The sequence below is a fragment of the Thermobia domestica genome, unplaced genomic scaffold (genome assembly GCF_964235325.1).
Source record: "Thermobia domestica unplaced genomic scaffold, izTheDome1.hap1.1 HAP1_SCAFFOLD_194, whole genome shotgun sequence".
Taxonomy (NCBI): domain Eukaryota; kingdom Metazoa; phylum Arthropoda; class Insecta; order Zygentoma; family Lepismatidae; genus Thermobia; species Thermobia domestica.
In genome coordinates, this window is record NW_027655922.1 from 298,241 (window position 1) to 370,329 (window position 72,089).

Genomic DNA, 72,089 nt, shown 5'->3' on the forward strand with positions numbered 1-72,089 from the left:
AGAACTTTTACACCGAACCAGCCTCACACCTAAACGTCCTTACACCGAGCAATCCGTACACCGAAACGCCCTGCACCAAAACGTCCTACACCGAAACAGTCGTATCCTAGGAGTAGTTAATTACGAGTATGACAATTATTTGCTACAGAAAGACTTCGGTGCAAGAAATATATGTGTAAAAATAATTTACTTCAAAACAACACAAGGAAAGCAAAATTTATGACGTACATAACTAAAACACAATATTATGTTACTAATATGAAGTCAATGGTGTGGAAATAGAGTAAAACAGACATTATGAAAGATCTGGGAATCACATTTGGTAGAAAGTTAAAATTTTGTCAACATAAAAATATATCATGGAAAGAGTAAGAAAGGACATTAGGCTCTATTTATTTATTTATTTATTATTTCAGAACGATAGAATATGATTTATACAAATAACTTGTAAGAACTAAGGCTCTGTAATATGAAACAGTATATCTAAAACTTTGACTAACAGATTGACAGTATTCTTACGCACGAGATGGTAGCGCCACAAGAGAGTTTTAGGACTTCTGCACTTTAGGACTTCTGCAGTTTAGGACTTCGCACTTTAGGACTTCTGCCTCGGTATGATTTTTAGGACTTCTGCCGTTTAGGACTTCTGCCGTTTAGGACTTCTGCCTTTTAGGACTTCTGCCATTTAGGACTTCTGCCGCGATATGATTTTAGGACTTGTGCCTTTTAGGACTTCTGCCATTTAGGACTTGTGCCGCGAAATAATTTTTAGGACTTGTGCATTTTAGGTCTAATGCCGTTTAGGACTTCTGCCGCGTCCCCCCCTCGCTGACTCGTATATCCACCTTCGCTGACGCGTCTTCTCCGTACGCACCTTCTCGGTAACTCGTGGGCCACCCTGCCTTGACTTGAATAGATGACATTCGTGCTTATCTGTGGCCACTTAGTACACGTTGTTTTGTTTCATGTATAGGTCTATGTTTAGCAGAAGGGATTCAGCTATTTTTTCTTAAAAAATGTTACAATTTTGGTAGTTTCTGTGAACATTAGTTAGGTTAGTTTGTTATGTTAGTGTAGAGGTCCAGCATAATCTTCCAATAAATGATAAGATTTCGCTTATTTCTACTAACATTAGGTTAGTTTCAGTTCGAGTTAGGTTAGGTTAGATTTAGTTACGTTATATTACGTCTAAGTACTTGTAACATCAATTTCTCTCTCTTGTACATTTTGTGTTTTTTTACGTGCTTCTGGTCCCCTTCTCTTAAACATACGCCTATGCATACATCCGAACGCCGTATTTATACACAAATCGTAAACAAAATTGCAATTTTCCAACAGTTGGTTATGATGGTTTCTTTGAATTTTAACTATACCATCTAAGATATTTTAATGTCTCTCAGCGCAAAACGTTTAGGAAACAATAAGAAGAAAAATAGTGACATAATTCTAATTTTTAACAATTATTTCGAGTGGTGCGCCTAAGTAAACCTGCATAGTACAAAATGAGATTTTTATGTGACATAGGAAATCGCATGCATCTCTACAATAGGTCAGCAAATTAAATAAAATATTTTAATGTAAGTTTGTTGCTGGAAATAATTTCCTAAGACATTCTGCAATTTTATTTTACTGACGCATGCCCAATATACCGCGCACTGATTTATATTGGTTGACTGCCCAGAAATACAAAGCTTCAAAGAAGAAATAAACAGAATCAGACTAAATTGATAACGACAGTAACAAATGTTAGAGAGGCCATTACTGTAGGCTGATTAGTAAGGAAGAAAACATTAATTAAACTGTGTACTGTATGTGTTTGTGGATTGATTAGATATGAAGTGAGGTGGTAGTTTTATATTAACGATTGGAAAAAGCAACCGATTTTTTTACCACCAATTCCTTTATAGCTGTGAATTTAATGATAAACAATGAAGGAGAAGTGCATGACTGGACCGCGATTCGAACCTAGGATATTTGGTATACTGTCCTAATGCGTTAACCACTACGCTACTTATTCCACTCGCTCTGATCTAGTGAAAGGGCATTAACTTCAGCAGTGAAAGTGTATGGTTGTTTAGGGGGCGAACTCGGTAGCATCGGAGTGGTTAACGCATCGAGTTGATACGTCGAAGATCCTTGATTCGTTTGATTAAATTATTTGAATTTTAGTTTAGAGTCCCTTTAGCTACGACTCTATATGGGACGTCGACTACAACTTAACGTGGAATCAGATCCACATAAGCTAACGCCGGGAATCTAACCCGGGTCTCCCACACCAAATAATGCCTGATTCGAATCTCGGTGCAGTGATGCAATTTTTCACCCCTGTAATTCTGTACTAATTTTAATACCATAGTGTATGAGGTAGGAAATCGAAAAGGCAGGAAAACTCGTCAATATACTTCTATTTACCTGTAAAATATAAAAATTGTAATAGGTATGTTTCTTAGTGTTAAATGTAGTTTTAGTGAGTTTAAGATTTTTTATTTACGGTAATCCTCAAAAAAAAAGCTGAATTTGTAACCATATAGTCCAACTCATCGAATATTAGTGAATTAAATTTTAACTTTTTAAGTGAACCTCGTATAAAAGCACTCTTAAGAATTTTTCTCTCAGCAAACAGACGAATACGCATATATGTGTGTGCGTCGCGTCTGCGACGGAAGTCATGGTGGACTCCCTAGTCTCTCCAAATAAGGTGCTAAAATTTGACACAGAGAGCAAACTTCGTCTCTAAACATTCCCTTTGATAGGTTGTCATAGTTATTTTTAGCTTTGACATCACCAGGCTGCATTGTAAGCCTGCCCGCTGCGTAGAAATGCGAGGAGACAAAGAGAAAAACTAAGTTAGTCTGGCTGGTGCAACTAACGAGACGACAACGTGTAACCACAGTGTCAAAAAATGTTTTATTTTAACTAGTGCAACGTATTATACTAAATAAGAGAAAGTAAAGTCGAATACGAATAGGCAAACTAGTAACAAACAAATTTAAGTTAGAATAATAAAAATATTTCAAACGTTTATGCGTCATTACAGATCGTAATGTCGTCTTGACGACAAGAAGCTAGCAGCGCAAGGAAAAAATTCAAGACCACCCGAAAGAAGATAGAACGACAGCAAGGAACTTCGTCCCTCCAGCTTCAAGTTGACCCCCCTGGAACCCCAAGAAATTATCTTTTTTCATCCAAGTGGAAGAAAAGTGACTGCGAAATTACGGAAACTAACGATGTAGTGAAGTTTAACCGGTAATCCGCGACTTCAGCGCTCAGTGTGAAAATAATTGGACCAAGTGTTAAGTTCCATTATTATAATCAATTATTCAAATTAAAGTGCCAAACTGTAATTCATTTTGTATTAGTTAAATTTCAGTGTTATTAATTAAAATCAAGAAAATTCAATTACACGTGTCCTTTTATCTAAATTTATCAAAATTATCACCATGATTTAAATTTGTCTGTTAGAGTTTAAGATAATCTAATTTATTTCTCTTTTCAGCATAATTCGTTTAATGCCTATGAAATGTAACAATATGAGTATTATTAAATTGTATCCGCATTGAGAATACGATTAGAACCAGTCTTTATGTCAATTACCCATAATGTTCTAACTCGAACTCTGAATCGTACTGTCCAGTGGTTATATGGTCGGCTTTGGTAGAAAGTCCGAACCGATATTGAAGTTTAAGGAGACATCCAAAACAGGGGATCGAATCCCGGACTATAATAAACGCCTATGCCCTCATAGGGAACTGCAGGACACGAACAACATACTGTAATATATAGCGCCCGATATCACAGAAAGATTTGGTAGAATTGCGTAAGGGCGACGCTAATTGTATTTTTCATTAAGATAAATTGTAGTGCTTTTCTAGTGTTATTAATTTTGTTGTTTTGGCATTAGTAAATTAATCATCATGCCCGTAAATAGAGAAATAATACCTGTTTTGCACGAAATGCGGAAAATTTAAAAAGAAACAGAATATCTAATAGTAGAAAGTCAGTTCAGATATAGTAAAGAACCATTTACATTGTTAGAAATCCAGAATGCTTTAAAAACAAATAAGAAGGTATGTAAAACTTGAAAAAGAGCTACGCAAGAAATTGCAAAATCTATTTTAGAAAGGAACATAAAATACAGGACTGAAATTTAAGATAAAATTGTTGCTAAAATACGTGAATTACGTGAATCTTATCTCTGTCATAATGTCAAAGATGGGTGTGTTTTTGAATCACAATTTGTTTCTTTGACAGACATTAAATGTAAGTTGAAAGTAAATTATGAAAATTTAGAGGCTGGACGCATTGAGAAAACAAGATTAGCTGAAAGGATATACAAAAAGGATTTAAAGTATCAGAATGTTACTGACAATAAGGGTACCCGTGATGACCGGAAGGCAAATTGCAAATTCGTACCACCAAAACGGGTTAGATTTGCTGATTCTCCTGAGATTGCATTTGCGCATGCTTCTTGAAAAGCTAGTAATTTAGAAAGTACTCAAAATCATGAAGGTTGTAAAAGTAAAACAGTACCTTTAGAAGTAAAATTTGCAAAAAACCTAATTTAGAATGGGTCAGACCTGAGTTTGGAAGCATCATGTGGGACATTGCTACCGTAACCCAAAAAATATACACACAACCCGTGAAAGATGAATGTGTTGAAAGTTGTATTATTTTACCATCTGTTAGTCTTCAGCAACCAGTTGTTAAGGTAAATCAAGCCGGAATTAAATTTCTTGACAATAAATTTGAACACGTTGAAGAAATTTCCGACTGTGAATTAAATGTAGGAAAAGAAATAATTCCTATTGTTAGTCACGTTAAAGTTGAGTTAAACAAGGCCAAGGAATTTGTTGTGTCTCTTTCAAATAGTATTGTTGTAGAAATAAGCAAAGCAGAGAAAGAAAAAGTAACGAGCGCAGCCCAAGTGTTAAAAAAAATGTTTCTCGACCGCTACCCTCATCCATCGAGTTGGCCATGCTTACCGCAGATAAGGCTAAAAATATGAGTAAGGCGCCAGCTGATTGTTTGTTTTGTAAAGGAATAAAAAATATTCTTAGGTGCAGTATGTGCAACAATACGAAAAGGTTTACGAAAGTAGTAATAAATTGCGTTGAAAAAGAAGGCAAGAGTAGCCCATTTACGCATCCTTGTAGAGTATTATGTTTGGTAAAGCAGAATTGCTTCGTCGGCACCTTGCTAACCAGTAAATTAGAATGTGTTCCATTTCACGGAACTTGTTTATTTTTTGTGTTTGTTACGGTTGTTGCGGTATGTCACGAGCAGAGTAGCTTTTTAAGCTGTGTGTTGAAAGTAAAAGAAATACAGGAAAAACAAATGGGATGTGTTATTTTCTGCGTAGTCATTTGCACTCAATTTATCAATTTAGAAGATAGTGAAAACAGCTTTATGCCAGGTAGGCCTTATGATAGTAACGATAACTCAGTAACGTGGGAAATGAAATTAAAAACCTGTCAAGAAAATTCCAGTAGATTACAAAATGTTCATCAAATTTTAAAGAGAGATAATTTGCAAGTTCGTTGTAACAAAAAGCACCGGCAACATAATAAAGAAAATACGTAAAGTCAAACGGAAATTAAAAGTTGTCAAGTGTATGTTGTACTGCTTTCGTAAATTCTCCAAGTTTGTTCGTAAATTTTCTTTGAGAAATAAGTCATACTCAATGCAATGCACGAACAAGTAATCGTAAAAGTAAAGCCGTCTTGTTGTACCATGATAATCAATATTCTGCATGTATTTTTGAAAAAGTGATCAAAATTCCAAATTGAATTACAGTAGTAATTTAGCGGCTCATACTTTAGTAGAGGGGTCAGGTGCTGATCACGTATCACCTGTAGTTAACAAAAATTACAAAACTTTTCAGGAAGAAAGTGGTAATTGGTTGAACAAACCTCTTACGTTTAAGCGATTTGAAAATGAATGTAATAGCAAAATTAAATGTCGATTACTATTATCAGTGATGCGCCATCAACTGATCGTGATGCTGTAACAAAGGTCAAGCACACAGGTAAACGAAGAAACCTAGTGAAGCAATCTAATGTTCAATCTGAATACAGTGAAATTAATGTGCCTAGAAGAATATCACGAAAGAAAAAATCGCAAATCAAGCAATAAAAAGTTAGTCAATTCTCTGTGTAATACATTTGTCACAAATATTGAGAAACCAATTTTGTGTACTAAGCTACTGTTTCTAAAGCAAAGAGAATTGGTGGAAACCAGGTATTAGCTTATAAATTCACATTAGTATCTTATTGGCAAACGAAACCTTATGAAATTGTCTTCGTGTTGAAAAAACCTCGAGTAGGTGTAGGGTAAACAAGAACCTCGTTAAGCCGGACTGCTAGTATTTATGAAATTGGCGACTGCAATGATTTTGGTAATTTAAAACTTTTTTTTTCTTTTAATCATTCTATTGTCTGAAAATACTGACTTGAATTAATAGCATACATAAATTTCAACAGTGTAATTAAAATTGCTTTGTCTTTGACTTCAATAAAGTCAAAAGACAAACATTCAAATGTTATCAGAAAGATTAATAAGAATAGCAAATTGAGTTTTAAAGGAAGAAAACGTTACGCAACAACGTAATTAATCTGTTACGATTTGTAGTACTTGCGTAGTGCGAATCGGCGTTAGTAGGCGTCCGTGACCCACTATGTGACTTCCGAACGGCCGAAGCCTTTTTATCAAAGGAAAAATATGCTAAGTGGCTTGCCAAGGTATGAGATGAGGTTCCTTCCGACTTTGGGTAACATTACATTTGTTTAAAGCCCGGCGCAGGCTATTTTCGCATTATACCCTTCTATATTCCTTTAATATCAACCTTTCATTCTATCTTTAACCCTCATCTCGGGTTGGGAAATAGACAACTATATTAATGTAGGTGTTGTCTTCTAAATTTAGGAGGACAGGCACTTTAAAAGTGTAATGGCCTAACAAACCATTCACTGCTCGGTTCATTCTCAGTAAATTCCTAACCAGAATGTAATACATGTAGGGTGTCATAATTAATTTATTGTTATTGTAGATTTAAGGAAAATTTTGGAATTGCAACCAAATGTTTTGAAAATATTTGGGTGTATTTTGCTTGAATTTAATTTGTGTGTGATATCATAGTTTCATAGTAGTAATAATGGTTAAACTAACACTACTACTAATAAGAAAATAATTAAAATGACCATATATTTGTGTTTCTTTTCCAATGTGTTCGAAGTTGTTTTTAATAAAAGTAAATATTGAATATGAATGCTTTCATATAATAGTAAAAGTAATTTATGTGAAACAGGAGTACAAGACACTATATTAGTAGTTATTTTATGTTACAATAACTATTCAGCGTACGTATAAACATAACATCTCTGTGTATAATGGTAAACTCAAATAATCAAATATACTATTTTAAAAGAAAATAATAATAACTTTATATTTTGATGCGTTTAAAATTGTGGCACTTAAATATTCTAACACAACAAGTATTAATATAATAAAAGACATTAATGAACTTTATTAAGATTATGATCCAACCGTAATCCGAAATTCGTCTTATATGGCCCACGTGTTTTTTACCGTCCTTCCGAATGGACTTTAAAAATTTTTCGCCGTATCATCGTAAGAAAATTTCATGAAGGTTAACCCTTTGAAGACCAGTGGAAGAATTTTGGAGCCAATAGTGGAGTGACCAGTGTTGCAGGGTTCTGTTTGTTCTCTATCCCCTGAAAACAAACGTCTTGTCGAGCGCCTACGTAACCATATAGTACAACTCAACTAATATTAGTAAAGAAAATTTTAATTTTTAAGTGAACCTCGTATAAAAGCACTCCTAAGAATTTTTCTCTCAGCAAACAGACGAATACACATATACGAAGTCTTGGTGGACCCTCTCGTCTCTCCAAATAAGGTGCTAAAATTCGACACAGAGAGCAAACTTCGTCTCCAAACATTCCCTTCGATACGTTGTCATAGTTATTTTTAGCTTTGACATCACCAGGCTGCATTGTGAGCCTATCCGCTGCGCACAAAAGCCAGGAAACAGAGAGAAAAACTAAGTTAGTCTGGCTGGTGCAATTAACGTGACAACAACGTGTAACCACAGTGTCAAAACTAATGTTTTATTTTAACTAGTGCAACGTATTATACTAAATAAGAAAATATAAAGTCGAATACGAATAGGCAAACTAGTAACAAATCCATTTCCGTTAGAATAATCAAAATGTTGCCGAGAGAAGAAAAATCAGACAATCAAACTTTTATGTGTCATTACTGATCGTAATATCGTCTTGACGGCAAGGAGCTAGCTGCGCAAGGAAAAATTTAAAGACCACCCGAAAGAAGATAGAATGACAGCAGGGAACATCATCCCTCCAACTTCAAGTTCATCCTCCTGGAATCCCCAGAAATTATCTTTTTCCGCATCCAAGTGGATCAAAAGTGATAGTGCGAAATAACGGAAACTAACGATGTAGTGAAGTTTAACCGGTAATCCGCGACTTCCGCGCTCAGTGTGAAAATAATTGGACCAAGTGTTAAGTTCCATTATTATAATCAATTATTCAAATTAAAGTGCCAAGCTGTAATTTATTTTGTATTAGTTAAATTTCAGCGTTATTAATTAAAATCAAGAAAATTCAATTACACGTATCCTTTCATCTAAATTTATCAAAATTATCACCATGATTTAAATTTGTCTGTTAGAGTTTAAGATAATCTAATTTATTTCTCTTTTCAGCATAATTCGTTTAATGCCTATGAAATGTAACAATATGAGTATTATTAAATTGTATCCGCATTGAGAATACGATTAGAACCAGTCTTTATGTCAATTACCCATAATGTTCTAACTCGAACTCTGAATCGTACTGTCCAGTGGTTATATGGTCGGCTTTGGTAGAAAGTCCGAACCGATATTGAAGTCTATCGGAGACGTCCAAAACACAGAAGATCGAATCCCGGACTATAATAAATGCCTAAGAACTCATAGCGAACTGAAGAACACGAACCGCATATTGTAATAAATTATCTAAAGAAGTTATAAGATTGAAAATAAAATACGTTTCTTTTAAAAGTATATAAGTTCAAGCTTTAACAGTTAAGAGCTGTTTGCCAAGGGCGCCGATTTCTTTGTAAATTTGTAGAGGCCAATTCAGATACACAAGGTATATATAGAAGATCTTAAGACAAATTGTATTCAAATTATTCAAAATATTGTATATCCATAAATACAACAAGGTTGCCCACATCAGTTTTGAGGGGCCCGGCCTCTCGCCCCCCCCCCCCCCAGGATCGGCGCCCTTGCTGTTCGTTAGACATATGACAAGCCTTCAGGGTCCTTGATATTGGAAACTTCACAAGAACTCCGTAATATTGTATGGTATTTTCTTCAGGAATACAGAGAATTCTACTAATTTTATAAGTTCAGTTGAATTATATCTTGATTGTTTTACGTCCCACGATTATAAATTCAAGGCTAAATCAGGTAAATATTCCACCACAAATTCACATAGCCTTGGAACGAACTACGAGCTCCTAATGCAGGAAGTGGGTTTTCTATTATTGAGCCAGCCTGATTATTTATTTTTTTCTTTCTTAAGCCCAAGAGGTAGAAATGCATTGGAATAAGGTCTTTAGATATCATCATGAAACTGAAGACTCAGCCATCATGGAAAATTAATCTCTAATGCGGTGGGACTTATAAAATTAGTAGAAGTCTCTTTGGAACAATTTGAAGAAATCGTCAGTTCCATTTATCATGCTTGGGAACACGTCTTCCTTAGAATAGGTAATTGAAAACACGTCGAGATGTATATAATGTTTTACCATAATTTAATTACGGGTTCTTCTGCATGCACCTAAAACCTGCTATAAATATAAATCATAACTTCTAAAGATAAAAGGACGACACGAAAAGTAAAATGAAATCTTTCAGTTGAACGTCCCACGATTATTCCTTTCACAGTAAGTTAGACAGATGATTAAGACAAGTGAATGCTTATGGAGGAATCGGTGGAATGAGAACGTGGAAGTAAACAAAAGTACCCAGAGAAAATTTACTGACACGTCGCAATCCACCGCGAACTTACTTGTTCGGAGATCGAACCACAGACCTCACGCGCCGGAAGTAAGCGCTTGCCCACTTTTTATTTTAATCGCCCCAGTAGGGTATTGTTCGCCAGCTGCACCTCACGTTCTTTCGACGTATTCCGAACACTAGAGGATACGAACATAGAAATATCGAGGACAGTTAAAATGCTGACCTTGCTCTTGAGAAGGATCTGTACCGCAATTGGCTTCATCTCATCTCACAATAGTTAACATAACTTCTCAGACCGCTCGGCTACACCCACCGGTTTAAAATGAAATGATTTTTTCTTTTTTTTTTAGTTTAAGGTCCCACAAATATGCCCTTTAGCCTAAGTAAGACGTTGATTAAAGAGCAAATGAATGATGATAGAAAAATTGGTGGAATAAGAAAATCGGAAGAAACAGGGGTACCCAAGAAAACCCACGGACACGATTATCTCTGCCAGAAACCTACTTGGCAGTACATCGAACCAGGGAACTTACACAAGATGCTATTACTGTGCTACCATGCTTCCCGTATGACAAAAAGTGAGATAGGATAATGTCAGTCGATTCTTTCGAGTTTGAATTCTCTGCTTATCTAACACACCTATCACCTGAAAATTTTAATTTAAGAAGGTATGCAAGTTTTTGGTTCACTGAGAAGAACATAGAAAAAGAACAAACACTTTCACGCCTGTCACATCGTTATGCTTCCAAACGTAATATAAATGATGTTAAAATACTACACAGATCGAACTAAGAAATAAGTTTTTTATTATTATTATTACGTGAACAGAAAATCCTAGACTGAGTCTTGATAATAGCAACTTGAACAAAAGATGGGGCATTGAATTAACTATCATTCGAAATAACTATCAAGTCAACGGATTAAATGATCAACACAGGTTTATTTTCACATAGCTTCATTTCCGGACACACTTCTATTTTCAAAGCAATAACTTATCGAAACTAAACTTGCAATAATTAACTAAAAATTTAACCTACAAATTAAAGAGCTGTGGTTAGTGTATTTATTACTTTAACTTCCACTTACCAGCAAAGTACTTAGTTTTAATTTTTTCCTTTACTTTACAGAATCATAGGCAGCCGTACGGAAGGAATTCCAATTACGCTTTGTGTAAAATAACCACTGACCGTATGCTAAAAAAAAAATATGTCGTAACGTTTTCACAAGAAGAAGATACTAATATAAAGATTTTTTTTGTGAGAGGAACAGTGACAAAAATAGAGTGCAGCGTTTATTGTTGAAAACGTCGAGTTACTTGTGCTGGAAGAAACACTTTATTTTGATACTTCGGTGTAATATGAAAATGCTGTTAATGATTTAAGAAAGAATCTCTGAGGAAAGTGGTAGTTCGCATTGGAAGCTACCTCCATTTTTTATGATACATGTGTACCTATATTGTTTATTTCAAGTGATATACTGGTTTCCCTTAAGTACTGTGCCCATATTGAATTTATGAATTCTCATTTAAAGAAACGAGAAAAATGGTCAGGAGAATATGTGGAAACACATAAGCGATAGTGATCTCCGTCTTCATAGCAATGCATAATGGGATTGGAAGTCAACTATTCAGTATTCAGTTGAATGCATACTCTTTGGCTCATCAAGACTTCTCGAACAAAGAACAAACTTCTTACAGATAGGAAGAAGAACGAATTAAAAATGAATTTTTACTCAACCCTCTGCAAAGTCTTACAAGCTTGCTCTATATGGAATTCAAATACTATTTTTTTTCTTTTGGTTGGTTGATTTTGAATGTATTGTCCCGTTCAATGCTAAAGCTGTATGAGACGTGAACCTACAACTTAATATTGGAATCCGAACCATAAGAGCATCCAGCGAGTGGTAATTCCTTGTGAACATAGCAAAAAAGGATGTGCGTTAAACTGGGAGATGTATACTCGATTTCCACTGCCATTATTTCCTGTATTGTACATTGGAGTTAATTATCGCAGGCTTTCCAATGCTCCTGTATTTCCTATTTTTCGTATATATTTGCGTCTCTTCCTATAAACTCCTATATTTCCTACATTTAAAAAAAACTTGTATATTTTTGTGGCATTGCTACTTCCACTTGTGAAAATTACATAAGGAAATAAGGTGTGGATGGTTGGAGGGCCTTTTGTCTCCACAGTAGGGTGGTTGAATGGAGACTCGTCTATGTTTCGTTCCTTCCTGCTCATTGTCTAGAGATAACTCCATCCAACCATATACAGTTAGCGCAAAAAGTATTCGTACACCTACAAAATGGAACAAAAAATAAACTAGTTTCGTCATATTCATTAAAAAGTTCTTTGCAGAGGTGATTTTAAAGACTTATAAATAATTTATTTAGGTGTATCAATACTTCTTGCACTAACTGTAGGCAAATCATTGTAGAACATGTTACACATGGTCAAATCTTACCTTAAAAGCACCAGCTGCAAAATGTTTATATTTTAGATTTTTTTTTACATTTCAGATAATTGTTCCAGGAAGGGTGCAACGTTATTTCTGCGTCCTCTCCGTAGCGTTTTCAGTATTCCATTGTCATTTCTACATTTTCTATACTAAGAAACTCGTATAAAATTTTCCAACGAGATAATTACCCATTTAGTTATATTTAGAGTAGAATGTATGTTCATATAACAATTGGTGTAATTTCCATGTGCATTTTTTACTTGTACGTATTGAATAATTGAAATGATCCTTTTTCACATCTTTACGAAACCTCCTATATATTTTTTCGTCGTCATTTCCTATACTTTTTCATTAGCATTGGAAAGCCTGTTATGGTTACAAATAAGTTCTTAATTGCGTAACAGTTTCGATTCAACATCAAGTGACCAAACATGAACGGGTTGTGCGAGGAAATATGAATATTATGTGTTCCAGGTGTTGTGTTTGTTACTTTTGTTTAGTAAGCTAGTTCTTTGCTTTCTTTAATGTACGAAAATTCGTGCTACATATGCAAATTTTAATTTTGAGTTAATAAAGATGACGTTGATAACGTAATTTTATAAATGTATCAATCACAGACCAAATATGGGCACATTCTGTATATGTACTCCATCCTGAACGGATGGGAAGAAATTTATTCGTGGGTGTGTAAATAATGTTTCACATTTTACGGAAATGTTATCTCTGAAAATTTAATTACGTAAAGTGTTAGGTCATGTTGTAATTCCATAAAGTATTGGACAATTTGGTCGTAAGTGTACGGAATATCTTTTATCCGCTTCGATGGAGCATATAGTAATATCGACACAGATTATGTATTTAGATATTAAATAATTTTGTAAATTTACGTACATACGCCTATACTTATTTTCATGTATGTATGTAAAATTAAAAACGGAGATGGTGCCAATCTGTTTGCCAAGCCTGTAGTAGATCCATTTATACTCTTGAATTTCTAAACAATATCCATGTTTGACAGTAAAATATTTTCTATTCCACGATGTATTTTTACACGATACAATGAGGAAATGCATCTTCAATTGTAAAATACTTTACATAGGAAAATATATTTTGTTTTACAATTTTAAGAGATGAACATTTATTTACATAGAGGCTTGGCAAAAAGATTTCGACTTTTTGTGAGTAAGAATATCTATGAACTTTTCAGTGTGCATTGTATACAATCTCGATAGTTTTTGACAAAATGCTTGCAGTTTATATTGACTGTTACTCATGAGTTCGAATGTAAAGGAGATTCTGGTTTGAAAAGCTTATTATCCCATAATGTAATCATCATGAAAAGAAAACCATGGGAAAGGGATACAGGACTTTCGTAAGTAGCATTTGAATCCACCAGAAGATTGTGGAATTCCTTGATTGAACTAACCTAAAATTCAAAGAAACATGCTGGAATTTCTTGGTATAACCAGGATAATATCAAATCAAGCATAACATGCTCGAAAACCATGGTGGAACCAGCATAAAATCCAGACAACATGCTAGAATTTCTTGAAGAAACCAGCATATAAATCAACAAACCATGCTAGAATTTCTTGCTACAACCAGTATAAAATCTTTCAATTATGCTAGAATATTTTGCTAGAACTAGTTTCTAAATCCACCATACAATGCTAAGATTTTTTCTGGAACTAGCATTAGATCACAATTAAAGCTGGGTGATCCAGAAACACATGGTGGAAGTTGCCCCAAATACCAGAAAAAATGCTGGAATTATTCGCTAGTCCAGCAACAAATTTGTTGCTCGATTGGATGGAAATCTTTTGCTTGAAAACCTGCAGTTCACGGTGGACCAGAATTAATTTTCCAGCAGAAATTTCAACGTGGGTTCTACAGCCGGTAGGAGTCCAAGAGCATGAATGCATCCTAACATACTGGTTTAGGCCCCCAGGGAACGTTCCCGCAGCGAAAATTTTCCCACGGGGGTCCTAACATAGCAACACGTCCATGCCTACATACGCTTTGTAACAATCGCCCAAGGTCAAGGTCAAATTTCCCAAAGTAAATTATTCACTACTTATATATACAGAAACTACTGAACCAATTTCAAAAATTCTTTCGATGTAATATTGCTTATCTAATGCCAGTGGTAATATACTATATTTTATCATGGAAAATGGGCTCTCGGGCGCATGGGGGTTATTTGTTGTTTCGTTATGTGTGTGAAGAGATTTTCAGAATCTATACTTAACCGATTTCAGATAACTCTTTCACTATCAGAGCACTTATTTAAACCAAGTGATAATATATTTTATCCCTTAACATGAGGCCTCGGGCTCTGAGGGCGTTACTTTTTATTTCATTATGTATAAGAATTTATCAAAACCAACTGAACCGATTTCGGAAATTAGTTTGCTGGTGGAAGCTTGTCTAATGCCAATATGCTAAACTTTATTCTGGAATATGGGTCATTTGGTGCTGAGGTAGTCAATTTTTGTTTCTTTATATATCGGTTTCTTTATTTAAATGATTTTAAAGTTTTTCGAAGTTGTAAGGTTTATATAATGCCAGTGCTCTTATGGTATGTTTTATCCCGGAATATGGGCCTTTGCGTGCTACGGGTATTATTCAGCGAAATTCTTTTGGCGTTGGAAGGCGTTTCTTATGCCAATGCTGATGTAACGTACTTTGTTCCTGAAGCCCAAACTTTTTTCATAGATAACAAACCGTGTTAGGTGATATTGTAACATTTAAAATTGAAATTTTTAAACTACACAGAATAATTACATTCAGATATTAGAAGAGATCTATAGAAATCCATTGATATTCATTACACAAGTAAATATACAATACAGTCTTCTAAACAAGTATATCTTTATAGTTAGTGTATATATTTAGTAAGTATATATATTGTTAGTCGTATCATATAGTTAATCACTATATACACTATATAGTTTCTAATATCAGGTATCCACCCAAGATCAACTTATATATTTTACGCGATCAATTAAAGGAAGGCTGGATGCTACATGCAATTTCCCCCGTTGACATTTTCAAGAACAAGGAAATATCGGAAAACTATCATTCTAATTTATTTTAATTTATAAACGGTTACTGAAGTGTTTCTCAATGTCAGGTATCTACATAAAATCACCTTGTTTTACGGAATCGAGTAAAGTAAGGCTAAATGTTACCTGTAATTTCCCCCATTCGCGTCATTTTATGGTCAAACGGGGAAAAAGAAGGAAATTATCCCCAGTAGCACAGGTTGGTACACCAATGTAGGAAATCAGGGAAAATGTGATTCGGACCCTCATTAATATCCGATATGGGTCTCATGCAGATCTATTGACGTTTCTATCTATGACGGTCAATGTAGGATGCCCAACATGGGCCGACGTCTGTTACCTCCTCGCTCGAAATTGCTCCATATGTATTAATGTGGGACTCACTTCTTGCCCACCTGGGTCCCACAACTTGGTGTGAGCACCGTCTCGTGATAAACAATTAACCGGCAGTTTGATCAGGAGAAAACAATAGTTTCAAATTCTCACGTGTGTATCTCGTTTTCTTTAACTCAGTAAACAACTGTCGAACTATTTTACTACACAAAATTTTGTCCTGTTCCATTGACCAGGAATCAAACCTCCTCTTATGTGTGCTTCTAATCGTAGGCAAACGCTTTATCCACTCTGGCCCCAGAACTTGTTAGAAACAAAGACACATAAATATCATAATAAAGTTAGTGCAGCAGCGTAGTAGATCGAGTAGCTAATCTAAGAATGTGGGAAGAAGAAGAATTACGTTTGTTGCTAGAACACTTACGAAATAAAATACATTAGTATAAACGAACTACAAGACCATTTCTTAACAATTGTTCTACTTTTAATTTTGTTTTATATCTATTACGTAAAGATGCGCTGTTGCCAAACTTCTTCCCTTTTGTCGCTTGGTTTTTACTAGACCTTAGTCCATTTGAAAAATATACTAGCCGTAAATATCTCAGCAGGCAATTCTGAACAAATGTAAAATGCATTCCGTACCATGCCAGCTCCTCCGACACTGGCCAATATAGGCCGATATGTATCCCCACCTGGTGTCCGGCGACCCATATGGGTCCCATGTGGTTCTCATCTTCTTTTAACCTATTTCTTGACTTTATACACAACAAAATCGACATGAAACATTGTATCTGCTTACATCACTAGTTTGGCTTTTTAAAAACTTGCACTATATTTTCCTTGATATGTCGAAATTCTATCTTGGACCCGTAACTTACCAATTGGGGTTCAAATTGGCTCAGCTCATTCCTATGTTTCCCACACGAGGCGTTGTGGGACACAAGCTTGGCCAATGTGGAAGTACTACTGCGGATCATTGTAATTTATTTTAATTTTAAAAGGTTACTGAAATGTCTCAATGTCACTATCCACTTAGCATCAGTTTGTTTCATGCGATCAAGAAAAAAAAATGAATGCTTTCTTCAGTTTCGACCTTTATGGATATTTTCATGGCCAAACAGCGAAAAATTGGGAAAATACTTATTCTCGTTTATTTTGATATATAAGTAATTTACAAAATTCTTGCTAATATCAGGTACCGACTCCAGATTATCTAATTGTGTGTAATAAAATTTTGAAAGTTCCAGAAATTGTCAGAAATCTTTGTATATAACCGAAGTTCAGAAATTTCGATTTCTTTCAAAAGAATGTCAGTCCGGGGCAGTTATCTTCCCTTGTGTCGAAACTGTTTTCCTTAAACTGAGGTCTTTTTGAAAAGGAACAATTCAATTATATAATTTGGAGTAGATATTCCTTATTAACAAACATTACACTAACTAATTATATATTAAAGGCATTAGTAGTGTAATTTCCTGATAATTCGTCTTAAGACTTTGAAATTAAAATTAGGTAAGGATAAGGTTTGGGTTGAGTGCCTTAACTACAAAGTTATTTGTTTATCCTTACCGTAATATTAAGGGGCAAAATCGCAGCTGGCATCCGCATTTCTTCTTCTGTTTGCATACGGTTAATTGGTTTCGAATGGATATATGACATTAAGAAATATTTCAGTAACTATTTATATATTAACATTATTAAAATTGTAATTTCTCGATTTATCCCAGTTTAATCTTGAAAATAACCTTAAGGGTCGTAATCGAATTGGTATCCATCCTTACTTTTGTTGTTTGCATACAATTAGTTGACCTCGGGTAGTTACCCGATATTAACAAACATTTCAGTAACGTACTCAGTAGCACACCCATTTACCATGCTTCCGTCCCACAACATTACGTGGGAAACGTGGGAGGGCGCGGCGCGTATTTGAATCCACTTTGTCCAGTTATTGGACGCTGAATGAATCCCGAGATATCAACGAAAATATAGTGCAAGTTTTTTTGAAAAAGCTAATGTAGAGATCGCTGTAGAAAAGAAATTTCATCTCGATTTTGTTCTGCATAAATCAAAAATAGGCGAGAAGGAAACGGGCATCCCATGTGCACCCAGATGGATCTGTATGGCATTTCCATATCTTATTTAGTCTAGATAGATTTATGTGTGTCCTATGTGGAATTCCCATTTCCAGACTTGTAATTATGAAGTTAAATGAGTTTAAAATACTTCACATTGTAATAATTTATTCTATTAAGTTTCTGTAAAACCAAGTTGTTAACACCATGAAGTAATTTAATCTGCATTTCTTCACTTCAGAAGTAAAGTTTAGAACTGCATAGCAATAACCATATTTTCAACTAAATATTCGTCGTTAACTCCCGCGGGAGAAACATAGGAAACAATGCTAACTATATGTAACCATCGAAAGTTAGTAGAAGATGTACTTGCTTCGACGCGACGGTAGAAGAGAAGAGGAACTGGACAGCCGCCCTGCAGTTCGTTGCAATTCTGAATGTGCTTTTGGTACTTTTAAATTACACTGATCAAACACTTTATTATTTCGTGATCAAAAGTTTGCAGGGTCTGTACCACGCTCGGGAGATTTTTTAGAAATATACGAAACCGATATTTCCTAATTTTATGTCTACAATATCTGTACACAATTTCATTTGCTTCGGCTCACTTCTTGCTACCATTCAGGTGGAAAATTTCAGAATTTTGGGTGGAAGCATTTGCCCCCGAACCGTTTTTTCGTACAAAATTTAAAAAAAAACATATTTGCTTTTTTGCGTATTGTCCCTAAATGGAGTTTCATTGCAATTCTGCATGTTTTAGGTACTATTGAATTACACGTATTACACATTTTGATATTTCGTGATCAAATGTTTCGAAAGGTCTGTGTGCCCCACGTCGAAGTTTTTTTGCAGGAAAATAAGAAAGAAATATTCCCTGATTTTACGTCTACAGGATATCTTTACACAATTTCATTTGTTTTGGTCCCCTTTTTGTTCTCCTTCAGGCGTCAAATTTCAGAATTCTGGTTTGAGCTTTTGCCCCTAAACCGTTTTTCCGCATAAAGATTTATATCTCCGAAGATATCACTCAGTAGTAGGAGTCTGCATCATATCTGAATTACCTTCTAATAAATCAAACTATGTGAGGGAGAGAGAAGGGGGAATAAGAAGAAATGCCAACAAAACACCAGAAAAGAAAACGAGAGAGACCAAAATGTTTGTCATTCTTTTTTGATTGCTCTCTGTCGTTTCGCATAACTAAAACAAATTGCAAGAATATTACAAAGGCAAAGGTTGGTACCCATGTGCATTGAATCCTTTCATAAAGATAATCGTGTACAATTTGTGGGACCATATATTTCGGGTTTCATAATCATATAACATGAACGGATTCCACTTTAACTATGGAATGAAAAATGACGACTTTTTCTGGAAATATGGAAAATCAGAACCGATTTTAATTCTGACAATATTCGCATCTAGAAATCAATATACTTAACTTAGGGTTGCCACAATCCTGCGGAATGTTGTGGGTGCAAAAATGGAAATCGTCTTTATAATATATATACAAATCGTACACTTTGCCAATATTCGTAATACATATTGAAGTATTACACAGACACACACACATTATATATGTAATGTGTGTGTGTGTGTGTCTGTGTAATACTTCAATATGTATTACGAATATTGGCAAAGTGTACGATTTGTGAGAGAATGGTACGTGATATGGTTTTTTAAGTGCTATTTTCGAACTCAGGAAATCGAAATACATAAAGAACACCTAATATAGCGAAAAACGTTTTTTCACTGTTGCACTGTGCTATCGGAGAAAAATCCTTTCAAAATTTAAAATTGAATCTCCCATAAAGAAAATGAACATTTTTGTTTAGGCCACCAAAAAGGGACTAAACTGGTTTTCTTTCAGGATTTACAATATTCAGACATTTCTACGTAAGAATGCCAAATTTCACGCTAATAATGTGAAAACCTAATCTTCTTTTAGTGCTGTAGAAAATTACAGGAATCATGGAACAGTCTATATATATATATATTAAAGTATATATATACACTTTAATTGGAACTGTAATTTCACGTAGACTTACGCAGGGTGATAGAACAGTAAACTAACATTGGAATCACAAATAAAACACATTGAATGTAAGAAGAGTACATTTTTAATTTTAGTGCGCTAACAAGGAGAGCATGATTCGTGAGCTTTCCCCTGTTACAGAAATGTCGTTCAATATAAACCTTTTACATTTAACTAGCAAATGAAATGAGATAAACTTACATATCACATTATATCAGCTTATATTAAGATTAAAGGGTTAAACGTTTTCTATTTTACGAACAATAAAATGTAAGAACGAAATGGATCGTATTCGGAATAAAAAAAACCTTGTGTGTACTTAGGATAGGAAAACTATCAACACACTACACTCACTCTGCTGAATTAATTTCTTATTTCCAACATATAATAACATTCGCGATCCATATCACGTCACTTCGAGTATTAATAGAAAAAATCCTTCTTTGTGTATTTTCGCCTCAAATCTTACAGAAATCAATGTGTGCTCTCAGAAGATATAAACACCAGTTGCACGTCAAGAAACACCTAAACATTTTACAAGATATTAAGTAACACTCAAGGAAACAATATTTCCAACTCCTGATTTTAAACGAAATAATTGTCCAAATGTAGTAAATCGTATATATAATTTATGTTTGTTTATTCCCATACACTTATAAATACAAATGCTATCTGAAATACATCTTATTATAAAATGCACTCTCTTACATTCGAATTAAAATCTGTCTTGTTTAATAGACGTAAACCCTCATCCATCCAACACTAAGACCTCAGTGGTGTATGGACGAGGGTTAACGTCTATACATGGTATCTTAATTGTGGTTTCCATCTCCTTTGGCCTAACCGGCATAATCGTGGTACGTAAAACTTAAAGATTTCATGTCATTGTTGTTTATATGGATATTGATTTCCAGTATCCGCACTCGTAGGTTACAATGAGTCTTTCCACACTGATTTTTCAACAAACCTATTTCGGTATTTCTTTCACGCACAGGTCTCTCATCTGTATGATCTGTGTGCTCTTACTCGAAAATTTCACCAACTTTCTTTGCACGCTCTTTAATATAAATTATGTATTTGATACTATATGTATTGTCAAATTTATCTTCGAGTAAATCTTTAACACGCTATTGACTGGAGGGGGCGCGGTTGCTCAGTGGTAGAGCGTTCACCTCCGGTGCTTGGGGTCCCTGGTTCGATCCCCGCTCGCGCCGTGTTAACTTTGTGGTGGACAAACACCGTGCTCGTGGGTTTTCTCGGGTTCTCCCGTTTCCTCCCACTTTCTTCCACCATTTCATTTATTTCACATCTTCACCGTCTCCTTTAGCCTAACCAGCATAGCCGTGGGACGTAAAATTTAAAGATTTCGTTTCATTTCTCTATTGACTGGTATGAGTTTCTTACCTATATGAATATCGCTTTTGTAGTCTAACTCGGTTTTTCCATCAATGCCAGTCCACATTTCTCATACAACCAGGCTTATCTTCTGCTTTCGTTACTATGAGACATGCCAAATATGACGTCGGTTAAATTTCTCCCCAAATTTCTGCGAGTAATATTATTTACCAGGATGTGTTAGAATTAATTGCTCAACTTCAATATCAATTAAATTCTCTTCCGCACTTATGGACGTCTTCAGTTTCCACGTGTGTCCTGCTATATACTAATATCGTCTAAATTGCTTTCCATACTCTTGGGATGATTGATGTTCTTTACCTCTATGTATTAACATGGGTCTTATCAAAGATGATTTGCCAATAAATCCTTTCCCACACTATTGGCACGTCTCAGGTTATTCAGCTATTTGTATTAGCACATACTTATCAAAATCTCAATTTCGACGAAAACCCTTCACACACTTTTGGCATGTTTGAGGGTATACACCTGTAAACATTAACATGTATTTTGCCAAATTTGTTTTTTTAAATAAATCTCTTTCCGCCCTTTACGCACATGTAATTATTTCCACCTGTATTAACACGTGTTTTGCCAAATCTGATTTTTGACTAAATCCCTTTCCACACTCACGGCACGTGTGAGGTTTACAACAGAGTCTTGCCTAGTGATGGGTAGTGGGTTTTTCCCTTTGCAAATAAATTCCCGTTAAGAAATTTACTTCCATTTCTTTATTTTCCAAATTATAAGAACCATATGACTAATTACTTTGTTTTTATTTTATTATCATTTACTTCTTGGTCTTAAACACTTGAAGGTTAAAGATTGAAATTCGTTGACAGTATTTAATATAACTGATTAAAAATATGTTTTAATTTCCATTCCAGTTGCACTAGAACGTACTAAAGTCCTAATTTATGATTCATCAAAACGAATCAGTTTGTAAATTAATCTAGTAATTAAGTAGAGATAGAAGTGAAGTACTATCTATACACCCCGAACCACCGCCAGTAATTGATGACGATCTGTCAGCGATCTCTGACTCGAATTACATTCTAAGAATCAGATATGAAACAAGATCTCTGGGGGCGTGGTTGCTCAGCGGTAGAGCGTTCATCTCCGTTGTTTGGGGTCCCTGGTTCGATCCCAGCTCGCACCGTATGGACTTTGTGGTGGACAAACTCCGTGCTCGTGGGTTTTCTCGGGATTCTCCCGTTTTCTCCCACTTTCTTCATTCCAACATTTCACCCGTCATCATCACTGTCTTCTTTAGCCTAACCGGCATAGCCGAGGCACGGAAAACTTACAGATTTCATTTCCCTTTTTCATGAAAAAAAGATCTTTTTACTTGTAAATACAATAACATTTAAAATGCAATGTTTACGTATCAAAATTAGGGTTGCTTCTCAGGACGTTTCATTAGTACCGGTGTTTCCAGACCTGTCTTAAGGATTTGTTTGGTTCCTTATATGTATTCATGTACCAGGATTTATTGGCGAGTTTTTGTAACACTGTGTATAGTGTTCGAAATAGCGTATCTTCTAAAATTAGAGATTTAGTAGTACAAAGCACAATATTCCTAAAATCAACATTGTGTATATATGCCGTCCCATACACTGGGAACCATACGAATTTCTCGGGAGACACCGTATGTCTTCTGGCTCTTACCATCCTAATTTCTTTATAACATTTAAAAAATTAATATGATTATAATAGTAGTATGGTCAAGTTAAGAAAATACACTTACATATAAATTTGATCTGTTTAGCTGCGTAAGGGTATGTCGACTTCCTATATCAAATAATTAACTACATATTTCTTCGCATAAAACATGGTGCAACTAAACATTCATTTATACGTAGTTTCTAAATAGCATAAAATAACATAATACTGTTAAGAATATGTATTTTAAAGAATCTTCTGGACACAAAACTAATAGCTATACTGTGATAAAAACGGATTTAATTTTGAAATATAGTAATAGAATACAATTTTCTTCGTGTTTGCACATAAATTATAAGAAAATTCCTTTTTTTGGGAAACATTCCCCAAATATAATTTTCCGGGAATTTACCCATCACTAGTCTTGCCAAATTGGATATTTCACTGAGTTCCTTTCCACAATCCTAGCTTGTTATAAGTTTTGCACCTGCATGTATTAGAAAGCGTTTGCCAAAATTTATTTACTACCAAATACCTCTTTACATTTGTGGCAAAAATAAGACTTTGCACCAGTATGTACTAACATGTGCTCTGTAAAAACTGTTTTCTGTCTAAATCGCCTACCACACTCTCGGCATAATTAAGGTTTTTCACCCGTATGTATCAACGTGTGTGTTACCAAAGACGAATTTCCAATAAATCCCTTGCCACACACTTGACATTTAGGTGTAGCACCTATATGTATTAAAATGTGTTTTGCCAAATATGATTTACTACTAAATGCCCTTCCACATTCATGGCATGTGTAAGAGTTTTCACCGGTATGAATTAGCATGTGTGTTCCCAAATATGATTTTTGACTAAATGACTTGCCACACTCATGGCATGCGTGCGGTTTCTTACCTGTATGAACCAGTGTTTTGCCAAATTTGCTTTTTGACTAAATGCCTTTCCGCACTCACGGCATGCGTGTGGTTTCTCACCTGTATGTACCAGTGAGTGTATTGCCAAATATGATTTTTTGCAAAATTTCTTTCCACATTCTTGGCACGTAGGTGCTCTTGTAGTATTATGTCTGAACGTATGTGATGCCAAATTTGATTTTTGACGAAATCTTTTTCCACACTCACGGCAGACATGTGGTTTCTCACCTGTATGTATCAATGTGTGAGTTGCTAAAGTTGATTTTCTACTAAATCCTTTTCCACACTCACGGCATGCGTACGGTTTCTCACCTGTATGTACCAGTGTGTGTTTTGCCAAATCTGAGTTTTTGCTAAATCTCTTTCCACACTCTTGGCACGTAAGAGGTTCTTTACCAGCATGTCTTAACATATGTCTTGCCAAATTTACTTTTTGAGTAAATCCCTTTCCACACACACAGCACGTGCGCGGTTTCGGACGTGAATGTACCAATGTGTGTATTGCCAAACGTGAGTTGTTGCTAAATTTCTTTCCACACTCTTGGCACTTAAACGATTTTTCAACGGTATATAATACGTGCCTTGCCATATCCAATTTCCTTCCACACAGTAGGTTTGTTGGAGAATGTTCAACCCGAAAATGTAGCCTGTAAAAATTCGTCAAATAAGGAAATTGAAATCGAAATAGTATGGTACACCAATGAAATATAACGTTTGCTTCTAAATTATAGAGGAATTGGGGAAATAATTGTTTTATATTATATCTTAAACGTGAATCTTTGCAAAATACTAATACTTAATATTTTGATAAAATAAGGTCCGATACTATTGTGCCGTTAACTGACATCTTGTACAAAAATGGAATCGAGAACATTCGAGTTGTTTCCATATAATTTGTTTTCAGAAAAGAAGAGACTATATTTGTTTTATTAGCACAAACTGTAACTACATTAACGTCTCCGATATACGACTTAACTCAAAGATATAACAAGATCCATATATTACATTAAAAATAAACATCTCATTATGAAAAGGAAAGAAGGGAGATTCGATATCACTGAAGATGTGTAATTAATATATCACCAATTATTTTTTTCGGAACATTTGGTAATTGTGAGATTGTTGCCATCACCACTACGAGATGATGCTACTATAATCAGCAGGGAACAAAACAAGAATAGCAGAATTCTTAAAATTTTTCAGACTATAGTCATTCTAGATGGTATTTTTGTCTCCTCTAATTCTTCCATACTCGAAATGATTTGAGATTTAAATTTAAGTCCATATCATATTTTACGTCTATTGGAATATATTTACGTGGTTCAGCACTATATATATATATATATATATTTAAGCAAATTTCAGAAACAAAACATTTTAATCAACATTTCTATTACTTGTAAGTTTTCATAGCTTCGTACAAACTAAGCAAGTTGAAGAGGATATGCACTGGCCTGTTCGTCTCCCTTGGGCTATTCCTATCAGAGACTTTAAGAATCTTTGAAGGTTTTCATGCTGTAACCTTCTCTCATGCTTCAAATATCTCAAGTTATTTCACCATACACAGAAATAAGTACTGTATTTTGCGTTTTTGGACAATATTCAATTTAAATTTTTAATAATCTGATATAATGCCATTGGAGGGAAACAAAATTCTCTACTCGATCTCCAACACTGCAATTTCTCGAAGTGTCAAACAATATTTCCCATTGTCTTTTATTTGCATCATTAAAAACTTAAATGATTATTGTGTATTACTTTGAAAATTGAAAGGGCGTGCCAGGATAAATATTGCCTTCTGCATATTTTAAAAAAATTAAAAATCGTATAAATTTTATTATAAAAGTAAGGCATCTGAACTGTATGAAATAAATTTTCTTATATTTAGTGCCTACAATCAAGTGGGTTTCTTCCTCTTCCTTTCATCGATATGAGAAGATTAAAAATATACGTCAAAAATTGTCACCTCCGGAATCTCTGTCGTTAGAGAGAGAAAACTTAAAACATAAGGATATCATATAAAATAAACTGTCGCGTGCAATATTATTTTGGGAAGTACCGTATTTAAGAGAGAGAAGAGGAACAATGTGCATATTAGTTCTCAGTACGTAAACTAAATATCCAGCTTGTATATATTTAACTCAGGAAACGGGTGAGTCCCTTAAAATTAAATATTAATCTCCTGTTAGCGCTCTGTCTGAAATGGCTCATTTCTCCTTTCTTTTTAATTGCTTCATTACAATGAGATGCCTTCAGTAACAGAACGAGTTTAATTGTTCGACAAATCAAATTATCTGATGAGTGGATTGTTAGGGAGGAGAAATTTTTAAAATAATATCATTACTGAAAACTAGTGGACAAGCAATCTACGCTATAAAGAATGAACACGGTCAACTTGTTTAGTTATCTGAATGTAAATGTTGCCATATAATACGAAATTAAAATAATGTAGAAACATCTATCGCACATCAACCGACGCAGTTCTATGATCAGAGTTTTTGTGACAGAAAGAAGTATAAGAAAACTGAGTTTTCATGCGGATGCTATGAAATTTTATTCAGCTGTAAATCCATTTATCTCAAGACAACATAAACATTTCTTTCGATAATTTAACATGGGCAACGTCTGAAACTTCACATCTTGCATTGAAGTTAATATCTTTTCAGGAAGCCAATTGATTTTCATAAATTTCTTTCACACAATGTTGCTTTCTTCTCTTAATATGTCCTTTTACTGATCTGGTGTATTCTAGATTTTGGGAGAATTTTGAAAGAAATAAATTTTCTTTGTGTGCAATTCGTTGATGAGTCACAGAAAAAAGTTTAAGAACGTCTGCACTAGACTATTCAAAGGAAGAATTTGTAGACACACTTTACTAAGAACATCTATGTAGTTTCAAAAGCTACATATATAGCTTTTTTTTTAAAGATAAGATTGTGGGAGTAAAACTAGTATGATACTCTTTGCCTAATGTTGTGATGAACGCTGAACATTTATAAAACACTTATAGCTCCGAGACTTGAAAAAGTTAACATACAAATTACAGCTTTAGGATGTGTCTCCTTTCCTTGCCTTTACCAACACAATCTGAATAAGATAGATATTTTATTTATATTATCTCAGTAAATATCCCTCATTATGTTAAAATTGCGTCCTGAAACTGCTCAACATCTCATTCCAGTAACAAGACGAAAACCGAGGGACAATACGAATCAGATTAACCACGGTTGTATTTAATGAATCATCTAAGAAATTAGAAAATTGAAGCGGCCACATTGCCTCAGTAGTAAAGCGTTCACTTCTAAGGCATAGGGTCCCGGGTACGATCCCAACTCCCGCCAAGTGAACTTTCTAGTGGACAAACACGGTGCGCGTGGGTTTCTTCGCGTTCTCCCTTTTCCTTCCACTTTCTTCATTTATTATCATCATTACTTCCATTAGCCTAGCCCTCAAAACTGTCGGACGTAAATATCAAAGATTTCATTTCGAAGATTGAAGCTCTGCATAGATTTCTTAACATCGTATTGTATACGTTGATCTCTTATGGTCAAGTGTGTTTTTCGCCGGCTACAACCACATAAAGAAATTATTCCGCATACTTTTGCGAAAACATGAATGAAGACCGAAAGTTAAATAATTGTACCAGCTGTGACTTCCATTTAAACTTTTGATACCAATTTACACTGTTATTTTATCAGTAATGTTAAACACCAAATATATATATATATATATATATATATATATATATATATATATATATATATATATATATATAATATCCCTTTTATCGTTAAACATTAGTAGACATTCGGCAAGATACGAAACTCATTCACGGTGATTAACCGAAACCAAAGAATCATAGTCTCTAAATATAACTTCTCTACTGGACGTCATCCTAGACTAAACCAAGTCAACCTGAATTCCTATCACCCACTTTCATAGAATCTTGTTCAATATTCTCTTATACATTTTCATCTACGAAACCACTTACACAGCTTTTCCTTTGACAAGAATTCTACGATACTCATGTGTAATACTGGGACGCACATGGACGCCAGAATCAGACTCATGTGGTTCCCAGATGCCTTTCCCGGAAGAAGTTAAAATGCTCAAGAATACCATACTTAGCTATGAGAGAGGGAGTTCAAATTAAGAAAGATTCCACGGAACTTGTTTGGTTCTTTTTCATCCATTTACACTGTATTTTCGCGCTTCAGAAATAATTAATTTGCAACATATAACGGAAATTCAACAAAAAATAAGTTGAACTAATTTGTTCTTTACCAACGACAATGGTCACACGAAGCCTTGACACTGAAAGTGTCCATTTTGAACAGTAAATCGCACTAGAAGCCTCCCACTGCAAGGTGTAGATAGAATACTAACGGATAAGCATAATGTAGCGTAAAATGCATCAAGCAATTGTAAAAATAAACTAACACAAGCACGGGTCTAGAAAGGTATATATAGTGTAAATTTGATAGCAAGAATTTAAAAAAAAAATAATTTATTACCATGTAAACGGAAAAGAGGATTTTTTATACAAGTGGAGTAATAAGGGAACCCTGTTCTGTCCTTTCAAAAACAGGTGTAACGACGAAACCGAAGAAAAGAAATATTAATATATAAATCGTGTTATATGTACATATACAACTCTTTACTATAAATTCGTAATCTATAATTACTCAAATAGTTGAAAACGCCACTTTAACATGAACAGTGACTACTTGAAATTATAATGTTGAAAGGCCTCGTGGTAAAGCAATTTTAAGAAATTATTTTTAACGTTTACACGAGACCAAATAGATAAAGGATTTTGCCATTGAAATGCCAGAATGGTACCATTAGACTCTAAAATTTTACACAAATATGGGATGCGGCATGTATTTGAGAAAAAAATAACATCCGCGGTAAAAAGGATCAAGGACTGAAGATAGAGAATTTAATGATCATTGAACGTTATGGACAGTACACGTGAAGACAGACCCAATAAAGGATATCATTAAATGAAACCGCCATCTGTCGCAATAGTAGCCTCTAAACGATGTTGAAACAATGGACACGCATGAAAGAGTTGGGCCCTGCGAATGTTTTAATGGAAACCACAAAGGCTGCCCTGAGAGCCGCAACATTGTTGTGTGGATGCTAATTGGAGGCCATCTCGACCACGCTCCAGATGTAAGTCTAAAGGGTTGACATCAGAAGAGCTGGGGGCCATATGTTTGGAGTGATGTACTCCTGAAAATTCGTGGCCAATCATTCTTTGGTTGAATTGGCCGTATGAGCGGGAGCGGCGTCCTGCTGAAAAACATATGGCCTGCCACGTGCTAGAGCAGTAATCTAGCGTTGCACAACTGGTTTCAACACATCGGTGTAAGCAATGGTGTTGACTCTGACACTTCGACAAAAGAAATGGTGAGACATGACGTCACCTTCGCTCTTCCCGACCCCCAGAACCATCACGGAGGCGAGGAACTTGGTTCTGACGGTTGGAACTCCCTCGGGTGTTTCACACAGCCAACGATCACTTCTGCGGTTTGCCTTCTGGTCTGGGCGAAGATTTTCTCATTCGAGAAAAACTAGAGCATATCTGCCTGCTCCGGTTGTTTCAGCTTGTTCAAACGGCGCCTGGCGAGGGTCAATTTATACTCCCTGGTTCAGGCGGTATAAATTGGCCTCTTGACATCACGTACGACTTGTAACGGATTATCTTCATGCACCACACGTCGAATGGTGTCCTCGTCAACCAGCTTCTCCATTGCAAGTGACATCATGGGCTTCCCTGAGACCGCTTCGACAAAAGCTTGGACGTAAGAGATAAATTCAGGTGTCCTGGTTCTGTCCGAGCGCTGACTATGTAGTTTCCTGTGGGAAACGGTTTGCACATCACCACTGGCAGTCTCTATTTCCCTCTTAACTTGGAAAACGAATGACCGCTCGCTTTTGAGGAAAGCAGCGGTGTTGAAATCGGCGTGTTCTGCAGTCAAGTAGACGATCACTGCACGCCTCTTCATTTCCTGGGTTAGTCTAGGGTTGCATGTTTACCTGCAACAAAAAAAGATGCGTTACAGTGACATACAGGATACTAGGTCACTTATACTGATTGTTCTCAAATAGCTGCCGCACGCTCTATTAAGAAATAATATAATAAGGCATAATTCATTATGACATTTTAGCCTTAAGCAAATTTTTATCCCTAAGTCCTTATCTGTGAAATAGAAAGTGATTTGAAATTCGGTACAGCAGGGTTAAGTTCCGGCACTAGTACCGCAATTGCCCAAGTGGCTGTATACTTCAGACTCAGGAGTAATATCAGATTATATGCTTCTCTTGGCAGAGTATTATCACAGTGCTCTTACAAATATATTTCATATATATAAATAGATACAAATAGATTTATTGGCGCTATTGCGTTAAATAATATTTTGTACCCTCTCTCTCTCTCTCTAGAAAAATATTACACTTCAACGTTATAGTCCACGATCAATGGATAAAGAATTGTTGACTAGAAACATAATCCACTAATTAGAGTTTTCCAGTTTTCCAAATAAACAATGAACCGCTTACTGTAATATTGCCAATCTTGCTTTACAATAAGTTTCAAGAATAGGGTATACCTCTCTCTGCAAAGGAAAATACATAAACCACAGGCAAACTCTAACAATTATTACACAGAAGAGAAATACATATGTCTTAAACACTTGCTATCATTCTTATTTTCAACGTAAAGTTTTACATGAATAAGTTTTATTACAATTCAAAATTGGTCATATTTCCTCAACCAAAGTGTGATTCAGGTGGGTTTTTAAAGTAGCTCAAACTGTCTATAGTAGAAGCGAGTTAACTTAGGGGTATAATGTTTTATCAACGAAGCCTTTTGAAACTTTTTTACTAATATCCTTCGACCATCAAAATAATTACAAGGTTGTTTGTTTTCGTTATAACACCTTTCATTTCTTTACCACGCTTTGTCAATACTGATCATGACTTACTAACTTCTCTTCTTTGTCATGTGCTTCTGTTAACTGTTCATAATTCCGGCACTAGTACCGCAAATCCCAAGTATAGCTTTGTGTATAGTATTCTCTCAAGAAACAACTTCGACGGTTTGTATCTTGTACTCTGACTTTTACTGATGTTTAAAGTGAACTGGATTCTGTCCAACAGTTCAGCCCAATTATTTGAATGTTCATTAATAACACGCAACTTATTCTTGATAACTCTCCTTACTGTCGCACAGAGATTAATACTAGCATTGTATTACCTGTACTCACATCCTGGATACTTATACCGAAGAGAAATTGCTTTATCTAGTGACTGCAGAACACTTGCGCTCGATCATGATTTTCTCAATTTGACAAAGCAGAATGAATAAAATCATCAAGTGTTTATACATACACTTGGAATTCAGGGAACGCAATGGTTGGAGCATGACAAACAGTGAAGCAGCGTCAGTAATGACAAGGATATGACAAAGTCAAGAATTCCGTAGCAGACCAAACGCATCTACGTACCAGTTGCTGTTCGAAGTGGTAACATTACTACTGTAATATACATCTTGCCTTTTCCTGTTGGAGTCCTTGCAAAGTTGACATCGCTACATCTCTTTGCGTATTCCCTGACATGACAAAAAAAGTTCCATGTACATCTGGAAACTATATTCGCTAATGTTTTAGAATATCCAGCATAAAAACTACCCATCTCGTCAGTATGAAAGTATTTCAGGATAGGATAAACCATTTCCTTTGGGATGACTATTCTCCATCCAAGATCTCGTCTGCCACTAGACTTCTTCATTAAAATTCCATTCTTCATGCAGAATTCATTCTCTCTTTGGCCTAGTTACACTCCCTGGGTGATGTATCGGTGTTTTGAATCTTCCCATTGATGTTCCTTTAACAGCTTGCTAAGTAAGGGAGAACTCCAAAAATTCACGAAACTAATCCTGATTGGTTCTCCTTCAAATTCTTCAAGCTCTTTTATTTCAGGATCATTGTTATAAAATTCCACACCATTGATCGTGCGCGAAATGAATCCCCCAAAAAAGTTTTGCTTCTTTCTGAGGTAAACTACCTTCAAGCAATATTTAGGTAGTCTTTGAATTAATGTCTCATACTTGCGTTGGCGCTTGTAGCTCCGTAACAACCAAGTGAATGATGAATTAACACTGAAAACAGGAAATGGCTTTGTAAGGTACATTTCAAATTTTTCCACTGGAACAAATTGCGAACATAGTTGAAGTTCATATATACTTTTCGACAGATCCGACGAAGAGATATTCTTAGAAAATGAATAACGCTGGTCTAAGAAGGAAGTCATCACCACATTGAGAAAGTATAGCAGTGTTTTTTATATGTGCTATCGACTTTAATAATAACAGATTATTCATATCCGGTGTGTTTAATACAACACGATCAACAAAGGTTTGCTTGATGTTATTATTTCCATTATTTCAGCATAGTCTTTAATATATGTTCAGAAATAATTGAAATACTAACATATACAGTACCTTTCCTATTTTTAGGTCGGTATAAATTAAGAATGGTTTTAATCTTTGTTTCACCCGCTTCAAAATCGTATCCAAAAAATTTATTTTCGTTTGAAAGAGCTGGAGTTTCATCTTTTTGAAACCGTAATTCTCCATTTTCTAAAGCGTTCAAGAATTTCCTCCAATACTCTCTTATATGTTTTAATGTCTACAGCATGAATCACGAAATCATCTTGAAAAGTTCAAGATTATTACCTACTAGATTTCCTAAGATTTTATACATGAAACTAGTAAAAAAAATGAGCGCTAAAAACGAAATCCCATACTTAGAACGAGAGGTTTTAATAAACGGTTTGGGTAAAAATGTAGTATACTTTCTACTACCCTCGGATATACGACGTTGAGTTCGCAAGCGTGACCTCAACATGTGCTGAAAGACAACTATTATCCTTAACTTTCTTATTTATTTCTGTATACATCATAACTAACCTTTTGGTCTCATCTTTATTTTGGACAAGAAAGTACGGGGATGAACAAGAAGAGAAATCGACCTCACACACTGCTCCCTTGTCAACAAGCTCATCAAAATATTCATTGAGTTCTTTAAAGTTTCGGCTCTGTAATTTGATAAGAAGGGTAACGAACTGGAGTTTCATCTTCCACCTCTATTTCGTACGTGAATCCTTTGATAGTGCCTAGGACTTCAGTGATAACATTATATTTATAGCAAAGATTTTCCAACATAACAAGGTAAATCTGGATTTTGCTCTACCAGCTGTACTGCAAGTCTAGAAGTATTATCAAAATTACAATTGTTAAATTACAGTCATCAAATATCTCATTATTAGTACTTAAATTATTATAGTAATATACATGACGTTCAATATCTAGTTTATTTAATGTGGTGTAGTCCTGCTGTCCACCTAGATCAGCTGTCATGTAGGAATAGTGCTGGTTCTTTTCTGCTGGAAAGTGTCTTTTCCGTACGATCCTTCGTCCATTGCGCCTCTCACTAGAGTGACTCCCGATCGCATCGGAGTCGCTGGATCGAGATATAGAACAAGTAGTTTCCGTTGGGGTAAATAATCCCTTGAAAAAAAGATGACCTGTAGATTCTTGCATTATAAGTTCACGCTGACTAAAACTGACCATTCCTCCGCCTTCCATTAAAAAAAAAGTTACTCCCTAACAGCAAATCAAAATGTGAAAAGTATATAATGTAGAAGTTTCACTAAATTCACAGCCTTGAATTGAAAATTTAATCTCATTATTCTCCTAAAGTTCAACCAAATGACCATCTACGGTTGTAGTTACTGATTCTGCTGGTGTAGATTTTATGAGAAGACGACACAAAATTTCTTGTAAATATTTTCGACTAATAAGATTAACAGAAGTTGTGTCCAATAAACAAGAGTCTGAAATACCTGCAATTAGCAGTATAATGTATAATATTTGTCACTCACTTTTCATGTTGATGAGTGCTTTTGAAGATGGTACTGGAAAGTGGATGTCTTTTCCACTAACACAAAGCCATTGAGTGTGTCTGAGACCATTACACTTATAACATCTAACAAAGTTACGTATCTCAGGTTGCAATCCTGACACTTGCTTTTGAGATGTAGAGCGTATTGGGTTTTTGGCGTATGCGTAGCAGATGGCATTGTTTTAAGTGTTGAGTAGTCTTTTTTTTATACTTTACAAAATCATCGTGTTTCCTCAATGCTGAACAATTCAGAAGCTCAAGATGGTATGGTTTCACCAAAACAATTTTGATAAATTTTTGGCAATACTAGAGTGGTAACAATATTACAGAATATATGCTCAGTGTGTCATACGAAGGACATTGACAACACGGATTTTCTATTTGAAGAACTTTCAAAGTTCTTCCCCTTCATTCATTAATCAGTAGAAATATTTTCGTACTTACAGTGTACAACCTACGAAGAAATATACTCAGTTAGCAAATTAGTGCAAATTCCATCCCAGACGTTACACCGAGTAAGGAAAGTATGAAAGGTTATGTTAAATTCAACCCTAGTTTGGCTTAGACTAGCTATGACAACAGGTTCCAATTCTAGGTCAAACCTTCTTAGCAATTCATCTAATCTCACCAGAAAAACAAAGTAAGAATCACTATCAGTGCCATCTACTATAGGTCGACTTAATTCGTTGTTAAAATGAATGGAAAATTCCGTTAAATAGCAGGACGTGCCATATTGGTCTGCAATAGGTCCATCTGTGCCAAAAGAGGCGAAAGTCTTAATTCATTATTAATGTACTCTTTCAATTATATTTCATTTTCATTCCTGCAAGACGCACTTCTTTCTTTTTTCGTGAACTGACTCTACCTACTTTCTACATTGGGAGTACTTCTATTTTGATATCTTTAAAATTAAATGTTACTTTGAATTACGTCTCGACTTTGCCCAAGATAAATTTGGCTTACAGAAAGTACATACACACCTGGCAGCATCGGAACTTGAAGCAGAGTACTTTTGACTGGCTGACGTAGGATTCACTTGCAGCGGTAAAATTAGCACAACGTGGGCACGGGTTTCTAACTTGTGAAAAGTATTCACCGCAAATGGCTCTTTTCGAGCTTGTGTATATTGTTAAGAACAAAATTGCTCCCTTGGAACTTGCTCATATTGTGCAACAAAATATTGTCCCTTAATACTTGTGCATTTTTTTCAGCAAAATATAGCTCTTTGCAATCTTGTGCATTTTGTTTAGTACGATATGGCTCTCTTGAAACTTGTGCATTCCGGTAACCCATACCAACCCCATTTTAAGTAGTAACTTTTACTAAACTCATGTTTATTACACTCATAACAAACTATTATTACCAACATCATTGACATCCGACTCAAATGAAATTAAATTATGTTCACTCACTTTCTGTTCATACAACAATGTTTAAAGACGTCACATATAATCAAGAAGACAGTTGCCTTTGGCGCGTGCCTTCCTTCATGGACTTTGGATTTCGCAGAATTTTATTTTTATGTAGCGCGCATGCCTCTGCAATTTTAAAAATAGACTGAGGCCAGGGGGGCAAGAAAGGTCTATATCGTGTGAATTGGATAACAAGAATTTTTAAAAACAACATATTTCATTAACATGAAAACGTTAAAAAAGGATTTTTTACAAGTAACAAGGCAACCTTATTCTGTTCTTTCAACAACAGGTGTTACGACGAAATTGAAGAAATATTAATATATACATCGTGTTATGTGTACATGTAGAACTCTTTACTGTAAATTCGTGTTCTGGAAACCGAGGAAACCCATGCACAGGGTGTTTATCCAATCAATAAAAAGTCCACTTGGAGCGAGCTGGGATCGAACCAGGCACCCCAAGTACCCGAGGTGAACGCTCTACCACTGAGCCACCGCGGCTCCACGAGGTAAATGAGAGAAATATAATATAATAAGAGATATATGTTTTAAAAGAATTAATACTCGCAATATCATTTTATGTTTCTCATGAATTTTATAAAATGTAACCGAATTATTTCAGTCAAGATTTTAAAAAATATCGAGAAGATAATGCTAGGTTAGAATCAAGAATAGAAAAAATCGAACAGAGATATGCAGAGATTAAAAATTCAAAATATAGTGTTAAAAGATATGGCAGCACCATATACTAATGACACTTCAAAAGACAAATTGTTTAATCATATACCAGAGAACAAACTTTATGATCCTTTCCCTTATTATGCTATCCAATGTCGAAGAAGTCTATATATACCGCTTGCTGATGCATATGAAAAATTCCCAGATCATGAAGTAATATAGGAAAACTTTAGAAATCATAACAGTGTTAAGCTGTTTAATGCAACAAGAACTACATATTCGTAAAGGCAAAGGTAATGAGTTTTAGACACTACTATCAGAAGAGTTGATTAAAGAAATTAATTAACTGTAAGATTGGTTATTATGTGTTTAAATATGTTTGCCAAGTGTAAATCTGTATAACGTTTATAAATAATAATCACAGAAGCATGAACTAATTTTTCTACAGTAGTATTAAATGCCATACTCTTATAATCTAAATTGTTTTTAAATAGAACGGAGGATGCCCAAGGAAACCTATGTTTAAATTCTAAACCAAAATGTACAGTTTAACTTTGATTAAATAAAATGTTTCTCCAATTTATTCTATCAGCAGAAAATCTTACAAAATCTTCCGATGAAGTTTGATGTGATAAAAGATCCCAATTCAGTTTATCAGCGTCTTTTCGTATATATTCTTCTGAAAGTGGAGCAACGTATAAATTATTTCTAAATCAAGTTTAACGATATAAGTACTTATAAAATCTTTAGACATATTATAATTACATACCTGTTTCCAGTCAATTTTATCAGCAAATTATCTTATCAAATCTTCTAATTAATAAGGAGTTCCACTAATCCATGTCCAATCGAACTTACCTGCAAATTCTCTAATAAAATCTTCTCATAAAACAGTTTTCATATATATTTTTTATTTAACCTTATCTTTATATTCGCGTATGAAATCTTTTGTAATTCATATTCGTCTTCGTAATCATTATAAGATATAGAAGACCATTGCTCATCTGTTAATATTTTTAGCACCTTATCTGATAACTTCATAACATGCCAAGAAAGAACATCTTGTACAAGTCGTTTGTTAATTTCTATAGTACATTTGAATAAATGATCGAACATATCAATAGAGATGGAAAAATCAATTAACTAATCTTTGGTAGTTAAATAATCGCAGATTCGATTAAATACAGATGTAAGAGATAAAACTTGATCAGAGTGTGGAATATCTACAATTCTGTAGATAAATATAATTTTTTTCATTTTTATATATAAATAATTCATTTTCGAAGATTTTCTATATAATATGAATAAACATTGTGATTTAATACATGATCAACTTAGACTTAAGAATAGCATTAATACACAAAAGAATATTGTTAAAGGAAAAAGAAAGAAAATTAGGTAGAACATATACAACGAATCAAATTGAGATAGTGAGCCTAAAAAAGATAATATAGGTTACGATAAGGTACATTCAAAAAATTAATTAGTTATTTTAAATAATTTATGATTTTCTGGGGTATTTTCATAAAACTTGAATTTCTAATATAACAGCTAACAAACATAAGGATTTTGACAGGTCGCAGTTGCATTAATGTTAAATAACAGTTTTAATAGCACTGCAAAAGGAATGTAAGAAAAATGAAAATCATATCAAATGGTGAAACTAAAATACAAGAAAATGAAAGATTTATGTAAACGTACAAGAATAGAATTAAGAAATATATGCAATGATAGAGGATTAAGAAGATATTCCCGACTAAGAAAATAAGAACACATTGACCTTCTTAAACAACATAAATATAACAAACAGTGTTATCAATTTGGCCATCTTATAGACAAACTTTGCCATTTTGAGAAGAAAGTTGCTAGACAAATCGTCATTTAGCCATTGACTTTAATTTTAGACATTTCTACCTATCTTTTCGATTTGTCATTCATTTTCTGAAACAGTAATATTAACAGCATGGACATCCTATATTACATCTTTCTTTTCTCTTTTCACACTTTTTTTCCCAACCACACACATCTAAACCACTCTCCACTTTCTGAAATGGTCAGAGCACTCGTTGTTTCCGCCCAACCCTCTGAATGGCTGCGAACTTCATAGCTAACACTATAATTTTTCCTGTTGGTAGACAATCTCAAAATTTGACTCTGTTTCTTGTAGAATTCTTTCATTTTTAGAAGCAAGAGGAGATTCATTTTGCTTGAATTTTTCAAGATGCAAGATGAAATATCAAAGAGAGGTACACTCAACTTTAAAAAAAAAAGGAAAGACAAAAGAAATATATTGTTGATATTACGCATAAAGCACTTTTTAATACAGTGATATATCACCTCCATAAAGTATAAATACATTCTGTTAATTTTCTTCTACGGTGTATAAAGATGCTCTGACGCATTTGATTAAAATTCTCTACTTTTTGCTTTTTACACTGTCTTTCTTTACATTAATAAATATAATTTGTAGTAGGAAAATACAGAAAATTTCATGATAAATATATAACTTTCTGTTACGAATGCACGCACATATGTATGTACAGTTTTGTTAAAAATGTTTGACACCCACCGTTCTTTTGATGGCAATATTTTGATAACTATATGTAGCAAATTCTAATACTTTGACTCAATATAAAGATTTAGAATTGATCAAAGTACATCCAGGTTGGTTTGATTTAATTCCAATTGTGCGTAAGAATACAAAGTGTTTCAAAGAAAGGTGGATCGCCATAAATTTTTGAACACAACTGTACATACTGTAAGCGAAAGGAAATTTTATAAAGTTATGAAATATAGGAAAATTTAAGCTTACTTCAAAGAACAGAGTGCAAAACAATCACATGATAGAAAGAGGGTTATCATTTTGTTTATATTAAATATCATTCTGCATTTGATAGCCTACGGAAACGATAGATGGCAATTATAATAATAAACATAATGCAGAGAACCTAACTTTATAGTTATTTCTAGGATGCCATACTTCGAAAAATGTTGGGAATGACTTAAGAAAGGAGAAATATTTGGTTTTGGGTTGATAATTGTGTCGTGTAGGTTAAAGGGGGTGTATGTTTAATAAAAGAGATGATTATGTCAAGAGTGCCTTCTGCCCCAAGATCCATATTAAGCGCCACTCGTAAGATCTGGTGTTATGTCTTTCTCAATAAGAATACTTGACGTTAAAACTTTTTCAATAGTTCTATGTAGTGCTTCTTAAAAGACGACAAATTTTTCATCTCTAAAACTCATCTCGAAATGAAGTTGAAAAGTACATATTCAAATTTGAGACGAAACGGGAAATATGAAAATTGTTCGCTTTCATTCTCATTTTCGAGACGACACGTCGTGGGCAATACTTGTGTACTCGAGTCTCATGAGCAACATTATACCCAAGTCTCATTTCTCAATGTTTTAGTCTAAAATTTGATAAAGTGATTGAGCGAATATCTTGAAGAGGATTTTTCAACGTCTAAAGATTCATAACGCGCAATTCATTACACAATATACTCCAACACTAAATACGATGTAAATATTATTATAGACAACCTTCATTGACTTCTCGTGATGCGGAAAGATTTTGATGTTGTAAATGAAATTAACAAAAAATCAGAACGCATATTTTGTACATCCATTTCCTAATCGAGACGAGATCAGACCAAAAAATCTATCCAAGAATCGAGACAAGACTTAAAAGAATTTTTACGAATGTAGCTGGAACGTGAATTTTACAAAAATTTACTTAGAAGACGTAATAACAAAAATTATTTCTCGTCTCGTGTACAACACTACCTCTGACCTCCAGTAACATTCTTCTTCACCTGGTTTCAAAATGTTCTTGTATAAATTGCAGGTTTTACATAAATTTAGTAGATACATGTGTGGATAAAAATATTTGTCTCTCTTACACTCTGAAGATGCGTTTAGATTCGTAAGTTGATGTTGTGTATCCTGATCATAGAAAAATTTGTGGAATAAGAACATGAGGAAAATGCAACAACACGATTACATGGCTTGGGATTGAGGCAGACACCCCTCATACCATATGTAACTACTCTACTACTGTACTACACCATGCAACTCTGCGCCCTTTGTTACTCAGGGAGATAGGAATACACATAGGGTCTGGAAATAAAAAAAAAAAAAAAGACGTTCCATACTTTTCCCCTTGCGAATAAATCCACGGCTATATATATATATGAATGTATGACTGGTTTTGCTTAATTCGAAAACTACTGGATCTTTTCGGTGATATCGTCCGGTCTTAATTGAAATACAAAGAAGTTACAGGATGCACGAAGTCACACCTAGATTCTAAGAAAATGACAAACAGCATAAGAACGAAAGAAGACGTATAAAAAATAAACTATATTATTATCTATTTAATACTTCAATGTCTTATTTTCAAGAATTGTGACAAAACCATTTGGTATTGCAGTTATCAATTATCACGTGAAAGAAATAAACACAGTAAAAGTGATAACATACTTCAAAATCTATTACATAAAAATTGCAATAGGATACTATATACAAGGAAATTACACAAAAAATAGAAAGATTATAAGCTAACTAAAATAAAATAATACATAAATGAAATTTAATCTAATGCAGAGTCAATAAGTTTCATAATTTATTTGTATTTTTCGTTACAATTTAGCAATATCTAGAATCAGAAAAATGAAATTTATTGATAGAGAAAAGAAAATGTAAGGTAACAGGATTAGTTAATACTCTCACTGGCTTACGCAAAACAGATCAGTCCTCAATGGGGATAGGCCAGTGGGTAGAGCTCTTGCCCACAGTTGGTAGGTGTGTGGATCCAAACCATGACGTGACCTTCTTGACTGAGACATTCTTTCACGGTCAATACAGGTTATGGACGACTTCCATTCTTACTATTGTTGACAATGTTGGTTAAAATTGATTGAAGTGTAAATTAACGTCGTATGCTAGAAGTTCGTAAAATAAATAAAATGTAAGTGTCCATGTGTTACCCACTTCACTGTAAATCGGATGCATTGCTGACGAATCTTTGTTTACTTTCTGGCGAGTGTTTGAGGTTTTTTTTAAACTTGATTCAAATTAAAAACCGAGATATGGGGACGGGTGGAAGTGATCTTAAGTGGAAGAAAATACTGCGTCAATTTTCGTTTCGTCTTACTGCACAACTATAATCTATTTTGTGCAAATTAGAGATTTTTCACTTCTGTTCTTCCTGAGATGTTTGATGTTGAAAATACACGGTCTTCGAAAATTCGCAATATTTAAAAATTTTCAGAAAATCAAGTACATTGTTCTCAAATCTGAAACTTCTTTACAGCTTTGCTTATTATTTAGTCTCTATGTATACAAAAAGTTGAAGGTGAGTCTCGTTTATTTCCTTTCAAATTGTACATTCCAAAATGGCCATTTCTAGGTTTCTAAGCTCAATGTTAAACGTCTGTTTCCGACGTCTTAAAGTATGTCTCAATGTGCACAGAACAAAGAATGTTGTCTATTCTATTATCTTTCATATGGTTTCGGTTTGAACTCATTATCCTTAAAGCCTAAAGTTACAGCGTTTAACGGAATGCACCAAGAGTTCAAAATACGCTCAGGCGCCTATCAAAATTGGCCGCTATGACAAAAGCTGCGCGGTTAAAGAATAAATAAATACCCGTTTCCAACTCCCTGAATGAGGTACAAACTTACGTAAAAAATTAATAAAAAATACTAAATTTTGTCAACAACCATCATTGGTCGATTTCATTTGGATTGCCCCATTCCATAAACAAACTTTAACCCTTAGATACACTTCCAGGGTCAAATTGACCCTGCGAGTAATTCAATTGATTTTTTCTGTGCCTTATACACTTTTTCTACAGTTGTCCTTTTATGAATTCTCATATCATTATTTGCGCTTATAATTGATGGTATGAAATAATACTTTTGTGTACAAATGTTTCTCTGTTACGTGATATTTAACAAACACCCCTTTTTTACACTTTGTGGGTCAGATTGACACTTACACTTTTTAAAGTCTTTCTCCTTACTATAGCAAACAAAAAAGTCATTGATAAATGAAAATTGTTTATCATGGTTGCATTGAAGTGAAAATAAGTAATTGAATGTTTATAAAAGAAAAAGAAAACGAACAAGAAGAAGAAGAAAAGAAGCAAGAAGAAGAAGAAGAAGACAATGATATTGCTTGTTATACTGTGCTTCCATATTTGTTTTAGGTGTACAGTTTCTTGTGGTTCACTGGTCGAATTTCATACATAAATCCATAATGAGTGCTTTGACAGAAGAAGAAATATTGGATGAGCTGCTTGTAGAAGAAAGTGAAGATGACGAATCTGAACTTGAAACTATGACAATGTCTTCTTCGGATTCTTTGACGGCAGACTCGAGTGATGAATATCATAGTGGAAGTGATAACGAAGAAGACGTTCCCCTTGCCAATCGCCTTGTAAACCGTATGCCATCTCAATCGGATAGACATTATATTTCTAAGGACGGTACTGTTTGGAGCAAGTATCCCCCTAAATGTTGTAAGAACCAATCCCGGGCCTGCTATCCATGTTACTGTGACTACACAGAAAAGTGCACTTGACTATTTCCTTAGTCCTAACCTTCTGGAAGAAATTCGCCTTTGTACTAATTTGGAAGGTAGACGGGTTGCACAAGAAAAGCGCATTGCTTGGAAAGAAGTAGATACCATCGAACTGGCCGCTTTCTTAGGTTACTATTACTTGCTGGTGTTCAAAAGAGTCGGGATGTACCTGTGAAAGAATTATTTTTAGATTCTCGATCAAAACCCAGTTTTAGAGCCACTATGAGTATAAACCGTTTCCTGAACATTCTCCGAATGATTCGGTTTGATGACAAACGTACAAGGGCTGTGAGAAGTAAGATTGATCGCTTTGCACCTATTAGTTATGTATGGAATATATTTGTACAGAACTGTACAAGAGTTATGGTGCCGAGCTTATTTCTTACCGTCGATGAACAGTTAGTACCTTACAAAGGTAGGTGCGGTTTTATTCAATATATGCCGCAAAAACCAAAGAAATATGGGATAAAAGTATTTTGGATTTGTGACTTGAAATCTGGTTATGCCTACAAGGGCATAGTGTATACTGGTAAGACACCTGGGGGAACTACAAACACTAATCTGTCAGCAAGTATTGTCATGGAATTAAGTGCTATTTTGAATGGATATCCGGTCGAAATATAACCACCGATAATTATTTTACAAGCTTACCTCTCGCTAAACAATTGTTGAATAAAAACATTACACTAGTTGGAACGATACGTAAACACAGAAGGAAAGTTCCTCCCACTATGATTGCTGACAAGTCTCGTGCTAAACATTCGTCTACATTGTATATCTCCCTGAAGTGACAATGGTGAGCTTTGTTCCAAAAAAGAATAAAAGTGTTCTTCTTTCTTCAATGCACCACGACGCTAGTATAGACCAGAAGAGAAATAAAGAAAGCTTGAAATAATTACATTTGATAGCGATACAAAAGGTGGTGTTGACTTACTGGGCAAACTAGTGGGAACATACACAGTCAAAAGACAAACAAAACGTTGGCCATTTTCATTATATTTCAACATGTTGGATATAGACATTGTAAATGCTTACCTTTTGTACACATCGACATGTCCAGATTTGAAGCCGAATCTCACGGATCGTCGCAGGTTGTTTCTCAAGGAACTTGCAGAGGAAATGATGAAACCTCTTATGGAAAGGCGAGCTTGTATTCCGATTTTGAGAAGAACTGTAGAAGATGCTTCGATAAGGTGTAGAATCAACATATGTCAAAAACAACAACGAACGACTGTTGGAGAGCCAAAGAGAAAAAGATGTTCCGTTTGCCCATATTCTAAGGACAGAAAAACTTCAACATGTTGCTATCGTTGCCACAAATATATTTGCTCATCACATACCATTTCCTTGTGCGAAGACTGTGTGTAACGTTGTAAAAAGAAAGTACAAGGAACATAGTACAAGTGTATACAAAGAAAGAATAAATTTAGTACATATTTCTAGTTGAGATTTGGACAGCATTAGCCAGACAATTGTTATAAAAGGTATGTTTAAATTCAAAGCAATAAAACTCTGACTTCAGTATAATATACAAACACATTATTATTTTTCTCAGAAAGGTAAAGTAAACGTTGTTTGTATTATATTTCATGCAATATTTACTCGATTAGCTTTGTACAATATCATGTAATAATTTATAAGACATCTAGCTTCACATGCAATTCGAACCACTTTCTCCGACTGAAACACAAACTTTAAACCCCTGATTGTGTACGAGCTACCTTAAACCAACCTAACCAATGCGACTGATTAGTGGCATGCATAAACACTAATCAATCGCAAAAATACTACACTGCACAGCACTACTACAAAAAAAACGTAAAAAAAATAGATGCTTCCAGTCTGTTTCCTTGTTAAATATATGTGGGTCAAAATGACCCTGGAAGTGTAATAATGGTGATTTTTTCAGAAGTGTATCTACGGGTTAAAGTAAACGAAAAAATAATATCTAATGAAGTATTGCAATTGTTGGAAATAGATATTAATACGAAACATAAATCTAGTGAAATAAACGCATTTAAAAGTACCTGCAGTCCTCAGCATTGCTTCCTGGTTGTCGCTTATCCTTTTCTTGAACGTCCTCTTCTTGATCGTTCTTCTCTCTGAAAGTGCCAGATATGTGACTGCTAGACTCTTCCGTGTTGTGTGGAAATTCGATAGATTTCTGGTCGACAAGTACATTAGATGTTGATATATCCTCAACCAAACTTATTGCTTTCGAAGTTAATTTCCAATCTGATATTGTTTCATCCTCATTACTTTGTAAGCCAATATTCTCCCCCTCCGTTGCACTCTCTCGATCCATATATTCCATACTTATATTAAGAGGATCCTTATCATCATTAGTGTAACTAGCACTTAATTTATAATTACATTCTTCAAATGAATTGTTTTCTGTTTTTATTTCACCTTTAAAAAGAAAGTGTTCTATTTCCATTTCAGGTTTATTAAAAGCGAAGTTGGAATAACTTAAAGCGTTTCGCTAGCATAAAAGCTGTTAACGTTGCGAATTTTACTCTTTATCCATACATGTAATGTTCAAGATAGACAAGCAAATCTGAAAGCAAGAACAAAAATGTAGTTTATTATAAAAGAAATTAAGAGCGGGACTGCAAAGGACAACTGTAAATGCACTTTAGGTGAAATTGAGGTAGTGAGTGAAAAGCTTTGAGATCTGACTAGAGATGTGAAAGGTACTCAAAAATTTTTTTTAAAATATCCGAGATGTGGAACTACTCATACCAAATGTCGATATACGTAAGTCCCTAAATACTAATAAATAACTTTTTCTTTTGTTTATTTTCTCCCTCGTTAAAGCAAAATCTTATCTACTGTTTCTTCTACTTTACATACAAGTATATTATACGCCAATATTATCTTTCTTGTGTATTACTATATTTTTGCTACAAATAAGTACATATTATCGAAGTACGATTCTACTGTTTCCTCTTTTCCTCTTAAATAAAGTTATGCATTCTAACGTACGACCAGGGTTACAGAACGATAGAAAACGCCAAAACAAAAATTAACTCTGCTACACTATTAGCTCATATATCTTAATTAAAATATCGAAAGCAATGTTATAAAAATTTTCCACTTAAAAATTGATAACATTTTCACGACATACTGCAATATTTTAAAGACAGATTTACTTGTTATCTTTAGGTTTTCGTGTTTACACAAATGCACGTAGCGTAAGCAATTTCTCGTTAAATTTGTTTCGTCGTCGTTGCTGCATTCCTAAATTTGCTGTTCTTACAATTTTTCGTTTTTTTCCGTCTTTCATTATAATTGGATATTTATATTTTTCTCTAGTAGCGTATGGTATGTCTTTTGATCAGTTGTATTGGTATTTAGTTATACTATCAAAGTTATATGAACATCGATCTACTGGATAATATTGGAAACTAACTCATGAGTTCTTACCAGAAATGAACCGAACTTTCGTGCAGAAGGCACACAGGCAATGCACAGAGCACATAGAGTTCTTATAAAGAGACGTATAAGAGCATTAGCTATTTAATTTTTTGTAGTCCACCGCATACCTAGCTTAAATTAACCCGGGAGATCTCGCACTATTTTTATAACGCAAGAACTCGCACTATTTTTATAAAGCGAGAACTCCCACCAGTCTTGTAGACCGATTCTAATGAAAAAAAATTGTAACACGAAGAAAAAGCTTATATTCTGTGAAAAGAGCATACATACGAATCTTTTATTTAAGGTATTGGTATGGAAGTATTTAATACTTTTTTTGTTCTTGCAGAGAATAGGCACGAGAGTTAATTTGTGATCTCTCAGAAGCACTTTTGCGATAGAGATGGGCGTGTACCAGATAACGATTTTTATATTACGTCCACTATTAAAAATGGGGTGGATCAGTTTCAACTATACTCCTGGCCCTGTTATTAATATGAAAGGGACCATTTGGTTGCTTGCCACTGCACACTATGTTGCATAACGTACGAGATTCTGCTAGCACGAATAATTTCAAGTCATATTTGGCTGGCTTGTTATGGATATATTGCCTAAAGTTGCATTTCCCATGAAAAGCTTCAAGGATTCGTCGATATTAAGACATTCACGGGTGAGTAGTTTGCCTTGCACCTTTCTACAAATCCGTCAAATAACTCTCTAATGGTAGCTAGGTTATCCAAACAATTCATTTCTTCATGGTTTGTGACATCGACAAAATATAATGCTCGCCACAGAAATTGAAAGCTGCTCAGGCAAATGGTCAGTTTGAACTTTTCTACTTCTGTCTCATCACTAGCTCATAGGTCCCTCAAATTAGCGTGATTACATTTCAAAAGACCAGCCCCCCAAAAAATTGGGATCTTTTAGCTCTGGCAAATCTGGACCTTTAGCATCTCGTTCTCTAGAAAATTCTTTTCTATGACCATTAAGCCAAATATAAGCCACAAGAACACTAATGGAAAAAATAAGTTGCACGATTCCAATGGAGTCTCAACATTTCGAGCTTGATGAATAGGTCTAGGTAAATGTGATACGTTTTACACAAGCAGGAAAGGACTACAATGTTGTGAGGCGAGAACTCGCACTGGGTCGAAAAGACCGAAAACAAACAATACAGCTCTCTAACTGTCGTGGGGGCAGTGAACAAGCTTACTTAAAAATGGGAAGTAGGGGAGCGTGCAAGGAACAGTCACGGCTGGCCATTAACTTGTGGCGCGTTTCCGAACAGCGGTACCAACTGAAACACACCATCGGTCTTTTCCCACACTAAGCGAGTCCTCTCGGGTTAAAGAAAGAACCTAGTGTAGCCGTAACGACATGGCATATTTCACTCAAAAGAAACATTTCTTATAATGATACTCAGTCTCATGCTATTTTTTTTTTCAGGGATGTAAGAATGTTTCTCGATATTCAAAACATTAAAATCAATGTCACCAAATGTTAATACTCAACAACTTTATAAACATAGGTGCTAATCACGAATTACATTCCTTTTCAAGATTAAAGTAAAATAAAAACGTAACGGACCTATGTTACCTTTCTGCTTAACCAACTATTCAAATAAGTTTATTTTACTAAAATAAATGCCTGTCGACATTAATAATCATTTGCGATTTGAACGATTATCTTTCTTATTTGGATGCAGAAACCAGCCATTTTTCTACATTACTATTAACAGAGGTTGTTTCCGATCTATAATAAAGATTTCAAACTGCACTAACCTTAAGACAAACAATTGAGGGTGAACATTTTGGTGGTCCTGCATCTGAGCAATTCCCCGACACTGAAGCTTCAACTGTACGAGAGAGGCACACAGTGTAGTCGTGCCAAGCCGCAACCACTCCTCCTCACAGGCTTTTCATACCCCTTCATCAACGCACGCACTCTTGTGAGACAAGGCTCGTTTCAAGAGGCCAAACGCACAGAACTCCATCGGTTACGCAATCAGAGAATTTCGCTTGAATGTTTGTGAATGAATGGCACAAATTCCAGTGTCTGCTCACATTTGTTAAAAGAAAATGCAGGTTGAGTGAAACGTGCGACTTATCGCCTTGTCTTGGTGCACCCACAAACGATTCTTTTCTCTCTCGTAGAGATGCGGAATGTCGTGGCGATAAACGGGTACCAAAACGTTAGCCTGATAATATTTCGGATTCACCGATGTCTTTTTGCCTACACAATGTATGGTCAGTATGCCCTAGTAGAAGTAACCACTAATGAACTTGAAATCTGTGCCAAACTCACCTTACATTCAGTGAAGCATTTTGAAAGACCGTCGCACCTGTAGGTCGATAAATACTTGCAGATGGCTTGTAACAGTCATCCAGATAAACATAAGCCTTATCCAATATTACAACAAACTTCCACGTTTCACCGCCGAAGTACCGCTCACACGGCTTACGACAGATGATGCGACGTTCCTGGATGTGTTTTGGCAAGATCTTATGAACACGCCCCTTTCGTCCCTTAACAAACCTCAAATCGTGCTGAATAATCGTATGCAGTCTTCAGTGATGACTGTAGCCGTTCCTGATACTCCAGTGTGTGGTGAATTGTCCCTAGTAACCATAGCCCCGACTTCCCGAATTCTAGCTTGTGTCCGGTTAGTTGCAAGACGGGGATTGACTAGTTTCTGTCCCAAAGGAATCATCCCATACCTCGTCTTACCTGCCGTTTTCAACACCAGTGACATACCATTTTGAACACAGTGAATCCACGCTCCTTGCAGAGTCCGCTAGTGGCACTATGACGGCAGTTCATGTCTGAAAGGGAAGTTAAGTAGCCCTCTTTCCAAACAAAAAAAAACACTTATTTTCTGCGGAATTTGTCCAGATATGCATTTAACACACCTGTCACGCACAGCCGATGATCCAAGGCGCCAAGTGGCAGCATCCTTTTTTCCCGTTTGGTGGTGCTCCACGAGGTGTGTAATTTCCTAAGCATAAGTTGGAAACAACCTCTGTAAACAGTAAACTAATTTCATCCTGTTTAAAAAAAATAGTTCCAGTCAGACGTAACTTTTCCTTTTTATAGCATAATAGGGAAATAAGCTCTTACAAAACTGTCAAAGGAGCTTCTTACTACCACAGTGAGTGCCTCCTCCTAGAGGTATAAAATCCCTCGTGGGATTTGTCCGATAAGAATCAACTAGGATTACCAGTGCTTTCGCACTATTTCTTTCCCTCTCTGGGAGAAATCTTTGAATTTACTACTGATATATTAATTACCCGAATGACATAATAGCATTGTGAGTGCTAATAATGTATGTATACAATGAGACCGTTATGTTTCAATTCAAAGTTTATTTTGCTTTACTTTTTATTTGAACGTAGTTGACAATCTTGGATTATACTCTACATTTAATGTATCGTAATTCTGTTACTAGATGATGCGCAAATGTCCTCTACTATTATGTAGATATTCTTATTCTATAGCGATGTGCATGTTGTCATATGGCAAATGGAGAGAAAATATGTCTGACAATGTTACACCACTAAATTTGGAAAAAACATATTAGCAAAACTGTCGGTAATGTCTTTAACAAAAAAGTATTTAACATGTTTCAGTGATTTTAATCAACTTATTCATAATGTACAAAAAAAACTCTACAACACCAACAGGAAGCTATTTCTTTTCTTTTACGAAAATTGTTTTGAGCGAAAGATTATACAAAGGAGGAGATCTCTTATGCGGAAAGCTTTCAAGAATATGGAATTAGCAGACTGGTTTCTGGAGAACATATGTTAAACAAAATTCCATCACAAGACTCGTAATTTGCAGATACTTGCCTCGAATTTTTTCATTTATGAAAATACTTCACACCATAAATCGCTACAACGTGGTGGAGTGACAACATTAACAAAGTTTTTTAAAAAGTACTAGAAACTTTGTGTAATATGTAATGCACTTTCCATGAAATTACAGCTGTATCGCCGGATCACAAGAAAACAAAAAAAAGAGAAAACAAATATTTACTTTGTCCCCCCAAAAATAGGTTGTGACCCTGGCTCACTTTCTAGTGATTACTTTTCAAAATAAAGTACGGACGTATGCAAAAAGCTATAGTGCAGAAATCACGAACCATCTTGTGTTGGGTGGCCACTAGAAAGCACAAGTGCTACTGTTTCTAAACAATTTCTGCCAGAAGCGCAGCACGTCCGTTAGGAGCAGCCGCGTCTGTGTTGCTAGGCATTTTTATAAAAAAGGAAAGTGGAAAAACATTTTGTATGTCATTTAATGCATGGCTTATGTGTTGCACAACTTTCGGGAACATCAAATGCCAACCAAAATAGTATAAAAATGTACTAAATTAGGTCAGATTCGTTTAGGTGCTCCTCTTTTATCTAGTTTCAATTCGTTTCCACACTTACGATAAACTCTTTACCTGTTTAGTAGACAATGTCTTTCAAGTAATTTCAACAACTGACATTCATTGTTTCGGAATAGTTCAATAAAAGTCGAACACGATGTGTCACAATCTTGTCATTTACGCACCACTTCCAGACTGTCTTTCCCGTAAATCATAAGAACTCCTACTTCTCCGATTGCTACTTTCTTCTGACTCCATACATAGTGACGCTTACAACACCAAAATTAACTAACAAGAAGTATTTTCTTAGCTTCCACTATTCCACTCAGCTGACTTTCCCGAATTCGTCCCTACCAACGAAAATAAATTTTCCTATTCATTAGATAAATTTGGTCGGGCGAGACAGCAGTCAACCCCTCTTCGATATTGCCATGTTCGAAGGTAAAATCTAATTTTGTCTTAATATAGGAAAAGATATCTGTTTAAATGAAGGGGCAAAATGTTTAAAATATAAACTACCCTAATAATAAAAGAAATTAGCTGAATTATAACTTTACCGATTCGCCAAAATAGGTGGCATCTACCAACTAAACATCAGTCTACGAAAGATGACCAGCGTCCTTAGAAATGCCTCTGTCTCGTATTAACATTATTACCGCTTATTCGGAATCTCAAACACACTGATGACCCTCCTCCTATGAACGCACATCCAAGCTGCCGAGCGGTTTCGCAGATTAGCTTTGCTTAACACGGTTACATATTATTCGTGCTCTTGGTTGCCACTTAGCACAAGTTCATTGAATGAACCCAGTATTAACATGCGAATCATGAGCGGTTGTTTTTTAAAATTATTTCTGGTGGAACCAGTGAATTTATCTGCGGTAAGTCGGAGATAGTCATATGTGCCAGTGAAAAATATTATGTAGGAAAATATTTAAAAAAATCGTTAGGGATAAGAAATCGTTGATATGTATACATCTGACAAACCTGATTGATATATATACATCTGACAAAATTGAACTTCAGCAGAAAAGTCATAGGAAAAAATATCTAAATATGCTCTGAAGGCTTCTCACACCTTTGCTTGCCGTAGCTCACACAGCTATATTTAATGAAGTAAGTAACACTGAAGATCTTATATTTGCAAGACTGGGGAAAAAACTAAAAGATAGCCAAAATCACTTGTTTTGCTCATTTTTACCTATACACAGTGATTTACTTGTGGATTCTGTAAAAGCGAGAAATATTTATGGAATATTGTGTTCCGTATAAGAGAAAAATTTCAAACTCGGGTTCAGACATTATTTTTAAACTCGCCTACCTTGAAATTATGGTACTACTTTGATAAGCGGTCCCCAAGTTCAGATTTTTTTATTTAAAAAAAAACAATTTTATCATAAATACGGGTAGGTACGTTAGACAAAATATGATTAAGCAGGTTAGATTAAAATGCGTTACTTGATACTTTTCGTCCTGTTGCTGAGGTCAAGTATGCATCATCCCGTAAAAGCGCTACAGTTACCTTACATCTGCAAAAATTGTAATAACAAATGTTCTACTCCTACGAAAACGGTTATGTTATGACAGGAATTCTTTAATCCCTTCTACTTTAACCGAAAAATAAATACAACGAAAAGTAAGAGTTTACTATTGGCAAAATAGTGAAAGGTGCGCACATACTTGAATCTAATCTTTTAAATAGAAGGGGAAAGACGGTACTAAATATCATTACAAATATCATAAATATGTTTGAGTACCAACTTAAATCTTGCACTTAATAAAATTAGATTCAAAGATGTGTGTATCTATTACTGTTCTGCTGAAAATAAGCTTTTAGCCAATAAAACATACCGGTATCAAAACGAACCCAGAATTGAATGAAGACCGTAATCTGGTCTCTGAGGAATCATGAGCATGTATCAAACAATTACCAACATGATCCTACCTAGAAAAGAAAAATACCTTTTCCTTCATTTTTACACTCGAAACTTAAACAGCTATTACACAATATATACAGTTTTAACAACAAAATCACAACAAAGGATTTACTGCCTATTTCACCTTGGGTTACGCTGAAATATGACTTACGGCATGTTGTCTAATACTGTCTTTAGAAATTAACAATACTTTCACACAGAACCTTACTTAAGAACACTAAAGCAACAGGAGGATGGTTTATATTGGATACCGTCTTTTTCCCAATTGATTTGTCGGTAGCAGAATGGCATCCATCTTGGTCCACTTGATGGCATATTCTCTGCATTGAAAGAAGTAATTTCTTGTCCATCAACGCTTATGAAAAGAAGAGATTCGAGGGATTATAAAGATAAACGGTTTCTAGCATCAGTATGCCGTAAGTTTAAGCTGGAAAAGAATCTCTCACATTCTGAAGAAGAAACTGGGAAAGCATTGATTGTCATGTTGAGATTTTGTAGATTTGGTCCAACATTAGAAGCTTTCGTCTTATACTCTCGGAATTCCTGCAGAATTTTGGCTGAATCGTCAGAGGATTTTTTTCTTAATTTCAATTACCTCTTTGTCGCAATGTAACATTCTTGCAGACAATTTTTCTGGTCAATTGGAGCGTAGCCAAACCTAAACCCCACTGAATGTTTCGCTGGGAAACTGAGACCATATGTTATCTCCTAGAGTCTGAAAGAATTACAATCTTATTTTCTGGTACTTCAAGAAAACTGTCTGAGGGTTCTGCAAGTAAGACTCCATAAACGGATCAGTTTCTTCAAACTGAAGTTGTAATTCTTCCACACAAATGCCTTTTATTAAAATATAATTTGCTTTTCTTTTAATATAAAGTGCTTTTCTTTTATTAAAATATAATTTAATATTCATTTCCTTCTTTTCCTTTTAACATGCCTGTCAAGGAAGAAGCCACCAATTTACAAGTTCTGTGGCTGCTCACTCGTGACTGAATTATTATTATTTTAATTAGTGTGCTACTTAGATTAAGAATGATAAACGGTGGTACCAGCAGCAAGACATTTTGTGAAGCATTTCTATAAATAAGACCAACATATCTAGCGACAATAAACATACTGAAATTAATAAAGAATTGCTACTAAAACATAAAGTTCAATCTTCTTCAATTTAAAACAGTTTGTATAGCCTTAGAAAGGGAAAAATATCTTCCGAGCCTGAGAAGACTGAATTAAACCTAGAGACAGAGAAACCTAAACCTAGAAGCAGAAAATTCCTAGGCTTTTATTGCTACAAATAAATCTCTCTATATATGTGTATATGGTACTTGTTTGCTTTTGGAGCACCATATATTGGAAGATTTACAGGTAAAATTAAATACTTTGTATGAAACGACATATTGATAAAGTACAAATTTCTACAAGCGACAGAAATAAATCCGAAGTAATACGCTTGTATTTTATGTTTACAAGTGTACGATTACTAACGTAAAATTATTGCAAGTGCTTTACGACAGTTAAAATACGTGAATGCATATGAAAGATGAGTACATTAGAATCTATTTTACACCGGCATTGCATTTGTACACAGTGTATTTTATGTTTATAAGTGGAGCGCTACTAGTGTCAAACCATGGTAAAGGCTATTAAAACTTTTACCACTGCCAAAACCTACTTTCTTTTTCGCGATCTTCGCTTATGGGTACACCCACCTTACCTGACGCGTCTGCTCCCTTTCGGCTGCACCACCTCCCGAAAGCTTGGGCTCCCCAGCTTCGCCCTACTTTGCCTCGGTTAGATAGTATTCGTGCTTTTTAGTGGTCATCTAGCATCTAATACATAAAAACTTCGTATTTCATACGGAAATCGTAAAAAAAGAAAAAATCAACAATTGTTTCTGACTAGTGATGGGGAGCGGGAATATTCCCAAAGGAAAATAAAAATAAGAATATTTCCGGGTTTTTTCCTGGCATATTAATTCCCGGGAAGGAAATTATTCACATTTCTTTACTTTATTTTCCAAATTATAAGAACCATATGACTAATTACTTTATTATCATTTATTATTATTTACTTCTAGGTTTTAAATAATTTGAGGTAATAGTATACATGAGAACCCCCTGATCTGCGTTTCTTCTATGTTCTATAACCACTTCTACATGAAATACCATAAATGTTCTACGTAGTGCAATAGTAAGAAGTATCCATGTGCACAAGACATGCGTTATGTGTTAATTCCCCCCCCCAAACACACACACACAACACATAGTCATAGATAAAGTACAAGGGCACTACACATGCAGATATAAAGTACAAGTACGTTCTTTTTTATTTTTGTATCTGTCGATAAGTAAATAAAAGTCGCTTTGTTACCCCCTTTGTATCTTCGTACATACTCAATGAATAATCCCTTAAAGTATGAGCGTCCTGCTCCTTCGGGAACTGATGCAGCTTCATGTATACTATATCCTAATTTGAGATTAAAAACATTGAAATTCGTTCACTGTACTTTATATACCTAATAATAATATGATTTTTGGCATATATTCCGATTAATGCGTGCTCTTCACAAACTTTTAAAAGTTTTTGCTCGTTATCAATGTATTCCTTCACAAATGTTAAAACTGCTAGTTCATTGCCCTTGTACATTCGCCATGTTGGTAACATAAATGCTAGTTTCCTTCCCACAATGCAACTGTTCGGTTACCTTGCGCCAAGTAGTTCCCTCCGCTCGCCATATAGCCCCATGTTTATAACCGCTTATATATAACAAATAAACAGATTTTTCGAGACCCTTATATAATATCAAGCACACAAACGATCAAATTATCCATATATTTCCTGTAAATCTTAAACATTTTGCTGGAAACGGACGCCCAACTTTGGAATTTAACCCTGATTTTTTAATTTCCATTTCCATTTGCACTAGAAAGTAACAAAGTACAATTTATAAATGGTGAAGAGGAACAAATCTGTAATCTAGAAATCCTGTAGAGGTGAAGTACCATTAATACTAAGTTAATTTGTTTCGGACCTGTTAATTTCTTTGCTTCTTTTTACATGTACCAAGCGTTGTTGGCGAGTTTTCGTAATACCGTGTACATTGCTCGACATAGCCTATCTTTTTAAGTTACAGATTTAACAGTAAAAATCACGAATAAAGTAACAAAGCACAGTGTACCTCAAAACAACAATCTGTATAGGCCTATATGCCATTCAGTGATGCCAATTCCTTCAGAGCCGTTTTCCCTTCACAAGCTTCAGAATTTCCCTTTTCCGGACAAAATTTCCCTTCATCTAAACCGTTCAAGTACTGTATTTAGTAAACGTATTTTTAATCGTTTTCGCTTCCACCCCAATCTTATAACCACATACACGCAGGTACCTGACAGCCTTCCTTTGAGCTTACGCAGAATTTGAACTTGATTTGTTGTTTAGGTATCTAAGGCGTCGCGATAGAGGAGGGGAAAGGATATGGAAAGGTGTAGGCCAGGACCTATGTTAAAGGTGCAATCTGTGCATTTGCCTGGTGTGACTGAGGAAAAACCCTATAAATACCTCGGTCAGGACGGACAACCTAAATAAATCATAAAAAATATATAATAAATATTATGTAAATTTAATTTTTATCCTAGATATCATGATAGAAGTAGTAGGGGCCCCGTTATATGCAGCCGAGTCAGCAAAAATTTTCTCGATTCTGATTGGCAGAGAGAGGTCACGTGATCTTAAGCTCAGGGATTTTTTAAAATTCGTTCCCTTTTATGGGTAAGATGAGTGGTTTGGTACCTTGAATTTGATTGGTTGATAGCGGTCACATGATTTTAGACCCTGGGATTTTGAAATTTGGTTATCCTCTTTGATGAGTACTTTGCTACCTCGATTCTGATTGGCTGATAGAGGTTACATGATCTTAGACCCGCTACACGGTGAACAGGTCACATGGTATGACGTCATGTTTTACCCTTGCGGGGAAATCCATCACTAATTCGTTTCCTTTTACGGGTAAGATAAGTGCTTTGGTACCTTGATTCTGATTGGATGATAGAGATCACGTGATTTTAGGTCCTAGGATTTTTGAAATTAGGGTGTCCTTTCTGATGTATACTTTGGTATCTCGATTCTGATTGGTTGATAGAGGTCACATGATTTTAGACCCACCACACGGTGAACAGATTACATGGGAAAATCCTCACTCATTTGTTTCCTTTTATGTGTAAGATGAGTGTTTTGGTACATCAATTTTGATTGGTTGATAGAAGTCACATGATCTTAGCCCCCCACAGCCTATGAGTGAAATATAGAGCGATATGTCGGTGATCACCCTAGACATTGATTTTAGAATTTAGTTCCCTTTTTATGGTTATGCGTAAAGTTCCCATGAAGGGTTCAACCTCCTCCTTAAATAACCCTTTTTTTGGTATTATGATATTGTACTGAAGTTTACATTAAATATTATCATTCTCTTTGACAGATAAGATGATTACCAGCTTTCTTACCTTGATGGAGATCCTGTCCTTGAATTAGTAGCCTATGTCTCTGGAAGTAACAATGGTGAAAGAGGGGTCCATCCTTGTCGTTTGTAGATTTCTTATAACACATTGTTGTGAGTTTAAGCGATTTTTTTAAACGCTCAGTAAGCGCTTCATTAATGGAAACAGTGTTGCCAGATTTGTCTTACCTAAACTGCTCCGATTCTTTTCGAAACGGTTCCGCAGAGTGCAAGAAATTTTAAACTAAAATTTTTTCGAACTAAAAAAATTTGTAACTAAAAAATTTTCAAACAAAAAATTTTCGAACTAAAAATTTTGAAACAAAAATTTCAAAAAAATTTCGAACTAAAAAATTTAAACAAATTTTTCGAAAAAAAATTTTAAACAAAACTTTCAAACTAAATTTTCAAATCAAAAAATTTTCGAACTATTTTTTTTAAAATTTTCGAACCAAAAAAAATTTCGAACAAAAAAATTAAAAATTTTTCGAACGAAAAAAAATATTTTAAACTAAAAACTTTCGAACTAAATTTTCAAATCAAAATTTTTCGACCCAAAAATTGAAACAAAAAAATTTGAACTAAACCAATTTTTAAAAACAAGTTTCGAACTAAAGATGTAAATCACATCTAAAAATTTTCAAATCAAACTTTTTATCGAACTAAACTTTTAAAATTTTCGAACTAGAAATTTAAACCAAGTTTTAGAAAAATCCTAAGAAATGTTTCTCCAGGAATCGAACTCAGGTCTTTCAAACCAAAGATGTGTATGCTAACCGTTTAGCTATGAATGAATTCGGTTTTAATCGTGCTTGGTGGGTTTCGAACCATGGTTCTTGAAAAGGATACACATATACTTTAAGAAAATAAATCTGACAGTGTAACGTGGATTAAAATAAATGCTGATAGACTTCTTTGTGTGTAGACATAGAAGTACATATGATTGAAAATGCAAACGTCAGCGGATCGCATTACTTTTGTTTTACTACGAACGTGTCAGCATGATTCATGAAAAAGCAAACATTGACATTCTCGTATGGAATATGAGGAAAATGAAATGTCGTCACAGTTACAAGTAGTGACATGATCCTGGCAGAAGGGAATTGGCATCGGAATTGCGATACTAGATGTTGTAACTATTGAGAAACGTGAATGACGTCACGATCGATTGTTACACATCGTTTTCGTTCGTGATTCATGACAAAAGCAGCGAGCGTTTTGATTGGTTCGTTGTGATGTCATTTTATAAATTTCCTCGTTTCTGATTGGTTGATGATGACATCGTTTTCGCAGCGACCTAAATAAAAATCTAAATTTCATTTTTAAAATCCTACATCGCTCTCAACTATCGAGTGAGAAGGTCTGTTTTTAAAAAGTGTCTTCATTTAAGAAGTTTTACTACACCGACTTTTTGTTCATTGAATTTGAGGTAAGTTTAGTGAGATTTTATTTGTTACCCAAGATTCGAAAATTATTTTATTTTATATTTGTGGGCGGATCACGAATACAGTGTTTTACTTTTAGTACGAAATATTTAGACTATGAAGGAATTAGTGGAATGGGAAAGTGGGAGTACGAATCAGGAACCTCCACACATTAGAAGTAAGCACGATAAATGATATGGTTTAGCGTCCCTTCAGCGAGCACCCGTCGGGAATTGAACCATGGCCAAAGATGTGTGCGCTTAGTTTTGAAAAGAATGCATTACAAAATTTTAGAAACTATGCCTGAGAATAATATGGTTCGATTCCCATTGAAAGCATTAGCGTCCCCTTCAGCTTAACGTGATATTCGAGCAATCACCCGGGATTGAACCTGGGCCAGAGGTGTGTACGTCAACCATTTAGCTTAGTTTTGAAAAGAATGTATGATAACGCGTGAGAATATTAAATTTCAAAAAAGGCTTGACAGCGATCCGATGTGAAAAGCAAACCCCACCGAGGATTGAACCAGGACCTTCCACATCCGAAGCATGTACGCTAACCGCTTAAATAAAAAAGAGTGCATGAATATTTGGTTAAAAGATTTACGCTATACAGATTTTGTTTTGACAATTACGTATGTGTTACGTTAATGTTCGGTGAATCTCTTCAACTTGCAAACGCATCATTTAAAGGTCGTTGTGAGTAGAAAAAATGCTTACGCGTACTTTGTCACATCTCAGCGCTGATGAAACATTCATTCATGCATTCTTTTTATCACTATAGAATGGTAGGTCAGTTACATGCTGATGCAATGGTCTCAAGTTTGACAGCAATAAAACACACATTTCAGTAACATAATTATTTTTTTTTAAACTTTAATTTCTAGTACATGTGCTTTAATAATGAGATTCTGAACGCCACCGCCAGGGAATCAAACTCAGGACCTTTACATGAATTACTTAGTTAAGAATTTATCATGAATGTTATGATTTCCTGTTTATCAGGTGATTAAGATTTTTCTTTCTTCTTTTCTTTTGTAGTAAATTCACGCGGCTCAATTCCTTTTTTCCCATTACATATTTGTTTTACCGTACCTGTTTGTTTGTTTTCATTTTTAACCATGGCCGAATCGGGTTTTACTGTTTGTAATGAAATCACTCGTCATTATAGACGATTTATGTACGTTTATGTATTATGAGGTATGTACGTCAACCATTTAGCTTAGTTTTGAAAAGAGTGTATGATAACGCGTGAGAATATTAAATTACAGAAAAGGCTTGACATGCCCCCGACGTGGAAAGCAAACCCACCGAGGATTGAACCAGGGCCTTCCACGTCCGAACCATGTACGCTAACCGCTTAGTCACAATAATAAAAAAATACGCTATACAGATTTTGTTTTGACAATTACGTATGTGTATCGTTAATGCTTGAAGAATCTTTTCAACTTGCAAACGCATCATTTAAAGGTCGTTGTGAGTGGAAAAAAAATGCTTACGCGTACTTTGTCACATCTCAGTACTGTTAAAACATTCATTCATTTCATGCATTCTTTTTATCACTATAGAATGGTAGGTCAGTTAAATGCTGATGTAATGGTCTCGAGTTTGACAGCAATAAAACACTCATTTCAGTAACATAATTTAAAAAAAACTTTGAGTTCTAGTACGTGTGCTTTCATAATGAGATTCTGAACGTCACCGCCAGGAATCAAACTCAGGACCTTTACATGAATTACTTAGTTAATTATTTATCATGAATGTTATGATTTTCTGTTTATCAGGTGATTAAGATTTTTCTTTCTTCTTTTCTTTTGTAGTAAATTCACGCTGCTCAATTCCTTTTTCCCTTACACATTTATCGCAATTGTACCTGTTTGTTTGTTTTCATTTTTAACCATGGCCGAATCGGGTTTTACTGTTCGCAATGAAATCACTCGTCATTATAGACGATTTAACATTGAGGGCAGAATGCTCGAAGTTCAATTCAACGCACCGCCCGTAGGAACCGATATCATACAGTATGTACATAATAGTTTCCAAGCAATGCTAGACCATTTATTAGCCAATGTCGACGATGAGGCGATGGTTGGTTTATCAGTAATATCGCCACGCAATACGAATAAACCATTTTGGGTGAGTTTTCGCCAAGCGCGAAACCTAACACTGGAAACGATGTGGGCCTCGTTCGAAAGAGTTTTACAAAGTAACAATGCATTTCTCCTGCACGAGCCATTCACCGTTCATTTTCATCGTGTAGATATTCCAAGAGGATACGGATATGGAGATCGTTTAGCACAAGGAATACTTCAAAATGAAGAATTGTTACGTAGCAAGCGTGGGATTGTACGAGTAAAAAATCAAGATTCAAGGTGCCTGGCGTACGCCCTTGTTATTGCTATTGGCCTGAAAAAATACAAGAATGTAGATGTGAAACGACATACACAGTATCAACATCAATCGAAATGTATTGTGGACGATGAAGTCGATGCGTTATGTGCAAATGCAGGAGTGAATTTGGATCATGGTGCCAGTGTAAATGAAATTCGACAATTCCAGGCATACCTCAAAGAATATAAAATTACAGTGTATACCAGTTTCACAGGTCATGACATCATGTACGAGGGGCCCAACGATGAAAATCGCACTCCCATAAATTTGATTTGTTTGGCTGGACACTTTGACATCATTCAATCTTTAACTGCTTGTTTTGCAACCAAGTTCTACTGTGAAGCGTGCCATAAAAAGTATGATCATCGTAACAGACATGTGAAAAATTGTCCTGTTACGTGCTCCAAATGTTTACAGAGACCTCTATGCGACAAGAACCAAACGCCGATATTATGCAACGACTGCAATCGTCAATTTTACGGCGAAGAATGTTTTAATAATCATCGTAATATTGTATATCATCATGGGGAACCTGTATGCAAAATGGTGAAGCAATGTAGTAAATGCTACAGAGTATATTCTTTTGTACGAAGTGGACAACGCATTCATGATTGTAATGAGATTTTTTGCAATGTTTGTAAGAAGATTGTTCCAGGATCACATCAATGTTTTATGCTTCCTGATCGCCAATGCTTGAAACCTGGTGTTCCTTCACTCATGCACGCAAAGAAAGCCTTGTTAATATTCTATGATATAGAATCTATGCAGGACACGAATATTGGCGATAATACGTATGTACACGTTCCAAATTTATTGGTTGCACAACAAGTATGTTATGCATGTGTTGAAAACAATAATATCCAGCAGTCTTGCAGTACGTGTGGTCAGCGCCAGCATATTTTCCAAGGAGACGATCCAGTTTATGATTTTCTCCAGTACTTGCGGGAACGTCGTCCCAATATAAATAGGATTTTCTGCCTCGCTCACAACGCGAAAGGCTACGATGGACATTTTATCCTAAAGACCATGGTCGAACAATGCCAATGGAGACCTGACGTCATATTAAATGGGACCAAGATACTGAGTTTAACGTTGAATAATCTGACGTTCATTGACTCGTTGAACTTCTTGCCTATGGCATTAAGTAAATTGTCAAAAGCGTTCAATTTACCCGCAACCAAAGGCTACTTCCCGCATTTCTTAAACACCAAGGAGAATCAATCGTATATTGGACCACTTCCAGAAACGAAGTATTATGGTGCAAATGAAATGGCCGTCGAAGACAGAAACAAGTTCATGCAGTGGTACAACGATCATCGTAATGACACGTTTGATTTCCAGAAAGAAATTATCAAGTATTGTATTCAAGATGTCAATGTACTGCGACAAGCATGCGTTTCGTTTATGACGTCATTTGAAGCAGAAACCAAAGTGAATCCCTTCTTGGAGACGATCACGATTACCAGTGCTTCCAATTTAGTATTCCGCCGGAATTTCCTCAAACCCAACACCATTGGAATTCTACCGGCACATGGCTATCGATGGAGAAGTACCCAATCGATCGCTGCAATGCAATGGCTGGCCTACATTGAAAAAAGCGAAGGAAAACAAATCTTACATGCGGCCCGACAAAAAGAAGTGTTAATTGCGGGATTCCATGTTGATGGCTACTACCAAGATCCTGAGACGTTAGAGGAGCACATCTACGAGCATGCCGGCTGTTTTTATCACGGGTGTAAAGTATGTTTTACTACAGGCCGTAATCAGCCCATTAGCGGCAATCCAGAAGACACCATGGAATTCCGTTATGAACGAACGCAACGAAAAAATGCAAGACTGCGTGAATTGGGGTACATTGTACATGAAATGTGGGAGTGCGAATTTAATCAGTTCTTAAAACAAAATCCAACAATGGCGACGTATCTGAAAAATCACCCGTACATGAACCGCAGACCACTAAATCCAAGAGATAGCTTTTTTGGAGGAAGGACCAATTGCGTGAAATTGTACCACCAAGTCGACGAAAAAGCAGGAGAAGTAATAAAATATTTCGATATTGTTTCACTTTATCCTTACATAAATAAGTGTGCTAAATACCCTGTAGGACATCCTAGAATTTATCTACAGGGTGATGAAAATATACCACCAATAAATAAAGTCAATGGTCTGATCAAAATGACGATATTACCAAGTCGCCATCTTTATCATGGTCTCCTGCCTTACCGATGCAACAAGAAACTACTCTTTCCTCTGTGTGCTGCGTGTGCCGAAGAAATGAACCCAGACCCTACAGCAACGTGTACGCACAACGACCAGGAGCGATGCCTCACTGGAACATGGGTATCATATGAAATACAGAAAGCAATAGAATTAGGATATCAACCGGTGGAAATTTTTGAAATTTGGGATTATGACATTGAACAATATGATCCCATCACGAAAACAGGTGGCTTGTTCACGGAATATATCAATACATTTTTGAAATCGAAAATGGAAGCGTCTGGCTGGCCCAGTTCCTGTGTGACCGAAGAAGACAAAACAAAATTTATACAAACCGTCCTGGAGCGTGAAGGTATTGCATTGGATCCGACCAAAATTGAAAATAATCCTGCACGAAGAAGTTTATCTAAGCTTTGTGTTAACTCATTATGGGGAAAGCTTTGTCAGCGTACAAACTTTAGCCAGACCACAATTATTGATCGGCCGGAAGAATTTTATGAAAAACTCACTTCCCCCGACATTAAACTCCATCAAATTGTACCCATCAATGATACGATGTTATATGCGTTCTGGGAGTACAATGAACATGTGCCTGTTCAAAACCGAAACACCAATGTCGTGTTAGGTGCATTTACAACATGTCAGGCACGTCTGGAACTGTACAAGTACCTGGAAATGTTGCAGGAACGTGTTTTATATTTCGACACGGATTCTGTGATATTTACAGAAAAGCCCGGGGAGCCAACCATTAAACCTTCAACGTACTTGGGATGCTTATCGGACGAGATGGAGTCTTATGGACCACGAGCATACATCAAGACATTTGTCAGTGGAGGGCCGAAAAATTACAGCCTAGAAATATACAATCCAGATACCAACGTCACCAGCTACATATGTAAAATTAGAGGATTTACATTAAACTACAATGCAGGACAACAATTAAATTTCAATACGCTAAAAGAAATGATTACAAATCAATGCCGTGGACAAGTCACCATCACTATCCCCCATAAGATATGCAGGACCAAAGACCATACCATCGTCACACGCAAAGAAGAAAAAATGTACAGTATCCAGTACACAAAACGTCGATTTAAAGAACTCAATTCCTACGATACGGTTCCGTACGGGTACGTTAAAAAACAGAAGATGGAACTGGAAAAAGAAGATGAAGAAGAAAAAACTGTAAACACCCAATAAGGCCGCCATTTCTTTTTTCCTTTTCCTTTTCCTTTTCTTCTTTCCCTTCCTTAACTACAAAGCAGCAACACCAAGAAGAAAATGAAGTACCCACAAGAGTTCATAAACCACCAACACCATCAGTGGAAGAAATGCAGAATCTCGTATTTCAACGGGGAACCTTGACCATAAAGCAGCAACACCTAGAAAAATGCAGTACCCAGAAGAGTTCGTAAACCAACATCAGTGGTAGAAAAGCTGTCATCTCGTACCCGAGGAGGAAGATGAGCCTAAACAGATCCATCATTTACGAGTAAGTTTTATTTCTCTCTTATCAATATTGACTCGTTTTTATTGTTTCAGAAAAAAAAAGAAATTCAAAAAGTAATCCATTGTTTCTTCTTTTTCTTTACAGGATACGTCTACAACATTCGAAGATGATGACACGTCCAACATATTCATTAAACTAGATCCTGTATTTATTATGTTAATAAATTGTATGAGAAGAACACATACCTTTCGTTAAAATACAACAAGTTGAAAAAAAATGTGTTTTATTATTTCTTGAAACCCTGAACACTTGTTTTCAAATAAATGGTAATCTTGAAAATTTAAGGTGGAAAATATATCCAAGATTTGGTTTACATGATTAGTTTGAAAAATAATTAAAGAATTTTCTTAGTGTCCAAAATTTGATTTTTAATTTAGTTCGAAAAATTTGGATTTGAAAATTTTTAGATGTGGTTTACAACTTTAGTTCGAAACTTGTTTTTAAAAATTGGTTCGAAATTTTTTGAATTTTTTTGGTTCGAAAATTTTTTGTTCGAAAAATTTTTGATCTGAAAATTTAGTTCGAAAGTTTTTAGTTTAAATTTTTTTGTTCAAAAAAAATTGTTTAAATTTTTAGTTCGAAAATTTTTTGTAATTTTTGTTTCAAAATTTTTAGTTCGAAAATTTTGTTTGAAACTTTTTGTTTGAAATTTTTTTTGGTTCGAAAATTTTTAGTTTTGAAATTTTTTTAGTTCGAAAAATTTTTAGTTTGAAAATTCTTGCACTCTGCGGAACCGTTTCGAAAAGAATCGGAGCAGTTTAGGTAAGACAAATCTGGCAACACTGTTTCCATTAATGAAGCGCTTACTGAGCGTTTAAAAAAATCGCTTAAACTCACAACAATGTGTTATAAGAAATCTACAAACGACAAGGATGGACCCCTCTTTCACCATTGTTACTTCCAGAGACATAGGCTACTAATTCAAGGACAGGATCTCCATCAAGGTAAGAAAGCTGGTAATCATCTTATCTGTCAAAGAGAATGATAATATTTAATGTAAACTTCAGTACAATATCATAATACCAAAAAAAGGGTTATTTAAGGAGGAGGTTGAACCCTTCATGGGAACTTTACGCATAACCATAAAAAGGGAACTAAATTCTAAAATCAATGTCTAGGGTGATCACCGACATATCGCTCTATATTTCACTCATAGGCTGTGGGGGGCTAAGATCATGTGACTTCTATCAACCAATCAAAATTGATGTACCAAAACACTCATCTTACACATAAAAGGAAACAAATGAGTGAGGATTTTCCCATGTAATCTGTTCACCGTGTGGTGGGTCTAAAATCATGTGACCTCTATCAACCAATCAGAATCGAGATACCAAAGTATACATCAGAAAGGACACCCTAATTTCAAAAATCCTAGGACCTAAAATCACGTGATCTCTATCATCCAATCAGAATCAAGGTACCAAAGCACTTATCTTACCCGTAAAAGGAAACGAATTAGTGATGGATTTCCCCGCAAGGGTAAAACATGACGTCATACCATGTGACCTGTTCACCGTGTAGCGGGTCTAAGATCATGTAACCTCTATCAGCCAATCAGAATCGAGGTAGCAAAGTACTCATCAAAGAGGATAACCAAATTTCAAAATCCCAGGGTCTAAAATCATGTGACCGCTATCAACCAATCAAATTCAAGGTACCAAACCACTCATCTTACCCATAAAAGGGAACGAATTTTAAAAAATCCCTGAGCTTAAGATCACGTGACCTCTATCAGCCAATCAGCATCGTGGTACCAAAGGATTCATCTTACCCGTAAAAGGAAACGAATTTCAAATATCGCAGGGTCTAAAATCACGTGCCAGCTGTCAACCAATCAAAGCACTCATCTTACCCGTAAAAGGGAACGAATTTCAAAAATCCCGGTCATAAAAGAGAATGAGGGATTTCCCCGCGGGGTGACTCATTACGTCATACCACGTGACCTGAAAATTTGAATTTCCCGCGTGGGCGGGGCCTAAAGTCACGTGACCTCTCTCAGCCAATCAGAATCGAGAAAATTTTTGCTGACTCGGCTGCATATAACGGGGCCCCTACTACTATAGATTTTAATATTAATGTAACGTAAGGTACAAAGAAAATTTTAAGTATATATTTGGTATGTACCTACTTAAGAACAGCACTCCCATATTTATTGAAGCGAATACGAACAGTTACAAAGAAAACTCTAGTTGCTACTGTCTTTGGCTATACGCGAGGAATGTTCGTAAGCACAATACAAAGTTTAGAGATGTAAAATTCTTAAGAATTTATAATTCTGTGCGCACAATCACCAGAGAATTTATAAACTTACACAAACACACATACACTAATGACCCAGTATTCGCCCATATATACATATTTACATTCACGACACGCAGATTTTCTTCTTTTACATCGATTAATCCTCTTAACAATCAATTTTCTGGTTGCGAAAAACATAATCTGATTGGGAAAACCAAACTGTTATAATAGTTGGAGTGATAATTTAATTGAGAAATATTTCATCTTATTGCATTGCATTTAATTCAACAATGGGAAGATTAATTTTGATAAAAGATTTTAAATAAGCATTGTTGTAATGTTTCGAATTTAACTGAATATGTTGATCGATGTGTAATGTTGATAAATATTAACGAATGCAAAGCAAGATAACTTGTGAGAATTTATGTGAAATATGTGCAACGGATTATGTTTGGAACAAATACGATGTTGAATTTATACTGAATTTTAATTAGATTAATCAGATACGTAAATACATTCAATCTATAAATGATTGAAGAGAGGTTCAAATTTCCCTGCAATATTGAGAGATTACAAGCAATTTCCCTTTTTCCCTTTTCTCTAAAATTTACTCAAAATTTCCCTGCGCCAAGGGAAATTTCCCTTCAATTGGCATCACTGATTTATTGCCATTCCACACACTCGCAACTTAACAAATTTTTCGAGAAGCTACGTACGTTTTCTAGCAGTTACTTTACTCCAAGGTATACTTTACTCATATAACATTGTCCACGTGTTAATGTTTCCTTTGACTGGGTGTTACCAGGGGCTACTAAATATGCGGTTCGAACTGGCCTTGGTCGCTGGAAGTGTGACGTCACGCGGAAGAGAGGAAATCGCGTCTTCTGCTTTTAGCATATAATTTTTGTATACTCCGAGCATATTCTAACTTCATTTGATTGTTGAAACTACATAGAAATAAAAATATTACTAATTCTAACACTACAAATACGCAGGATAAATTGCTATATTATAATCAATTTATATTAATGTTACCATACACTCATTGTTATTGTTTTATGAATATTGATAGGAAATGTTAGTGATAATTCTAATTGCAGCCCTCAGAAGTCACAGAACCCAGAACGCATTGTTTTTCCTTGCACTGTGTTTCTTCAATGTTTGGGCTTTAATTTTTTAGGTTGAGATTGCTGAAATAAATGTTCTTGTTTTTACACGTGTTTCTACTATATTTTGGGTTTAGTTCGCGGAAAATGTGCCCAAACAAAATTCGTAAGCGCGAGTGCCAGGAGGCTAAAGGATCTGAGCCAGAACCTGACTAAGCACGATCCTGAATGGAGGATGTGAGCCCAAGTAAAAATGAGTACAAGCCCTACTAACGTTAGTGAGCTCGAGTCCCACTGAGTGTTGAAGTCTGAGCCCAAGTAAGCGCTTGCCCGAAAGAGATCAGAGAGCACGAGCTCCAAGGAACCAAGTTAGTGCAATCCTCATTGAAAGATATGAGCCCGGGGCCAAATAAGCACGAGCTTTAAAGAGAATAATGAGAACGAGCCCACTAAAGGTAATGAACCCGAGCCCACATTAGTGAAAACCGCGCTAGTGCCAGTGAGCTCGAGTTATATTGATGGTAGTGAGATCAAGCCCAGCTGACGGAAGTGAGTCGACACAAGTGAGCACAAGTCCAATCCGAATCCAAGCAACTACGTGACCGAAAGAGACTAGAGAGCGCGAGTTCCAAGGAGCCTAGTGAGTTCGAACCTCATTAAAAAATGTGAGTCCTAGACCAAGAAAGCGCAAGCCTCAACGAGAATAAATAGCGCGAACACCACTGAAAATATAGAACCCAAGCCCATATTAATACACACTGGTGTTAGTGAGTTTGAGCCCCATTGATGAATGAGCTCGAGCCCAGTTGACGGAAGATAGCACGCGCTAGTAAGCAAGAGTCTAATTAAGACTCGTGACCCCGAACCTAACTAATCGCGTGCTCGCTCGAAATAGATTAGGGTGCGCGATTTCCAAGGAGTCTAGTGACAGCGAGCCTCACTGAAGGATGAGACCGAGACCGAGTAAACGCGAGCCTCATTGAACGATATCAGCCTGAGCTTGAGTAAGAGCCAGCCTTAACGAGAATAGTGAACGCTTTCCCCGCCGAAAATAATAAACTCATTGCAAGCCCCACTGACGTCATTGATCACGAGGTCATTAATGGTAGTGACCCTTACTCTACTTCAGATTAGTAACCCGAGCTTTATTGAATGTAGTGAGCTCAAACCCAATAAACGTGTACCCCAATGAAATTAAAATGAAATGAAATGAACTCTTTAAGTTTTACGCCCCACGTTATGCCGGTTAGGCTAAAAGAAACGGTGATTATGAGAAATGAATGAAATGATGGAATGAAGAAAATGGGAGGAACCGGGAGAACTCCAAGAAACCCACAAGCACGGTGTTTGTCCACCACAAGGTCCACACAGCGCGAGCTGGGATCGAACCAGGGTCCCAAAGACCGGAGGTGAACGCTGTACCACTGAGCTACCGCGCCTCCACCCCCAATGAAATTAGTGAGCGCAAGCTCCCAGCAGTCTATTGAGTGTGATCAGGGCCGGATTTAGGGGGTGCACCGGTGCACATGCACCCCTTCGTTGTAAATATACACTATCTAAAATAAGAAGCTAGCTGTGAAAATAGCAACGCTTTCCGAAATTTTCTGAAACTATTTTTCCGTTTGGGGCTTAAGAGAAAGCAGAACTTTGCAAAAGCAATACATTAAATCGATTTTCTGAAGGTTGAAGGAAAATGATTCACCAAGCAAAACAATATAACATTTGTCAAGTAGGATAGAAAACATGCGACCTTCTTTACATTAACCGCCCCCCCCCCCCCCGTTCTATGTATCGGCGTTGTCAAGGGTAAAGAATATTGTTACATGTCACTTTGAAGAGTTTCAGTGTGATTGGTTAGTTTGGTAATTATTGGTGCACCCCCGCTCAGAAAATTCTGGATCCCACCCTGAGTGTGATCCTTATTGGAGGATGAGTCCTAGTCCAAGTGAGCACGAGCCTCAACGGAAATAAGAACTCAAGCCCCATTGAAGGTAACGAACACGAATCCATAAGCTGCACATGTAACCATTTTAAACGTTAAAGCGAATATTTAAATAAGAATAAACGCAATGAACACTACATGTTGGCATACGAAAAACCTAGTTTTGAGCGAGCATTACTGGCGGAAAAGAGAGCAGCCAATCAGGTTTGTCTCGATTATTTTTTGGCTTCACCGAGTTATGGGGACAAAATGGGCAAATCCTCTTTTCTAACATTTTTGCTCATCCTACAGGATCTGCATCCATGACTCTAGTTATTTAAATTTATTTAAAGTTCTTCAACTTCATATGTTTGAAAAATAAATTATTTTCTCTTAACCTTTTACTTCTGTTCGTTCTTAACAATTCCATGGCAATTCGATTTATGCAGAGAAGAAATTGCATGAGGCCGGAACTTTTTTACTTACGGGTAGCTTATGAAGTTCGTGTTGTAAGTCTGTCTCATAATCTTTCGGTAAGAAATAAATAGAATAAATATTAACATTGTTTACATCGATTCTGTCTGCGCGTTTAGCTACACCGACAAACTCACTGTCGTTGTACCAATAACATTTTAGGAAAAGGGTGCTATGTTATACATGGAGTCTTCCTTTCTCAATTCGGACATTGAGCAACAACAAAGTTATTTTCATTCATTTTTGTCTCAATAATTACCCATTCTATATAAATTTCACGCATCAACACCGCTTACTGCATTCCCTACAATATGTTTGTTTCGTGCTCTCTTCCACGTGACGTCACCTCGGTCAAGAATTCTGGGTATTTTTTTTTCTCTCCATAGCAGAAAATGTGCTACCTGTAATACTCTATATAGATTGGGGTGTTACATTAACAAACAGTTCTTCGCTGTTGATTTGGCACCTCATCACACTTCTCTTCTCTTCATAAGACTATTATCAGTCAAATAGGTAGGTGCACCAGCTTTCTAGTCATATGTGCTACTAGTGCTAATTGGTCAAATATCTACCTCAAACAGAGGATTTATGATTGAAAAACAAAATAGAATAATATACAGGATACAATCGGGAAGAATTGACACAAGTCGGGAAAAAAGTCAAAATCAGGAAAAGTCAACGTCGCCCCGCACCTCTACTAACTTTCACCCGCACTTCCAACCCATGTCCCAATCTAAACAACACGTATTCGTAAATCTTACCGTAAGTTATAAAGATCGCCTACCAGCATGCATATAGAAGATGAGTACAGTTGTATCCTTATATTCATATTATATACATCAAAGCTCTGTAACTATATGCTTTACAGAGCTTTATACATCCAGAGAAATTTCCTCTTTTCATGTAAACAAAAATGAAAATTCAATATTAATAATAATATGTTTCTTTAACTTCTGGAAGTAAGAAAAAAGCAGGAGATTGTTCACTTTTCATTTTCTTTCGCAGTAGATTAGTAGAACGTGGAAAAAGCAGGAGATCTCCTGCAAAATCAGTAGCTCTGGAAAAACTGCGGCTAACTACCCAGGTAGAGGGGTTAAAAAATTACAGAAAAGCGGGAAGTGTAAGATGAAAAAGAAAAAGAATACGAGAAGAAAAGGATGTATGTACGTTTGATTGTAAAAGGAAAGTGTGAGTGTAGTGTAGTTGTATAAGAAGTCCCACTCAACTCTCTTCCTTATACCACCACAGCACAAGAGGCACTCGCCGTAACGGCCACTGTTAAACTTCCACCTCTTTCTCTCCAACTTAAGTCATAAAATTCCACACAAAAAATTGTCAATAGTGTTGCCAACACTCAACGAGAAAAAGTGGCTAAAATCAACAGCTAAAAACGGCAACAAATGGCTAGAAGAGTGCAAGCTTCCACACTGAGATAGTGATTTTTCGGGAATATTCCGGGAATTTATGTACAAACTCAAAGAAAAGTGAATTCTTTTATTATATTACGATTTCAAAGGAAAATTCGTTTCATATCGCCATATATTGTTACGTTATACTCTTTCTAGATGATCCAAGAAAGCTTGAACAAGACTCTTGTTCAAGACCATTCAAGAGTATTTGATGAAAAAGACATCAGCCCTGACGTCATTTTTGTCTTGAATTCAATAGTTTCATTCGGTCCTGTTCTGAACAATCCAATTCAACAGCATTCAATAGCCAATCAGCGTCCGAGTTGATTGCAGGAAAATACAAAACAACTATGATGGTGTCGTGAGACAGAGCAGCAGTTGTTCAATAAATATATTTTTATTACTCTTGTCCACAATTATCTTATATTGAAAGTATGCATTATAATAATAAAAAAGCAAATATCCACATTGGAAGATATTGTTAGTATTATTGTTGATAATATAAACGATTTATGTAGTGGCAATGCTTGCATGCTTATAGCTATTGTTAAA

At 35.4% G+C, this 72,089-nt stretch overlaps 1 protein-coding gene across 5 annotated transcripts; it reads right to left on the reverse strand.

The window, feature by feature from the left end:
* Positions 1-23,351: 23,351 nt before the first annotated feature.
* On the reverse strand, positions 23,352-55,568 carry LOC145676524 (uncharacterized). 5 transcript variants are annotated; one of them, XM_081747349.1, is made up of 3 exons: positions 55,532-55,568; positions 44,658-45,187; positions 23,352-24,628 (listed from the first exon to the last, which is right to left on the reverse strand). In XM_081747349.1, exons 2-3 carry the CDS (start codon positions 45,065-45,067, stop codon positions 23,887-23,889), a joined length of 1,152 nt encoding a protein of 383 aa, XP_081603475.1. In that variant the 5' UTR covers positions 45,068-45,187; positions 55,532-55,568; the 3' UTR covers positions 23,352-23,886. The 5 variants fall into 5 exon arrangements, with proteins under 5 accessions (XP_081603475.1, XP_081603474.1, XP_081603478.1 ...); XM_081747348.1 differs by lacking the exon at positions 55,532-55,568 and adding an exon at positions 55,385-55,525; XM_081747352.1 differs by lacking the exons at positions 23,352-24,628; positions 55,532-55,568 and adding exons at positions 27,860-30,026; positions 55,385-55,525.
* Positions 55,569-72,089: the final 16,521 nt, after the last annotated feature.

Bases quoted from the DNA above. Each gene is read 5' to 3' on its own strand.
- LOC145676524 (XM_081747349.1), bottom strand. From the start codon at position 45,067: ATGGAAATAGAACACTTTCTTTTTAAAGGTGAAATAAAAACAGAAAAC. The intron at 24,629-44,657 runs GTACTTTTAAAT...GAATTTTTACAG, and splicing joins AGCAATGCTGAGGACTGCAG to GCTACATTTTCGGGTTGAAC.